Source organism: Muntiacus reevesi, chromosome 2, assembly GCF_963930625.1.
Source record: "Muntiacus reevesi chromosome 2, mMunRee1.1, whole genome shotgun sequence".
In the NCBI taxonomy this organism is placed as follows: domain Eukaryota; kingdom Metazoa; phylum Chordata; class Mammalia; order Artiodactyla; family Cervidae; genus Muntiacus; species Muntiacus reevesi.
The window spans coordinates 163,553,497-163,615,166 of record NC_089250.1 but is presented as its reverse complement, the minus strand read 5'-3'; the positions used below and the strand labels follow the sequence as shown (position 1 = coordinate 163,615,166).

Here is a 61,670-nt window from a genome sequence, read left to right as displayed (position 1 = left end):
GCCTGGAAAATTCCATGGATGGAGGAGCCTGGCGGGCTGCAGTCCATGGGGCTGCAAGAGTCAGACGCGACTTAGCGACTAAACCATCCCCATAGTAATTTACATCCTAAGACATTTTCTAAAATGTTTCATGTTACCCTCGGAAAGGCAGTGCCGATTGACACTGCCACCAGCCAGCGTCCCTTGGGAATATTTATTTTTAAACAAACTGGGGCAAGCACTTCTGGAAGAATGCACACAGTGTGTGACGGCAGCGGAGGTTTCTGTCTCCCGAGTGGCCACTGGCACACCCTGGGGTGGCCCCGCGGGGGCCTGTCAGCACAGCCAGCATCTGGAAGGGCGGTGAAGGGATGGCCATTCCCTTCAGGCAGAGCTCTGTCCCTCCTCGTCTGTCTGGCGGTCACCCCTGCCCATACCCCTCAGCTCTCCCTAGACCATCACAAAATCCTCTTAAGTGTTAAGCTTCCTTACTGCTCTGCGCCACCCGGGTCTCCACCTCTGTGCCATATATCATTCAGAATGATCTTTCGAGGCACACATTCTGTTTGCAAATCCCTCTGATGTCCAGCCCATCATAGCTCCAGCCACATCTGCCTGCTGCCCTGGCTCTGGTCACGTGGCCTTCTGCCTGGTCCTCTAATGGAGCTGGCTCCTCTGCTCATGTCCCTGTCTGGACTGAATTTCCTGAGCCCCCAACTTTTCCTTTTTTAAAAAAAAAAACAAAAAAAAACAGCTTCAGTGAGATGTAATTCATGTATCACACAATTCACCCCCTGAAATGTCCAGCAGTGGTTTTTAGTATATTTACAGTTTTGCAGTCATCACTATCAATTTTAGAACATTTTCATCATCTCAAACAGAAACCCTGTACCCCTTAGCTGTCACCCCTCTTCTCTCTCCAGCCTTGTCCTCCCTCCAGTTCTAAGCAACCACTAAACTACTCTGTGTCTATTTTCCTGTTCTGGAATTTCATATGAGAGAAATCACATAAGGCTTTTTTTGTGTGTGGACTTGGCTTCTTTCACTTAGCATCATGTTTTCAAGGTCCATTCACCTTATAGCATGTATTAGTAGGTACTTCATTCCTATCCACAGCTGAATAATATTCCATCGTAGGCATCACCGATTCAGCAAACGTGAATTTGAGCAAATTTGGGAGGTAATGGAGGACGGAGGAACCTGGCTAGATGCAACCCATGGGGTCGTAAATAATCAAACACAACAATTGAACAACAACAATGGGTCTACTACATTTATTTATCCATTCATCAACGGATAGACATTTGAGTTCTTTTCACCTTTTGGCTACTATGAATAATGAATATTTTTTAAAGGTAGGAATATGGATGGTTTTTTAAAATTTTTAAATATTTTCCTGTGTTTTCCACAAAGAAAATACATTTATAAAAGAGGAAATATGATTGAACAGCAGGGATAAAGGAAATGAAATGAATAACGAACACTTGTGCACAAGTTTCTGTGTGGACATATGTTTTCGTGTCTTTTGGGTATATACTTGGTGGAATTGCTGGATCATATGGCAACTCTATGTTTAATCATTTGAGGGACTGCCAGATTGTTTCCCAAAGTGGCTGCACCATTTCACATTCATTTTCTTCATCATCATTTCACCACCAGCAGAAGCATATGAGGGTTCCAATTTTTCCACCCAAACCCATTTTAATTCCACTCCTACTCAAGTCTCAGCCCAGGTGTTACTTCTGCGTGGCGGGCTCTCACTGGGCCGTGCACACCCTCCTGGGACCGAGGTCAGCTTCTTTGCTTTAAGCTTTCAAAGAAGTGGCTTCCTCTCTCCATGGCACTCAGGCATCAGTTATTGCAAGGATTCCATCAACACCCATCTCTCCCCACACTGTGGGCTCATGAGGGTAGAAACTGTGTTGTTGCCTTTTGAAGCCCTGACCCATGCCTGGTCCACAGTGGCCCGCCCACGGGAGCTCTGGCACGAACGAATGAGTCAGGGTTGAAAGTACAAAAGGTACGTGACTCATTTAGAGTCACCAAGGAGAGCCCTGGGAGCCTTTCATCCTCTTCCACCCTGTTCAGCATGGTCAAGTGTTAGTCGCTCAGTCGTGTTTGATTCTTTGCAACCCCATGGACTGTAGCCCCCCAGGCTCCTCTGTCCATGGGATTCTCCAAACAAGAATACTGGAGTGGATAGCCATTCCCTTCTCCAGGGGATCTTCCCCATCCAGGGACTGAACCCGGGTCTCTGGCATTACAGGCAGATTCTCTACTGTCTGAGCCAGCAGGGAAGTCCAATATGGTAACCACTGGCCAAATATGGCCACTGAGCACTTGAAATGTGGCCAGTGCCACTGAGAAATTAAGTTGTTGGTTTTATTTCACTTTGAATGAAATTTAAATAATTGTCAGTGCAGGTAAAACTGGGGTATCACTGGAACCTTCGACACAAGAGTTGAGTCCTGCTTCCTGGACATCAGAACCCTCCTCTCCCCCAACATGCTTCTCCCTGCCCCTGAGGAGGCGGCCCAGCAGACCAGGCAAATGTATGGATTGGCCGAAGGGTGAGCCTAGGCATGGCTGGCCACTGCTGCTTCCTCCTTCAGGGCCTGGGGAGAGACCAAATGCTCAGTACTCTGGGAGGAGGGGGATCTCGAGAAACTGGAAGGACCCGATCCTGTTCCTTCTACTTGCACTTATGGCTATTTAAATTTAACTACATTAAGATTTAAAGTTAACTACATTAACTTTTCGGTCACACTAGCCACATTTCAGTGCAGTGGCTACACGAGGCTAGTGGCTACCATATAGGCCAGGGTGGATATAGGGCCTGTCCATCACTGCAGAAGGTCTTGTTGGACAGCCCTGCCCCAGAGGTTTCCCTGCAGAGGATTTTCTCCTGTCTCTGAGTCCGTCCTCCCTGCCTCCCAGATGTCAAGACCTCAGAGCCTGAGGGCCAGACTCCCACACATCCCAGGCCATCCCCCTGTGTGCAAATGGGGCTGGGACTTCTCCCAGCCCCCAGTTCCTGGAGAGCCCAGCCTCCCCCACCAGCAGCTCTGCAGGCCCCAGCATGCCCCCTTCTCATTCCAGGCGTACGAGCAAAATTTTCCTCTCTCATCTGATACACTCATCTCCAGGATAAAAAAAACTCTGAAAAGAAGAAAGAGATAAAAAAGCACCTCTGCTCTAATTCACTCTCATCCTGATGAGTTCATGGGAAAAGACAGTTCATTTCTTCTCCAGGTCCTCTTTTTCCTGGTCATAGGCACAGCCATTCACTTCCATTCTTCTCTCATGGAATCAGAGGACTCAGCAAATGATTGTAACTGGGAAGGTCTACCAAGAGTGCCTGGCTTGACTTTTTCAATTTGCATAATGGGAAGCACGCCCAGAGGAGGAAAGTTATTTGACCAATATCATGGAGCATCCATCTTGACCTAATAAATACTGCGCTGTGCTTAGTTGCTCTGCCGTGTCTGACTCTTTGCAACCCCATGGACTGCAGCCCACCAGACTCCTCTGTCCATGGGGATTCTCCAGGCAAGAATACTGGAGTGGGTTGCAATAAATACTGAATGACTCCAAACAATAAAGAAGAACAGATAAATGTATCAAGGTCCTTCTATGTGTTGGGTGCTTTACCAATCACATCAACTTATTTAATACCACAGGTCTTATGGCCCACTTCAGATTAGACTCTGAGGTTCAAGAAGTTAGGTGACTTATCTAAAGCAACACAGCTAGAAAAGGGGCAGAGCTAGGACTCAAATCCTTGTCTTGCTACTTCAGGACCCAAAGGAGTTGCTATGCAGAGAGGGAATCCTAGGCTAGCTCTGTTGGAGGGGAAGGTCTGGGGAGGTGAGCCAGATGGGGGGTGATGGGAGGACACATAGAGAAGGTCATGGATGTGGCATTTAACGTGTTATGTTGACCAACACTCACGGTCACTGCTTTTGGCATTGTGACTGTGGGTTTCTTAAATCCCAGTCTAAGAAGTTCTCATGTGTAAGATAATCTTAAGAATTTTTTGTCTCGATTGCTACTTCCCAGGTCCAGAGATTCTGTGATGTGAACACTGCTGATGTTTGCATGACCAGAGCCTCACTTGGGATGTAAAAAAGTTCACTTTGAACCACTTAAGCAAGGAGGACCTGCAAGATGGGTTTTTAGGTTGCAAATTTCTGCCACTGAAATTCCGGTTCCCACTTTTGAGGCAGACCTCGCCCCCTAGTGGAAAGGGGTGGACTCTGCATCACAATATATAGTCCACCCATAGAAGCGGAAATGAAAGTCGCTCAGCCCTGTCTTGACTCTTTGCAACCCCATGGACTATACAACCCATGGAATTCTCCAGGCCAGAATACTGAAGAGTCCCTTCTCCAGGGGATCTTCCCAAAGCCAGGGATCAAACCCAAGTCTCCTGCCCTGCAGACAGATTCTTTACCAGCTGAGCCACAAGGGAAGCCCAAGAAAACTGGAGGGGGTAGCCTATTCCTTCTCCAGCGGATCTTCCTGACCCAGGAACCGAACCAGGGTCTCCTGCATTGCAGGTGGATTCTGTCCCAGCTGAGCTACCATGCTCAACCCACAGGGGAGTGCCTCATTAATGCTATTTCATATTACAGGAAGTTTAGTTTTGAAAATAAAATTGGCCAGTGTGGTGAAACAGATTCACAGGTTTGTTGCTGTTGCTGAATTTTTTCACTGGTGGAGGAAGACAGTTGGGTATATGGGGTTCGGTGGGGAACCCTGCTGGGGAATGACATGTTCAGATCAGAGTTGTTTCTGGGTGTGACCCCAGACCTCCTGCATCAAGACCTCCCGGGAGCCCGGGAGTTAAAGTGCAGGTTCTTCCCAATGAATAGCCCTGTCGGGGCGAGTAGCAAGTGTTTAAGAAATACCTGAATGAAGCACCTTAAAACTTTTTGGGCTTCCCAGGTGCTGCTAATGGTAAAGAACCTGCCTGCCAGTGCAGGAGACATGAGACAAGGATTCATCCTTGGGCTGGGAAGATCCCCTGGAGAAGGGCATGGTAACCCACTCCAGTATTCTTGCCTATAGGATATCCGTAGGAAAATCCTATGGACAGAGGAGCCTGGTGGGTTATGGTCCACAGGGCCGCAAAGAGTCGGACACGACTGAAGCGACTTAGCACGCAGCACAAAACTTTCCGCTTTTTCTCACTGGGCTGTGGAGGGAAGTGGAAACAGGTGGGCTCTCTGGCCAGACCTGAGGGGAGCCGCCTCCCCCAGCTCTGCCACTCCGAGGAAACTGGGATGCACAAATTTCGAACTCGCTGAGGCTCAGCTGTCACTCTCCCCAAGGTGGAAAATATGCCTACCTTACGGGGAGTTGGGAGGATTCAGGGTGGGCATCAAGTGTAGTATCTTTGGAATTTTATTTATTTATTGGCTGTTCTGGGTCTTTGTTGCTGCGTGGGCTTTTCTCTAGTGGTGATGTATGAGCTTCCTATTGTGGAAGCTTCTCTTACTGTGGAGCATGGGCTCTAGGGCCTGAGGGCTCAGTAGCTGTGGTTCCCGGGCTCTAGATTACAGGCTCAGTAGTTCTGGCTCAAGCGCTTAGCTGTTCCGCAGCATCTTCCCAGACCAAGGGACAAACCCACGTCTCTGCTCTGCCAGGCAGATTATTTACCACTGAGCCACCGGGGAAGCCCAAGTGTAGCTTCTTTGAACCAGAACTGTCACCCTGGGCCTGGGCCCTCCCCACCCCATATGGAAATGACGTCATCCCCTGTTCCTGACACCCCAGGTCCGGGTGTCTCCAACTGCTGGCCCTGGAGGCAAGGGATAAAGCCCCAGCCCTTTAGGCCCTTCCCCATCCTTTCCCGGAATACCTTTCTCCTACATCCCTGGCTGTTGGGCTCTCACGGTTCAACTGGTCACCCTAGGGAGGCCTTTTTTGGAATTGCTGTTCTGCAAGTTACTCCCAGTCCTGCGAACTCCGGGAAAACCGACACTGCGTATCCCAAACAGCTGAGCCAGGACAGGGGTTTCCCTCAGCAAGTGGGCAGTCGTTCATGTCTCAGCAGCACTTCCCCACAGCCTCTTTCCTCTTGGACATCTGCAGACTTGCTTTTCAGAAGCCTTTAGTTCTTATCTTCCCTGTTATCCCCTGGGACCTGGTAAAATGCCAGCAGGCTGCTCTGTCTGCAGAGCCAGTGATGTCGAGCCCCACCCCCACGTCTGCCTGGAGGCTGCTCCGGGGAGCTGTTACACGCAGAAGTGGCTCAGAGCACCTGGGGAGATGGAGACGGAGGCACTGCCTCATTCCCTTTTATAGACAAGGAAGCACCGTTCAGAGACAGGAAGTGATGAGAGACTTTTCTGACTTGGCACAATTATTTTGGAGGCAAGGCAAATTTATCATCGCTTCTTCTCCCAAGGCTGTGCTTCTCTGTTAAAAAAAAACAAAACCCATCCTATTTAAGAACCATCAGGTTCTAAGAAAAAACTCATTGCATAATCCCATTTTGAATGGGAAAAAAACTCTAAGTGCATCTAAAAATAATTCGGGAAGGTCACCTGCCTAATGTCTGAGTGATGGGAGTCCCACTGGATTTTATTCTCTTTGAATTTTCTCATTTTTTCGGACAAGCCTGTATTATTATTATTATATAGAAGTAGCATTTCAGGTAAAAAAGGAAACGATCCTGTTTATTTTAAAATAAACTGCAGCTCCCTGTGAAGACTCGGATGAATCTCTTAAGCATGACATTGAACAAAAGGATGCAGGCATGTAAGAGGGCACACTGCACAATCCTATTCGTTAAATATTCAAACTAAATGGCCAATGTAATGAATGTGAGAGTCTCAGGATGGTGTTTACCTTCGAGGAGCAGCAGTGCCTGAGGAGGGGTTCAAGGTTGGGGGGCACCTGGGGTCCTGATCATGCTCTGGTTTTTGATCAGGTGGCTGGGATGGGGGTGTGTTCACCGGCAGTGATTCATCAACCTACATCATAGATTTTTAGCATTGGTTTTGAGTTTTTATGATAATTCACTAAATTCTTATTTATCTGAATGATGGTGTATTTTGACACAAGGAGACTGCCTCACTTGCCTGGCCTTGTCCCAGCGCTGCAGGGGTGGGAGGAATAATTAAAGTCATGTTTTCCAACAGGCTACCCCACTGGGTCATACCTATTGGTTCATCAAAACACCTCATATCAGGGACAGTCTGGAAAGCATAAAGTATTCCAGGGTTTTCGAACAAAATAAATATAATAGAGAGAACAGATCATACAGATGAAGGAAGAACTGTGAAGGCAAACAGAGTAGAATGAGGCAACCTGGAGACCAGCAGGAAATCTTCACTGCCCTGGGGCTGGAGGGATACACAGGTGGTGTCCCTAGAAGCAGAAGCAAGGCCATCTGATGGGCCTGGAACCACAGCAGGAGGTTGCCAGGTAGGTACTGGGGTGACAGAGTGGAGCTGGAGGATAGAGGAGACACAGCTCCTGCTGGAAAATGCTGTCCACAGCCCAGAAGTTGAGAAATCCCCAGGCTTCTCCCAGTCTCTTATTCTCCAAACTCCTGACACCACTTCCTGTTGGCTGGACCTGGCCAGATGCAAGCTGGGGAACAGGGCTTGCAGGACAGGGATGAGAACAGACCCAACTCCCAGTTCCTTTGTCCAACTCTTCCACTAGGTCCCTTTCTCACATTTCTACCAACCTCTCTCCCTGCCAGGTCACTCTGCACAGGGCATCAGTCCTCTGCTGGGAAGGAGGCTCTTTTAGCCCATCTGCTTCTAAGGTGATCATTAGACTAAATTTACCCACCTTGTTGTCCATACAGCACCAGCAATGCTCCATCACATTCCCAAAGACACCGGATAACACTCTGTGATGGACACACTCTAAAGTGATCCCTTGTATAAGCCTCTCCCCTTGAGTATAGGTACAACATGTGACCCTCTTGTAGCCCAGAGAACACGGTGAAGGTGATGGGTAATCACCAAGGTGACCTTACATTATGCAAGGCTCTGTCTTAGCAGACCACAGTGAGAGAGTCTCCTGCTGGCCTTGAAGGACAAGCAGCCGTGCTCTGAAATGTCTCTAGAGAGCCCCATGTGGCAGGGAAGTGCAGGGGGATGCTAGGACCTAGGTGGCTTCTTCCCAATAACCAGTAGTCAGGCCCTCAGTCATATGGCTGCCAGGAAATGAATCTGCCAGCAACTTCACGAGCGTGCATATGGATTCTCCCCACTCATCTCTTCAGATGAGAACACAGCCCAGCTGCCACTGGATTGTAGACCTGACCCTGAGCAGGTGATGCAGCAAAGCCACCTGGACCCTTGAGCCACCACAAGTGCATAATAATAAATACATGTTGTTTTAAGCCAGGAAACTTGTGGTGCTTGACTACACTGAGATAGAAAACTAATCCACAGAGTGGGAAGAGAAAGTCTCTTCCTTTGCTTTCTCCAAACCACAGAGTTTCATTTTAAAAGTTGGGACAGTCAGTAAGTCACTCCATACCTTATAATTACTGGCTTCCCTTCCTACCTCTTCTCCTGCCAGGGTCAGTGGTCAGGTACGTTGTTCTGTGTAGCAGGCAGAGAATGCCTCATGAAAGGGGGAGCCCTGCAGCTCCCCGCTGGACTATGTTGTTACTGCTGGTGCTCCCATCAGAGTGCTCCCGAATGTAATCAAGTCAGGGCTGGACTCAGGGAGTTTTGGGGTCAATGACGGCAACAGACTCATGGCTCTGGTACTTTCCATCCTCAAACAACACAAATGGGAGTGCTATAGTTTGAATGTGTCTCCCCAGAATTCATGTGTTGAATTCTAACCTCCCAAGGTAATCTCATTAGGAAGTGGGGCCTCTGGGAGGTGAATAGGTCATGGGGGCAAGGCCCTCTCTGTGGGATCAGTGCCCTCATTAAAAGAGGCCCCAGAGATCTCCCTACCCCCTCCACCACGTGAGGACATGGGGAGAAGACAGCCGTCTATGAACCAGAAAGCAAGTTCTCACCAGACAGCATGTAGAGTCTGCAGGCCTCTTGATCTTGGACTTCCAGCCTCCAGACTGTGAGTAATCAAGTTCTGTTGTTTATAAGCCCCCCCGCCCTCACAGCCTGCGGTGGTTTGTTATAGCAGCCCAACAGACCAGGACAGAGAACAAAAGTGCTAACGCAATCATTGCTAACTAGGAGAGTCAGCTGAATATTTGAGCAGTACCTTTAATGTTATTTTATTTCTTCTTATGTGGACCAGTGGAAGAAATTCTTCTGAAAACTGTTAAGATAATGAGAAGACGAATGAAAAACTTGCATAGATAGGGATGCCCACAGTCTGGATTTTCAAGGCCTAAAAGATGAAACAAAACAAAGCAAATGAAACTTTTAGGACAAATGCAATCACCCTCTAGAAGGGTTGAAAAGAGGAAGGCCTAGCAACTGTGTAAGGTGCTTGCTTCTCAACTCCGGCTGCATACCAAGAATCACGTAGGGAAAGATTTTAAAACAAACCTGAAAAAATTAAGTCTTGCTTGAATACAAAAGAGTACACCAAACTTAAGGATACATCTTGATGGATTTTCCCAGGTGAGCACTCCTGTGTGGTCACCATCCTGATCATAATAAAGAACATTTCAGCTACTTCTGAAATCTCTCTCATAGTCCCTCCTGGTCAACATTCCAGCTTCCCCTGCTCCTGCCTCCACAGTTCAGTTCAGTCGCTCAGTCGTGTCTGACTCTTTGTGACCCCATGGATAGCAGCACGCCAGGCCTCCCTGTCCATCACCAACTCCCGGAGTTTACTCAAACTCATGCCCATCGAGTCGGTTGATGCCACCCAACCGTCTCATCCTCTGTCATCCCCTTCTCTTCCTGCCTTCCGCCTGCACAAGGAAATTGCTATTCTGATTTCTAACATCATAGAGAATAACTTGAGAAGCTTTGAAAAATACTAATATCTGGGTCCCTCCTCCCACACAGGATAAGTGGTCAAGTCTGGGAGGCACTCAGACCTGGGGACTTTGCAAAGGACCAGGTGATTCTGACTGCAGCCAGGACTGGTGTGCACGTACACCCATTCTCTGCACGGCAGTGAGGGCTTGGATTCACAGCCTCCCAGCACTGCAGACAGGCTCTCCGGCAGTTTCTGGATTGCAGTCGTCAGGAGTAAAGCCAGGTACTGAATCAACCTGGATGCTGGGGCAGCCCATTGAGGCAGATGACCTCAGTTCTCCTCGGATGAGCAATGGGCAGGTGGACTGGGCCGTGGATTTCGGTGGAAGTGACAGGTGAAGTTCAGGCAAGAGTGGAGGTGCTGGCAGCAAATACCCTCCACCAAACATCCCTCCTCCCCCTAAAAGTATCCTTCCATATTTATAAAAAGGACCTGCATGCATGTATGCTCAGCCGCTTCAGTTGTGTCTGACTCTTTTCGACCCTGTGGACTGTAGCCCACCAGGCTCCTCTGTCCATGGGGTTCTCCAGGCAAAAATACTGGAGTTGATTGCTATGCCCACCTCCAGGAGATCTTCCTGACCCAGGGATCGAACACATGCCTCCTGCATCTTCTGCACTGCAGGCAGATTCTTTACTGCTGAGCCACTGGGGAAGCTGGAGAAAGGACCTGGCGTGACCCAAATCAAGCAGTCTGGTTTGACTTATAAAGTTTTCAGTATGCCCAGATTACATTCTAGGAGGTTTCTCTTTAGCGTTATTTGGAGCTGTGATGATCCTTTAAAAACCTAAGAAACTTCACCTGTAGATCACTGGAGATGTAAAGTCAGTGATCCCAAAAAAGGTGCGGAGGAGAGAAAGAGCAAAAAGAGAAACCAGAGAGAAAAGACAAGCACTCACGTGGCTTCTGCAGGATGGCTTGACCAACCCGAACTTCTGCGTGATCTGGTTCGTCCTGAACTCCTGCCACTTGCCATCCACCAGGGTCTGGGCTCTGATCTCATACGTCACCAGGCGTTCTGCTCTCAGGCTGATGGGAATGTTCTCATAGACCGCACATTCCAAGTCAGTGTGTCTTATTCTCTGCAAGAAGGGGGACCCGCCTTAGGTGGGACTGAAACCGGTGACCCAGAGTCAGCGAAACCTGGTTCCTGGCACCTCAGCCCTCCCGTCTGATGTGTGCAGGGAGCAAGCACTTCCCCATGGCCCCATTTCCTGAGCACACTTGCTGCTGAGTCAGTCGGCATTTGAACCCTCACCATGAGTAATGGCCGATGGACTGGGATTTGGACAACTCAGAAAAATGCCAGGAAGTCAATCCGTATTGAATTGGAAGGTCTTCACATGGCTTTGCCAGAATTTAAAAACCGACATAGTATTCATATGAGCACTTCAGCTACTGTTAAATAATTCATCTCTTCCATCCAGTAAAATCCATTATGGACGGAAATGCCTGAGTCACTGAAGACCAAGGACTGGCCCAAGGAAGAGATGTGACCCGCTCAAGGAAACATAAAGAGGTGTGGCTAAGCTGGAAGCAAACCCAGGATTCTCATTCATGTATCCATTCATGATCCAAATGTACCACCCCTACCTTCTTGATACTGTGATTGGCAGTGGTAATAGATATGGTAGAGCTTCTCTGGTGGGCCACTGGTTAAGAATCTGCCTGCCAATGAAGGGGACAAGGGTTTGATTCCTGGTCTGGGATGATCCCTCATGCCACGGGGCAACTAAGCTACTACTAAAAGCCACTACTGAAGCCTGAACACCCTAGAACCCGCGCTCCTCAACCAAAGAAGCCACTCACTGAGAAACCCGCACGCTGCAACCAGAGAAGCCTCTCTCACAGCAATGAAGACCCAATGCAGCTGAGAATAAATACACTTTAAAGAGGTATGGTAAAATTAAAGATATGGTTTCTCAAGGAGCTTAAAGTTTACGAGACTTCTAATCAAATCCTAAGTGGAGCATAAGGGTCCGCCATCAGAGTTGTCACCATCATCATCGGGGCCCTGTTCCAAGTTGTTTGCACAATTTAACACATTTAATACTCACAACAACCTAGGGAGGTAGGTCATATTACCTTCTCTGTCTTAAAGTTCGGGGGAGTGGAACTTAGGAGTTTCCTGGGCTCACCAGGATCATACAGCTCACCAGGCAGTTTGAATTCAGTCTCTACTCTGAAAGCCAGCTCACCTGCCTCTCCTCAAAGTCCAGCAGGAGCTTGGAAGCGAAGGCCTTCACCCTCCTGACTCCTCCAGGGTCCTGCCCACAGCTCTGCTTTGCCACCCTAAATAAGACCATTCCCTCTGTCTTTACAGGCACTACGTGCTACCTCCACGAAAGAAGGGCCACCTGTAAAACATCACCCAGCATGTACAAATTGAAAGCAAGTTGAAAGATTTTCCTGGCAGTCCAGTGGTTAAGACTTCGCCTTCCAATGCAGGGGATATGGGTTCGATCCCTGGTTGGGAAGCTAAGATCCTGCATGCCTCATGGCCAAAAAACCAAAACAGAAACAGAAACAATACTGTAACAAATTAATAAAGAATTTTAAAATGGACCATATAAAAAAATCCTTAAAAAAAGAAAGAAAATGAACTGAGCTCCAGATGTGGTTTCAGAGGACTAGCACTTAACGCTGGCCTTAGCAGTGGAAGTCATACAAACATGAAGACATTCAGTTTTGAGATCCTCATCCGTTAAATGGGCTAATAACTGCAACCTCACAACGTTGTTGAAAAAATCAAATGACATCACACCTATCAGCCTGATTAACACCAGGCCTACAACACATTCCAAATGGATTAGCAATTAATGTTTAATCAATTATTATTAATTCAATATGAATCGACTGAATCTCAAAGGCTGCTTCAGAGACATACCTCTCCCATGCTCTGTCCTCCTTACCTGCATATGAAAACTATAGGAAGTACTGTCATGCTTGACTCCTTTTATCTCAAAGAAGAATCCATATATGGTAATCACTTTTGAATGTGTCGTATACTCCTAAATGAGGAAAGGTAAGCAACAAAGTGACAGGGAGAAAAATCTTCAGTATTCAAAGGGAAGAGGACATAGCAAAACCAATTCTAGATACAAAGACTAAAGGGACTAATTTGTGATTTAAAACATGACAACAATTGTAGCCTAGGAAGGAGAAGACAAACTGTAGTGACTTCACAAATCTTTGCAGGTTGGCACTCAGGGGCTATACTTTTTGCTCTGCATGCCCCTTAGTGGGGAGAAGAATGAGTTAAGCATGTTCTTGGATGACCCTCGGTCTGCAGACCTTTAAAACAGAATGTTCTGCTACAATTCAGTGGCCCTAAGAGACCCTCCATGCCCACATGCATTGCAGGGTGTCCTGGACACTGCTGTCTGCAGTCTGTCCACCTGGACAGCTCTCTGCAAGCAAGCGGCTGGACCCAGCCCATCCAGGCTTGACCCAGGGGGCAGTATCTGAAGATAGATTCAGGGCCCCAACCCCCTAAAATATGAACCCTTTTGGGAGCACTTCTTGGGTGGCTTTAGTGAAGATGGAGTGTTGCAGCCAGTTCTTGGAGAATCATGCCTGTCAAGGGAGCCCAAGGCAGTGCAGCTCCCAGCCCCTCGGACTCCTCTGGTGGCTGAGTCCCCAGGTGCTCTGCACCCGAGCTCCCAACTCACAGCTGGTTTGAGTCTGGGCTCCATCAAAATAGCTGCCCAGAATAGCCACCCTGGCAACCTTAAGCATGGGCTCAGAGTGGAATCTCTTCTTGAGCGGTTGGCAGCTCACCATATTTGTGGGGAAGAGGATGACCAACTCATCCCAGGTTGCCCAGGTCTTTCCTGGCTTTAGAACAGAAAGTTCTATATCCCCAGGGAAATACCTCCAACCCTGAAAACTGAGACAGCTGGTCAACCTCATGGGGCAACGTAGCTGTGTATATCAAGTTACTGAATGCCCTATGCCAGGGCCTCGTTTTGTGAATTTTACCCCTGAGGGGGTGGCGAGTGTTTAAGAGTGACACCTACAATTTCCTTTTCTGCCTTGGCCATCTTGCCACAGGTAAGACTTGACCACGGCCATTGTACAAAGGTCTCTGACCAAGCACGAGGTGGGATGGTCCTTCCCCTTGCTCAGCCCGGTGGTCAGTACCTGGTTAAAAAGCAGCCCGAATCTCACCGCCTGGGTGCTTAGGTCTTTCACGTGGGCCATGTCGCCCCCATTCTCCAGCTGAAAGGAAAACACATACCACTTACCAGCAACCTGATTCCCCAACATCTTCACTGCATTGATCCCAACATCCCTCACTGTGTTCAAAAGAGTTCTGTCTCTGGAGCATATATTCACCCATGAATCCAGTCCACAGAACTTACTGAAAACCTGCTAGCCAGGTACCACGCTGAAGGAGTTCACAGGATGCAAAGATGAAGACGCAAAAGATGCCCCAGCATTTTTTTTTTCCTTAGCTGAGAAATAAAATGTGTTCATTGGGAGGCCAATCACAAGGCAGAGAATATTCTTGGCTATAAAGTCAAGAGCAGGTATGGCCCCATATGGCAGGCTCCACATGAGAGCTGGGGTCAGGAGGGAGCAAATTTCAGGAGAATGACATTGATGGTGGACGGCAAAAGGGAGGAGGTGTGTGGGCCAGAGGGATATAAAGAGGGAGGTGGGGACTCCCTGAGGAGTCCAGCCCCAGCCCCGAGACTCTCCCCTCTTTCTCTGTCACCCCTCTCCTTCTCTGCTCCATCAGAGCACAGTTCTGAGCTACATCCCAAAAAAGCACAGTTCCATGGAGGCCTTATCTACTGTGCAGGGGCCACTGAGCCCTGTGGTTTGCACATTACAATAGGTATTTGTTGAGCTGAATTGAATTTTAACTAGTGACTCATAAACCTTCAGAACTCAAACACTGCCCCATTTCATCTCTGAAAACGCACTATTGGAAGCACATAAGAAGCACAATAGTTTGCATGGACAATTCACAAAGAGGGAAACACCACATGGAAAAATACTCACATTTACTAGGAATAAAGGGGATGTATATTAAAAAATGAAATGCCACTGTTCACTTCACAATTGACACAAGTGATGGAAAAGGAAAATGTTGCTGAGCTCAAAGGAAGGCACCTCATTTATCACTGGGTAAGGAGTCATTTGGTCCCAAGTTTGCTAACATATATCAAGAACAAAAGTGCACGTTCCTTTTGGGGCCAGTATTTTTTACTCTTCAAATTATCCTATAAGAAAATAATTCTTAGTCAAAATAAACCATCATGTGCAAATGCATTCACCATACAGTCTATTTATAATAGTTAACAATCAGAAACACCATGACTTTTCTGCAACAAAGCAGAGGCCAAGAAGCACTGGCCAGTCACCAAGTGGTAGGGTTAGGGTTAGGTGTTGTAGCACATCCTTTTGGTGAAAGTGGTGATAAAAGAACATTTCATTAAAAGATAAAAGAACAGTGCTTTTTTTTTTTTTTTTTTTTAAGACTGGAAGGTCATGTGCAATGAGACGTTAGTAGTAGTTGTTTTGGGTGATGGGTCTGATGGTATGCATTTGCTTTCTTTCAATTTCTCTGCATTTTGAAAATGTCCAATAACAAGTACATGACATTTGCATCTGTGAGGGGACTCAGTGTGGTGTGCCATGTGGCCAAAGGCCCCTGACTCTTCAGGTCAACAGGGCTGATGCTCTAAACACCTGGGCTCCAAGGCAGGGCCACCTCCCTCCTCCCCTCCAGGCTTGGCTCTGTCCACTTCCCCTGGGGAAGGATCCAGATACTTCCCGACCTCAGAAGCCCAGAGGTTTCAAATGCAAAACACATCCCCAGAAAAAGCAAAGGCAATAAATTTCGATAACTGTTTCCTTGCTGAGTTGGCGACTCACCGCATGGTAGTGGTTGGAGGTAACCCGGACCAGCCAGGATTCAGGGAAGAAGTTTATGTGCCTAAGTTCTTCCAGATCCTTGCCTGGGAAGAAGCACAAAGGGAACATTCTTATGGATTTATTCCTAACAGAACCGCAGAAGTCTTGTTTACGGAGGGAAAGAGGAGGAAATTGGGATGCTGAGGATGGGAGAGCATTCCTATCCCATCCTTAGACATACGGGACCCAAGTGAGACATTTCAAGACACTTTCTCCCAAAGTGTTCACAGCCAGCCTCCCCCACCCCCTGTCCACAATCCTGCCCAGGAGGGAGGATTGAGATCTGATAAACAAGTGTGTTTGGAATATCTAGAAGCCATTTGGACAAATCTATCTGGGCTCCATCAACCATTTGTTGGGTTTAGAGCGACTCATTCAATCTGGATGACTAGAAATGACTTTGAAAAAGTTCTCCAATGTCCTTTCAGATGCAAAAACCTCACCGAGTGGCCACCTGGGCTGCCCCAAACACACTCCCCAAGAGTGCCCACGTTTTCCAAGTCACAGCTGCCTTGCCTTGGGCCCAGAGCATAAGGATGAGGAAACTCTAGCCTGGAGCACAGACCCACAGTTTTCTGCCAACCCACTGAGCAAGGGAATGACCCAGAGGGGCTGCCGCACTAAGAGGCCAGGCCCTTGGTTAGTTGGCAACAACCCAGGCCTGGGTGCTGAGTGCACTTTCACAACCACTGAGGCCCTTCCATCCATCATCATGTTTCACAGAATCTTTTATTATCCCCATTTTACAGACAAGGAAACTGAGACCAGGCAGCTAAGTGACTTTCCCCAAATCAGACACCTTGGAAGTGATAGAGCCAGATCTCGACCTCAGCTGATTCTTTTGGAAATGGCTGGTGGGCTTCTCTGGGAGTGCTGAGGGGCAGGGCAGCCAATGGCCTCCCCTGGATGCCCTCCCACGGGCAGGGCTTACCTTTGGTGATGCTGTGCAGACGCAGGCAAAGGAAGAGAGGGATGAAGTTCTGTCCCACGTCCCGGTCCAGAAAGGAACAGTTCCTGGGGAAGCTTAGCAGAGGGGCAAAAAGGATAAAAGGCTTTCAGAACCCTCCTTTCTGGAATAGGCAGGGGCTCGTGAAAGTCACATCAGAGGCCAGTGATTCCACCCACCAGAGGTAGATGGTGCCTGGTTCTCTCTGGGGTGGATGTGGAGTGCAGAAGCGGAGGGCGGCTGCCACTGAGGTTGTAACGAGACAAAAGGCTACACATCCCTCTGGTACCACATGGTGGGTGCCTGACAAATACTTATTAAATGATGATGGAACACATGGGGCTGTACAGAGGGTTTCAAGATACATTTTCTCACTTGAGTCTCACAAGCTTCTCAAGGGGGCAGACAGGACTAAAACCATCGGCTCCATTTTAGAGAGTTAAAAACAATGACTCAGCCAGGACTTGAACCCACAGCTGCTGATTCTTCCTGTACCTTGAGTAACTGACCAACGGGCGGTTGAGGCATTTCAGGAGCATTTTCTGGGACTTCCCTGGTGGTTCGGTGGTAAAGAATCCGCCTGTCAATGTGGGAGACACCAGAGACACGGGTTCTGTTCCTGATTCTGGAGGATCTCACGAGCCACGGAGCAACTAAGCCCATGTGCCATGAAGGCTGAGCTGCTCTAGAGTCACAACTACTGAAGTGTGTAGGCCCCAGAGCCCGAGCTCTGCAACAAGAGAAACCACTGCAGTGAGAAGCCCCCAAGTGAAAAGCCCATGCAGCAACGAAGACCCAGCACAGTCAAAACTAAATAAAATTTTTTTTAAGAAGCACTTTCTGGTAGAATTAAAAGGCAAGGTCAGATGAGTGGGTAACTCATTTTAGCAGCTGGTTCCGGGATCAGCTCTCTGCGACACTGTTAATACTAAACTCGGTTAATTTCCACACGTGGCTGACGTCAGGGCCGGGCTGAGATCACACTCACCTTGAGAAGACACGTACACACATCCACTCCTGTTTTGAAACAACTTGCTTTGTAAAATAGTCACTTTTGACCAATGGGGACAACAAGGGATAATTTTCCAAGTCCCTTTGGAAACGTAGCCGTTCCCTCAAGTCAGTTCCTGTATGAGACCAGCCAAGGGCACTTTTAGGATATTTTTCCATGAATCAGGAGTGGTGTCCAAATCACACCCTGTCCCAGCCAGACTGAACGCTTCATTGGCTCCATGTCCCGCCTCTGCTGGGGGTGCGCACCACCCTGCCTGGGGACCATGTGTTTTCACAAGATCTGGGAATTCCTGGGGCTCTCCAACTCCTCTTCAGGCAGTGGTCACAGGAGAGAAGATCAGGGATGCTGAGGCATTGGGAAAGGGGCTGGAGCACGAAGACGAATGAGTGAATGCAAATTCAATGATTATTTATTAGAATCCACTGGGGACCTGGGCTTACCAGGTGGTGATAGTGGTAAAAAACCTGCCTGCCAATGCAGGGGATATAAGGGACATAGGGTTCGATCCCTGGGTTGGGAAGATCTCCTGCAGGAGGGCATAGCAACCCACTTCATGGTATTCTTGCCTGGAGAAACCCATGGACAGAGGAACCTGGCAGGCTACAGTCCATAGGGTCACACAGAGCCAGACACAACTGAAGCAACTTAGCATGCAATCACTGGGGACCTATCTCTGGGGTGGATGGACCAGGCATAAATAAAGGAAGGCTGATGCTTCCAGGAGTGAAGGGCTATTGATCCTGAAACAAGCCCTCCATTACCCAGGGCAGTAAGAGCTGGGCTAGTGGGGCCATACCAGTACTCCGAGAAACACGGACTTCTTAGCTGGACAAAAACTCTTGCTTGCCTCCTTTTTCTGACTTAAATGCCACTTCCTTCTCTGCCTCTCTCTTACCATTTAAAGGAAGAAGAAGCTGGGCGGCATCATGATTGGTGCAAACGTCAAGAAGGGAAGAAGGGGCTGATGGCACAACCCCCCAGTCCAGCTTCGTGCTCTGAGGAATAAACCTGTACTCTCGGCAAGGGCTCCCACAGCCCAGAGCAGCCCCAGAGGAGACTGAACTTGCTGGAGCTGCAGGTTAATGTGGTCTCAGCCCAACTGGGAAAGGACTACCTAGAAGACAGATGTCCCCTCCAGCTCAGAAGCCCCCAGGCGCCAACTCCACAGCTTGTGGGAAGGATTCTGGGAGGGTAAGGAGGGACCCGAGCCTCCCTGTGAGAGGCACTCAGACCTAACAACCATCAGCCAGGACCTCTATGGGCAGACCTCCTCCCAGAGAGGATTCTGGAAGGGTTTTGTTGAGACAGGCCCCTTTGGGTCACAGGAAGTGGTACTGACGGGGGCTGACTTGGCCAGGTCACGAGTCAGCTCATCCACTGCCCAGCCATGCTTGGGGTCCCTGAGCCAGACAGACCAGGTTCCAGTCCTGGGGCAGCCGGCGGTCAGCCATGGGACCTCGCCTGCCCAGGCTTCCATCTCCTTCTCATCGGGGGGCAATTGCCACATGTACTTTCCCTGGGAGAAGTAGAGGTGACAGTTCTTGTGAAGCGCTGGGCACAGCTGCTGGTTCCACCAGAGTACTCTGGTCCTCACCATTACCACCATCGTCTCCTCCCCCAGGGAAAGAGACCTGGACTGGAGCCGGTCAAATGCAGGATCAGGTTCTTGGTGGCATTCATTATCGCTTCTTGTTGTTCAGTCCCTAAGATGTGTCTGACTCTTTGTGACCCCATGAACTGCAGCACGCCAGGCTTCCCTGTCCTTCACTATCTCCCGGAGTTTGCTTAAACTCATATCCATTGAGTCAGTGATGCCATCCAACCATCTTGTCTTCTGATGTTCCCTTCTCTTCCTGCTTTCAATCTTTCCCAGCATCAGGGTCTTTTCCAATGAATCAGCTGTTCGAATCAGGTGGCCAAAGTATTGGAGCTTCAGCTTCAGCATCATCCTTCCAATGAACATTCAGGGTTGATATCTTTTAAGACTGACTGGTTTGATCTCCTTGCTGTCCAAGGCTGCCACCCTCTAACTCGACGGAGCTCCAGGCCACCTCAAAGGAAGTAAACAGTGGCCTCCGCCAGTGGCCCCCGCTGCTGATTCTCTAAATTCCCCAAACATCTGAGTGGTGTGGTGCAACCCCTTCGAATCAATGGGTGTAATCTTGCCCCTAGAGCTGAGGGGGTGGACCACGGCAGAGCCAGGACTCTGTCGAGACTTCTGGAGACAGCCCGAGCATATCAATCTAATTCGGTTTCGCTGGTCAAGGTTGGGGGGCGGGGATTGGTGGCACCTGGATTTTCTGGGCCAAGGATGAACACACTCATCAGTCTCTTTATGTCACATAAAGTGGGGAAGCTGGCTGTGCAGTCGGAGCCCCTTCACAGGCTGTTTGGTGGAATCAAAGGCTGGCCTGGCTCCCCCGGTGCTGAGCTCTGTCTGTACAGGCACTTTGGGGTTAGCAAGGGCATGGCAGCCCCTCCAGTGTTCTTGCCTGGAGAATCCCATGCACAGAGGAGCCCGGTGGGCTACAGTCCATGGGGTAGCAAAGAGTCAGATACGACTGAGCGACTGAGCACACACTAACGTTTCTGAGAAAAGCTTCAGGCTATGGTGTCTGGCTCTTAAAGGTCGTTGGAAACCCTTGGAGCATGAGCCCATTAGGGAGGATGATTCATAGATCCTTGATACTGAAAGATACACTCAGGTCAGCTCTGGGATCTGCTCACAAGGCACTGGGGACAAATCCCTCCTTCTGACCTCCTGAAAGACAGCACCGGGGACAAGTCTCCATCAGACCAGCGCAGGTTGTCACTTTAGAGCTGTGGTCAGCCACGACCTTCTCACTTCCTCCCTCCTGTCATCAGTTAGAATCATTTACCCTTCAGACTCAGAGCCCCATTAGCCCAGCACTTCAAATTTTAGCCTTTTAAATGCACACTGTAAAATTCTGACTCATGCTACAGCACAGATGAAACTTGAAGACATTATGCTAAGTGAAATAAGTCAGACACAAAAGAGCAAAAGTACTGTATGACTCCACTTCTATGAGGTTCCTGCTGCTGTTTAAAAGCTAAGTTGTGTCAGACTCTTTGAGACCCCATGGACTGTAGCCCGCCAGGCTCCTCTGTCCGTAGGATTCTCCAGGCAAGAATACTGGAGTGGGTTGCCATTTCCTTCTCCAGGGGATCTTCTTGGCACAGGGTTCAAACCCGTGTCTCCTGCTTGGCAGGCGGATTCTTTACCGCTAAGTCAACCTGGGAAGCAGATGAGCTTCCTAAACAGTAAAATTCACAAAGACAGAGGTAGAATGCTGGTTGCCAGGGGTGGAGGGAGAGAGGAATGGGGATTTATTGCTTTATGTGTATGGAGTTTCAGTTTAGGCAGAACAAATTCAGGAGAAGGATGATGGGAACCCTTGAACGACAGTGTGAATGTACGTAATGCCCCTGAGATGTACACATAAAAATGGGTAAAATGGTCATTTTTACATTGTTATGTACTTTTTACCTCAGTAAAAAACTGGTGTTAAAAATTACTTTGTCTCTATGAGAAATGTTTGAATATTTCATATTTTAAAGTGAAGTTTGAAACACATGACCGACTTGGGGGCGATAATACAAGATGAGAAGGGGAAAGGGCTTTTTTCCAAAAGATAACCCGGTGCAGAAGACCCGGATGCCTTCTGAAACCCAAGAAGCAGGAAATGGTCCCCTCAGCTCCCGACACCAAAGTGTGGTAAAGAAACAACAGTTCTGAATGTCGCCAGCACCACCATCACCCACCAAATGTCACTACGATTCAGGGCGTCCTGCCAAGCGCCGTGCTGGGCCTCTGCTTTGAGTCAGAAAGAACCTGCGTCAGACTGAGGAGAGAGTATTGTTAACCTGCAGTCCGCAAACAGCAGTGGTGGGGCTCAGACTCACGGCCGACACCTTTCAACACACACCTTACTTATGGCATACGTTTGGCTCTGCTGCCTGGATTGTCAACTCTGTGAAGATGGGGGTTTTCATCAGTTCTGTTTACTCATATTCACGGTACCCTTTGCAGTGTCTGGCTGTCTGCCAGCTTGCAATAATGTTAAGTGAATTAACTGGATGAATGAACTGGTCCTTGCCGACCCACCAGCCTCAGTCCTACTATCCTACCCCTCCACTTACTTCTAGGAATGCAGTTCCAGCCCAGTGCATGTGTGCGCGCGCGCGCACACACACACACACACACGCACGCACAGACCAAGCTAGTCTATGCCAATTTTCCTAAATGCTCATGGGGTTCTGTCTGCTTATTTGTCAGGCCAAGTCCTATTGGTCATATATCGAGACCAGTCAATGTCATCTTGACTAGGAAGATGAAGATGGTCCTGACCTTTGCCCAAAGGCAAAACCGAGACTAGAAATGTTATCTAATAATGACTCTAACTGCCTTCTGCAAGGGCCTCCTGCGTTCAGACACGTATTCCTTGTGTTCTCCAAAGTCTCCACTCTTATGGTTGAAGAGGACGTTTGGGGTTCACCCAGTTTGGGTGGAAGGGCTTCCCAGGTAGCTTCCCTTCCCACTTCCCAGGCGGAGTGGTGAAGAATCTTCCTGGTAATGCAAGAGACGCAGGTTTGATCCCTGGGCTGGGAAGATCCCTTGCAGTACAAAATAGCAACCCACTCCAGCATTCTTCCTTGCCTGAGAAATCCCATGGACAGAGAAGCCTGTGGGCTATAGTCCATTGGGTTGCAAAGAGTCGGACACGACTGAGTGACTGAGCAGGCACGCATAGTTTGGGTGGAAAGCCAAGAAGCCAGGTGAAGGAAGTGCAAAGGCAGTAGGGAATAGGAATCGATGATATGTAGGCACCTTGAAAAGAAGCGAGATTCAGTTTCCTGAAAGCCAAGCTAAGGGGGACGGGAGCCATGTGATCAGAGCCAGAGAAGAAATCAAACAGGTAAGAAATGCAAAAGTCAGGACATGAGAAACCCTGACTTGAAATATATGAACCTCCCTGCATAGCACTTAATGGAGAGACTCTGAGAGAGAACAACTTAACCACCTTCATGTCCATGACTCATGGAATACTTCCAAACGAATGTTCCAGTATAGAGATCTGAGTTTCACACCAGGGTTGCCCAGCTTTATGAACACTGCATGGTTACATGTGCAAACACCATCCATTAATCACAGGAGATGCATGGCTTCTGCCTGACCTGGCACCCAGCATTATGGTGTATTTCATTCCAGATGCCTGAGGGCTGGGCCACTAGGGATACAGGGCATGGCTGGGTGGCTCTCCTTGGAGGCTCCTCTCGAGAGGTATATGTGTGAAGGTGGTGCTGGGTTTGTCAGACCAGGGTGCACACACTCAGCCAGCTCATGCTCTTGTTCTCTCTGCAAGAAACTGAGAGAAGGAATCTGCCCAGTGTGCAGGTGAGATCCAGGAAGACTTCCAGGAGGAGTCCTTAAGCTCTGTAAAAACTGGGTCAGATTTGGACAGGACATGGGAAGGAGGAGGAGCTTCCCTGGTGGCTCAGATGGTAAAGAATCTGCCTGCAACGCAGGAGACCTGGGTTGGGAAGATCCCCTGGAGAAATCTATGGACACAGGCTACAGTCCATGGGGTCACAAAGAGTTGGACATGACTGAGCGACTTGCACTTTTACTTTCACTAGGAAGGAGAAGACTTAACTGCAGAGGTCAGGGAAATCTAATATTTGGGGCTGGGTGGAAACTGACTTCACTGACTGTTTTCAATGACCTCCTTCTGGTGAGGTTGCTGGAATCCACCCTTGCAGTGTCTGCGAGGGACCCATTTAGGGATTAATAAAGCAGCTAAAGACAAGAATAACAGGTCTGTTCATGACTTGCCCTTAACTCTAAGATCTCAAAGTCAAAGGATGTATCTGAAGAACTAGGCGCCCCAGGTCCACCCAGCTCCACCACCAATTTGCAAATGTAAGCCCCTACCCTCCCTGGCCATTCATCCCTGAATAAATTTTACAGACATACTGTTGAGTAAAAGAAGCCAGACAAGAAAAGTCTATGCTCTAAGATTCTATTTATATAAAATTCAAAAGCAGCCAAGACAACCTCCTAGTCAAAGAAAGCAGGATATTGTTTACCTTGGTGTGAGAGAGGTGGTGACTGAGATAAGACGCATTAGGGGGCTGGTCAAGTTCTGCTTCTTGGTCTGGGTACTGGTTATGGGCTTCCTCGGTGGCTTAGACAGTAAAGAATCGCCTGCAATGTAGGAGACATGGGTTCAATCCCTGGGTTGGGAAGATTCCATGGAGGAGGGCATAGCAACCCATTCCAGTATCCGTGCTTGGAGAATCCCATGGACAGATGAGCATGGTGGGCTACAGTTCGTGGGGTTGCAAAAGTGGGAATGAGTGAGTAACTAATCAGGTGTGTGCACTTTGCAGAAATTAATTGAGTTATTCACTCAAGGTCTGTGAACTTCACTGTATGTTTTCTATTTTGATGAAAAATGTATTTTAAAAAAAGTGGAAAATTTGCCTCTGGCCCTTTTCCCATGGATGAGTCTTTACAGCTCCCCTGGACTTCTCAGATTGCTGAGTGGAATGAAATGATGACTTTTCCTCCATGAACCAATGAAGGCAATGGTTTTGATTACACTTTTTGTTTTTCTTACAAGGAAATGTTAAATTTAATTCTGGACAGTCTATTTGTTTTTCTAAATTAACTACTGCCAGGAAAACAGGCTGTGGGTGCTGAGCATGTGTGTGTATGTGTGTGTGTGTGCATATAAGTGTACACACGCATATGTTCCCTTTCTATATTGATGTATATAGACAAAAATGAAAATAAGCTTGAAGATGTTCTTAAACATGGTGATGGGCAAATAAATTGCCCCTTTAACTTTCCACTGGTGTCCCCATTAGTGTTAGTCGCTCAGTCATGTCCAACTCTGTGACCACATGGACTGTAGCCTGCCAGGCTCCTCTGTCCATGGAATTCTCCAGGCAAGAATACTGGAGCGGGTAGCCATTCCCTTTTCCAGGGGATCTTACGGATCCAGAAATCGAACCCGGGTCTCCTGCACTGCAGGCAGATTCTTTACCCTCTGAGCCGCCAGGTGCCCCTGGCATAGAGAAAATGTCCAGTAATTATGTTGAATGAATGAAAAAGAATAGATGAATAAAACAACACAAGTGAGTGAAAAAGACTTGGACACACGTCTTTATTTGCAGGTACAGTGGTGCCGAAGGAGTTAGCTACTCAAATACCTTCCCTCCTAGCTCAAGACTTTGCTAAGACAGATGAGCAAGACACGGCGTGTCTGGTCCGTTGGCTCAGGTGCCGCTCCAAACCCTCCTTTCTGGACGCTGGGCCACCGCTGGCCCGGCTGGAACCCGGAGGTGCAGCTCAGCCTCACTCTTGGCTGGTCAGACATTCAGGCAGCTAGTCCTGCCGCTGTCACGTTACGAAAGTCCCGTTGAGGAGGTCCCCATACTGCGACGGTCCACTCTGACCGCTCTTTTAAACCACTCTGTCATGTAAATACTTTCAACAACAGATGCAACTTTAAAAATGGGGCCAAACAGCCAGCTTCCTTGGTTCTCATTCCCAGACCTGTGTACTGTCTCCCGAGGTCTGGTCCTCTGCCCCACCTTTCAACGCTCCTGGCGTGTCCCCATCTGGGGCCGTGGAAACTTCCCGGCCTCGCTGCTCCCTCTGTCTTCACTGGGCTGTGGAGCTCAGCTCTCCTGGTGACTCAATTCTGGCCCCGGGTGACCATGGCTTCCACCCTGGGAGCAGAGGTGCCTTCTGACAGCCCGAACCCTCAGGCCAGCTGCTCCGAGGCTCAGCCCTGAAGATCTTCAGGCCAACACAGAGCCTGGGCACCACCAGTGCCTGCTCATGTCCTGCTTTGGCATCACCAGCCTGGTGAGACACTACTTCTCACTGAGCCTCATGAAAACCTTAGAACTCATCCTAGTCTAGTCCACCAAACAGGCCCTACTTGTCAATAAAGATGGAGGGTCTTCCCTAGCGTTCCGGCGTTAAGACTCTGCTCTTATCCACTGCAAGGGGCGCGGGCTCCATCCCTGGTCGGGGAACTAAGTTCCCACATGCCGCAGGGTGTGGCCTAAATACATAAATAAGGAGATTTATCAGCCACCCCTCCGATTTTGAGTTGTAGCAGACATGATGTTTTCTGAGACTGGCATCGGCATAGAAAGACCCACTTCTCTGATGCATGTTTGATGGAATCTCATCATTCCCTAAGCTGTTATATGCTCAGCGTGGTGCCCCGTAAACTGGGGTCACAATAAAGGATTACAAAGCCTCCCTTTCAAGCTGCTGATGACGTGATCGGAGAGGCAGAATGCATGTGCCCACCAAGCTGTTCAGAAGGAACCAGTGGGTGAAGCTCCCACGGGGTCCCCTCCATGGATGGACAGAGAAAAGGAGGCACAGCTGGCTGGAGTCAGGGTGCTGGGGAGGGCGACTGCTGATCCCTTGGCTAAGGAGTCTGGGGACTCAGTTCAGTTTAGTTCAGTCGCTCAGTCGTGTCCAACTCTTTGCGACCCCAGGGACTGCAGCATGCCAGGCCTCCCTGTCCATCAGCAACTCCCAGAGTTTACTCAAACTCATGTCCATCGAGTCGGTGATGCCATCCAACCATCTCATCCTCTGTCATCCGCTTCTCCTGCCCTCAATCTTTCCCATCATCAGGGTCTTTTCAAATGAGTCAGTTCTTCGCACCAGTTGGCCAAAGTATTGGAGTTTCAGCTTCAGGATCAGTCCTCCCAATGAACACCCAGGACACGAATTTGGGAGGTGACACCACCACCTATAGGTGCTCCACCCATAGGTGGGGAGTGAGCTGGGATGGGAGGTGAGCCACCAATAGTCCTAAAAATGGGCCACAGGCCTCCAAGGTGGGGGTGAGCCTGGGTGACCAGCAGGGGGAAGAGCATCTGAGGTCCAGACTGTCTCGTCTTTTCTCCCAAGGGGACACCAAGCTTGCCGGAGGGAAGGGGAGGGACTGAGGGTAGAAGGGATGCAGGGCAGGTGGGCAGGCTGGCAGGACTCTCCCACCCTGCAGTCAGAGAATACAGCGCCAGGTAGAGGATACCGTCCTGACTGCTCAGGTTGGGTAGGGAGGCCACTTGGAAACACGTGAACGGTTTCCAACAAGGAATCCCTGCAGGCTCAGGGGCCTCGGAGAAATGCACATGGAGGGCTGAGGTCTGGGATCAAAATGGAATCACTGTGGATTCTGGAGGAATGGAGAAGCTATGACGGTGAGACCCACCTCCAGGCAGGAGGAAGCTTCGAGACCCCAGCTCCGGCGGGGCCAGGAATCCTCAGCTCCTTTACTTCCACTTGTTCCTCTCCCAGTAAAAAACAGTTGAAATGAATCACCCACATTCTAGCTCATTTCCTATCTCCCGGTTCTAGACGTTTCCAGTAGGAGAGCTAACCTGGTGCCAAGTAGTGACTTTTCCTGGTGTGCATGACTCACTGGAAAAAGTGCCTCTTGGGCTATTAAAAGAGTTGGGGGGGTGTGGATTTAAGACATTCGAGTTCAAAGCAAATTATATAGAAGCTAAGCAACGACATATCATTCTGGCAATGAATACTGCTTTCCCCCAATAACGAGACAGGAAAAAATGGGCTCTTTAGTTGACGTGGTGCACTGATGTTCTAGGAAAAGATTAACTACTTCGGAACAAGGCCAACGAAACTTGGCTTAAGCAGGTCAACGTGTTGATGAATATGTGGAAGGTGTGTTTGTCTGTACACTCGTGCAAAAGGAAAGGAATCTCCTGACTTCCTTGAACACACCTTGGAAGCCCCCATCCCTGCTGATGTGGGGAACAGAGGTAAGCCTGCCCATGAAGGTAAGACAGTCCATCTAGGGTAGATCCTCCCGGTGCTCTCTTTGCCCATAGGACCACCACACTCAGCAACCAGCCTGGACGATATGAGAGTATTTACAAGGTTTTAATAGAGGCTAAAAAGACACAATGGGGTTCCCAGGTGGCTCAGCAGTAAAGGATCTGCCTGCCAAGGCAGGAGACAGGGGTTTGATCCCTGATCCAGGAAGATCCCCTGGAGAAGGAAATGGAAGCCCACTCCAGTATTCTTGCCTGGGAAATCCCATGGACAGAGCAGCCTGGTGGGCTACAGTCCACAGGGCACAAAGGCTTGGACATGCCTGAGGGACTAAACAACAACAAAGAGATGCAATATAGGTTACTGTTTTCACCTTCACCCCCAGCCCGTTTCTGGGCCCCATACTACCCAAGCTGACATTGCTAATGGGCTGAACAGATAGAAAACACAGGCAGAGGAGGACACAGCAGGGGAAGAAGATGCACTGCAAGGCAGTTTTTGAAGTAACTGGCTAATAGCAACATTGAACCTAGCGGCAGCCTCAGGATTGTTCTAAACACCAAACCCAGGGATTCACTACTGAACCAATTGCAGCATGCACAAGAGAGGAACCCTCTCATTCCAGGAATGAGAAGGGAAGCTTCTTGGTATTTGGCAAGTCTGGGTTCAAGTCAGGCTCTATCCATTATCACGTGTATGATCTCTGCCAAGATAGTCATCTCCACCTCAGTTTCCTCATCTGTAAAATGGGAATAATAAAACCAGCTCCAAGTACTATGTAGATTAAATGAGATTACCAATAGAAAGTACTGATCAGAATTGTTGCATTTAGTAAGCATAATTAAATGGTGCCCATCCTAATCTGTAATATTTATTTTTAAAGTTAATTGGGGTATAGTAAAATTATCAGAGTATAGTAAAATTATCAGAGTATAGTAAAATTCTTAGCGTATAGTTGTTTATAATGTTATGTTAGTTTCTGCAGTATAGCAAAGAGAATCATTTATATGTATACCTATATCTCCTCTTTCTGTAATTGTCATTTTTCACTGAAATGTTGAGATTTAGAATTTATAAGCTTAGAGAGTCTAAGAGACTAGATGAATGCCATGAAGTCTTTTTAAGTTCAAATGCTTTTTCATCTGCCCAGAATATTCGGAATGTTACTACCTAGTGAAACACAAGCCAGAATGCTCTGGTCTGATTTAGGTACATTTTAAGTATGAAAAACTCAAGACCAATATAGAATGGTAATTTTCCTAAGGGAAACAAGTACCTTTTGTATCACATCTTTTACTGGACACAGAGCATGTGACTGTCACAGTCCTGGCACAGATGCACTTGACTGTCTCATCACCCCTATTATACACTTTTTAAAGTTACCTTGTGGTGCAGAGTTATCCCATGATCTTAGATCCCATAAGAAAACTGCATTGTAAGCCCTCTGAACGATACTATGAAAAACAGTATCACTAATGCTTCCTCCATGGTATTCCAAGCAAAGAAACGGTGTATGTACAATCTGTCAATCAACACTAAGGTACATTACCTGCTGAAAAACATCAACACGGTTTCGTACATCGGAAGCATCTCAGTCTTGCTGTTGAGCTGCAGGTAGACCCACAAAAGGAGTGTTTTCAGAAGGTGAAACTCACTGAAAGTGAACAACCTGGCCAAAACAAAAGATTGAGAAGTCCACTGAGTCGCAAAAACCATGCTGTGCATGTAAAAGTGAAAAGTTGAAAGTGAGTTCAGGAAGCAGGCGATGCCACCCTGAGTCTGTAGGTGGACTCACAGAGAGGAACCAAGTCTCCGGTCACTCAGCTGGCATGACTGGGACTTGATCTTCAGCCAACCTGAGCCTTCACCCACCTGCTGTACGCTGTAAAATCATGACCATCATTGAATGAGCTCCTACTAGGAGACGGGGTTCTCAAGGTGGTTCCATAAGTCCTTTTATTAAATTCCACCCAGTAGCCCTGCAAAGTTGGGATATGTTCCTTATTTTTAGAGATATGGCTTCCCTACTGGCTCCGACAGTGAAGAATATGCCTGCAATGCAGGAGACCCAGGTTCAATCTCTGGGTCAGGAAGATCCCCTGGAGAAGGGCATGACAACCCACTCCAGTATTCCTGCCTGGAGAATTCCATGGACAGAGGAGTCTGGTGGGCTACAGTCCATGGGGTTGCAAAGGGTTGGACATGACTTAGTGACTAACACTTTCACTTTCACACTTTAGAGATGTGGATATTATTGAGACTGACCCTGTTTATTTAAAAATTTAACGTTTTGTTCATCATGTTAATATTCACCGTAAAATATTGCACTAAGATATACTTTATCTCAATGGCTGAGGTTTTTGGTGTCCCTTAAACTTTGCACCCAAGGTGAATGCCTCACTGGTCATATTCCAATCCCAGGCCCAACTGAGGAATAACTTGTCCAGAGTCACACAGTTCTGAGGTCAGACCTGGGCAGGGGTCAGTTCTGCCCCAAGCTGGCTGTGGAATCTCTTGCAGGCTGCTTTCCGGCCCTACAGCTGCAACTCGCTCATCTGTAAAGTAGGGATTACAGGCATTGCTAAGAGGATACAGTAAGTCCCCTACATACACAAAGATCTTTCTGAGAGCGAGCTCGGAAGTCCACTTTGCTCCTAAGTCCAACAAACTTTCGATCCCTGGGTCGGGAAGACCCTCTGGAGAAGGGAATGGCAACCCACTCCAGTATTCTTACCAAGAAAACTCCATAGGCCGAGGAGCCTGGCAGGTGGGCTACAGTCTGTGGGGTCGGAAAGAGTCGGACACGACTGAGCGACTTTCACACTTTCCTACAAACTTAGCCTAGGTACCCAACGAACACAGTTAGCTATTTACCACTGCTTTTATGCTTGTTTCCAGACATCCTAGCCTTGAAGTAAAGAGACTGTACCATACACAGTACTGTACAGGATAGTACACAAAAACACGACTCCTTATGGAGGGTGCACACATGTGACAACGTAGGCAGGCACGGGACCTAACTTATGACTGGACGTGCATGAATGCACATTCACATCTTTGAAAGCTCGAAACCTGAAGTATGTAGGAGGCTGACTGTACTATGCAGGCTGTGTGAGGTGGGTTTGTATGAGTTGTATGAGTTTTCTGTCACCACTGTAGTAAGCTGCCACAAACCAAGTGGCTTAAAACAACACAAATTTGTTGTTGTTCGGTCACTGATTCATTTCTGACTGCGACCTCATGGACTGCAGCATGCCAGCCTCCCCTGTTCTTCAGTATCTCCTGGAGTTTGCTCAAATTCATGTCCACTGAGTCGGTCATGCTATCTAACCACCTCATCCTCTGCTGCCCCCTTCTGCTTTTGCCTTCAGTCTTTCATTCCAGGGTCCCTAAGTACAAAATGAACCTCACTGGGTTTAGATCAGGGTGTGGGCATGGCCATGCTCCTTCCTGAGGTTCTAGGGGATTATCGTTTCTTTGTCTTTTCCAGCTCCTAGAGGCCACCGGCATGCCTTGGCTTGTGGCCCCTTCCTTCATCTTCTAGCCAGCAGCATAGCATCTTCAAAGCTCCCTCTGGTTCTGACTCTTCCTCCTCCCTCGCCCATACTGAAGAGTCTGGTGAGTCCATTAGGGCCACCCGGGAAATCCAGGGTGACCTCTCCATCTCAAGGTCATCCTACTGCCACTTTAGTCTCATCTGCAAACTTTATCCCCCTTTGCCGTGCAACCCAACATTTTCACAGGTTCCAGGGGCTGGGATGTCGACATCTTTGGGGGGCCAATACTGAGCTGACTGGGCTTCCCTGCTGGCTCTGGGCTTCCCTGCTGGTTCAGATGGTAGAGAATTTGCCTGCAAGGCAAAAGACTAGGGTTTGATCCCTGGGTCAGGAAGATCGTCTGTAGAAGGGAATGGCAACCCACTCCAGTATCCTTGCCTGGAAAATCCCATGGACAGAGGAGCCTGGCGGGCTACAGTCCACGGGGCTGCAAAGAATCAGACACGACTGAGCAACTAACACATACACACAGACATACTGAGCTGACCACACATACAGGTTGCCTAGCACAGGGCCTGGACACAGTAATGGGCTCAGAGGACAGCAGCTCCAACTCCTAGGTGGTGGGGCTGGATCCTGGCTCCAGAGCCCACACTGTGCCTGCAGCACAGCATCTCAACAAGAAACAAGGGAGATTCTCCTGGTGGTCCAGTGGTTAAGACTCTGCGCTTCCAATGCAGGGGGTGTGGGTTTGATCCCTGGTTGGGGAACTAAGATCCCACATATCGTGCACCGCAAAAAAAAAAAAAAAGAATAAATCATGAAATAACGGATGAGGAGAGGATGCTGCTGCCCATGAAGTCAGCTCTGCAAAGGATGCTTCCCAAACAGCTCCTCTCACAGCCTCTGACGACTTAGTTCTCCAAGGAGTCACTGCAACGTTTCTTAAACCCTTTCATGTTTTCTGTCTCTGACCATGGAGATGTACCCTGGCTTCAAAATGTATCACAGCCTCTTCACCCACCACTTCAGCGGTCATGGTGGGTGGAAGCCAAGCTCAATCGTGACTCCAAGGGCAGCAGGAATGTCACCTTCCCACCTCTCCCACTATTTCTGGATGCAGTAGGACGGTCTCTTTCCTATTCTTTATTTTTAGGCACCTACAGACACATGGGCTTTGACGATGGCCAGACAGGACCGAATCTGTCACTGTCTGGGCAATAATGGTGAGGCAGGAGTGGAGAGCTCACAGAACCTCCTGGAACGAGCTTCCCAAAAAGAACTCTGCCAGGACTCCAACCACTGCTGGGCTGGGGAGCTCATCTTCTATTGCAGAACCCATGCTTGAGGTCCCCATTAAAGTTACTTGAGATCTTACTAAAGAGGGGTTTACCAACACAAGGGGAGTAATCAAGAACTCCACAGATAAGTACCCTGGTTACACTTTATGATGATGGATAATTGTTGAAATAAACTCGGTTTTTAGGTCAAGTATCAGTTGCTGTTTAGTCACCGAGTTGTACCCAACTCTTTAGCGACCCTATGGACTGTAGCCGACCAGGTTCCTCTGTTCACGGGATTTCCCAGGCAAGAATACCAAAGTGGGTTGCCATTTCCTCCTCCAGGGGGTCTTCCTGACCCAAGGATCAGACCTGTGTCTCCTGCACTGGCAAGCAGATTCTTTACCGCTGAACCACCTGGGAAATCCAAGTATCAGTTGGGTTTACACTAGGATGAAATCCAAGCATCACCCTAAAATATTAGTTCCTACAGGAAATAATCAACCGAGGACATTCAAACATTTTCATTTACCTAAGAGTTCTGACGATCTGAATCAAGATAGAACTCACAGAGATCCTAAACTTCCCTCCAATATAGGTGAACATCTGAGTTGCTCTATATGTGTTTACGGGGGCTCACAAGTGGCCACTGGGATGTAAGGGTGTAAAAGTGCCTTTAACAAGACATTGTCCTCTATTTTTTGTATGTGAGAAAACTATACATAAACAATAAATGTCTCCTTCCAAATATAGGCCACAAGCAAAGCCGTGCCCAAGTGAACAAGAAGATATGAACAAGGCTACCCACTGCAGCACTGACTGTCCTAGCAAAAAAGGAAGCCAAACCAAACAAAAAGACATTAGGAAGGGAATTACTGGAGCCTCATGCAACTAAAACTAAAAACACTGGTTAAGTACCTACATATCAACATGGAAACAGATCGCCAGTCCAGGTTGGATGCATGAGACAAGTGCTCGGGGCTGGTGCACTGGGACGACCCAGTGGGATGGGATGGGGAGGGAGGTGGGAGGGGGGGTTCAGGATGGGGAACACATGTAAATCCATGGCTGATTCATGTCAATGTATGGCAAAAACCACTACAATATTGTAAAGTAATTAGCCTCCAGCTAATAAAAATAAATGGAAAAAAAATCAACATGGAGAGAATAAGTCACATGATGTTTGTGAATAGTAGAATGTCACAATCACTATGAGAAATTTAAACCTTTGCAAAACCGTATTGTGCATAATTTCTGCATGTACATATATGTAGCAAGCATGTAATCTCATGGGTTGGATGCACACAAATCCACAACAGTGGCTTGGTTGACTTTAGGGAAGGGAGGAAGACAAGAGGAAAGATGAAAAATAGGGCTGTGAGGTGGGGGGAGGGCTGGGGAAGGTGACTACTGCTTTGTTGGTTGTTTTATTTCTTAATTTATGACAAAATTTTACCATGTGTTCATTTGAGGAGATGGGCCCAATTGTATTCTGTATTATTCTCCTACCTTTGTAACTTTTTTTTATAACAAAAAATATGACCATCCATGTGCCTGACCATCAATAAGGAATAAGAAGGTTTGGAGCAGAGCACATCAGTGGACTGATAATAACCATGGGTGTTGAGGCCACTCAGACATGGGTTCAAATTTCAACTCTCTTTTTGCATGGGGGGAGCAATCCTTTCCTGTGATCTCCATTCTGCAGGGGAAAACCACAAGGAACACCCCCTAAAGGGGTTGCTGTAGGAATGAGACCTGATTGCCCACTCAGAGCATCCCATACACCCCAGTGCTTCATAACCGGTAGGTGGTGGTATTATTAGCCAGAGAAGCATTGCTGTTCAGTCGCTCAGTTGTGTCCAACTTCTTGCGACCTCGTGAACTGTAGCACGCCAGGCTTCCCTGTGCTTCACCATCTCCCAGAGTTTGCTCAAACTCATGTCCATTGAGTCGGTGATGCCATCCAGCCATCTCACCCTCTGTCCTCCCCTTCTCCTCCTGCCCTCAGTCTTTCCCAGCATCAGGGTCTTTTCTAATGAGTCGGGTTTTCACATCAGATGCTGAGCTTCAGCTTCAGCATCAGTCCTTCCAATGAATAGCTTTGTGAAATACTACATTTGAGAGGGAAGCCCATCGGTGCTGCAGATGCCGTAGAGGATGCGGTGGCTGTTCTCAGGGATTCCTGAGCCCTCGAGACTCCTTGTATCACAGACACGAAGTCAGGGAGGGAGGCATGTTCCCCTGGTTGCAGGGCAGCCTTTCGTGCAGCTAGAACTAGAGAGATAATCCTCTGAATTCTCCACCCTTCTAAGTCAACATGGAGGTTGGCTTCCAGAAAAACAGAATTTGGAATGAAGCTTCCATAATATTAGAGTGAGTGAAACAGGGTCACTGAGTGATGACCTCTAAAGAGGAAATTAACTGAAAACCAGAGGCCCAGGAGGTCAGGAAAACCATGTGTGTTTTACTGAAGGCCATTTACAAGATGGAAAGAAAACCCAAAGGAAGATGAAGTCAAAGGGACTTTGGGGAAGGTGAATAGCCTCGAAATTGAAACATCTGCTGAGATGGACGTTGTTTCCAACCCAAACACCACGACCACAAGCCTGGGATGGGCCACAGTCTAAGCTAAGTGGGGCCAAGAGACTCTCCACCCCTGACCCCGGGCTGACCTTTCCACAGCTGCTGTGGGGCCATGTGACTTCCCAGGACAGTGCAGATCTTGCTGAGCTCCGGCTGTTGGGAAACCTGGCTTCTGCTACACACGAGGAGGCAGTGCAGTCACGAAGCTGGGAGCCTGGACCTTGGAGCCTGGAGCCCCAAGCTCCAGCCCTGTCTTTTATTATCCCTCCTATCTTAGCGACAATAATTGGATCTACTGCATAGGGTTGTGGGGATTAAAAGGGCCACCGCACACAGCACAGCACACACCCAGAAGCACTCAGTGAAAGTTAACTCGCCCAAATGTCTCTTCTTAACCAGGTGTGGTGTCAAGCCCACCAGACACTCAGATGAGAAACCCGAGCCTGGTAAATTTCTAACCATGTCCCCAGGCGCTGGGTGTGGCCCGGGTCCCTCTTTCTGGCCCTCTGTTCCCCACCTCCCTCCTCTAGCTTTAAGGCAGGACATCAGCTTTAAGGATGCCCAGCTTTAAGGACAGGAACCAGGCGGGGAGAGTTCACCTAGGAAGATAAGATGTGAGCATGAGGCCTGGGAGCTGAGAGTGTGGGCCTTCCAGGGCACACGAGCTGATGACATGCCCGAGGTCATGCAGGCTGCCCCCCACCCCGCCTCTGCCCGGAGAGCCTGGCACCGTCGGTGCTGACAGCCACCTCCTGGGGAGGGGCCAGAGGAGCAGGACCCAGTTTCCACATCAGTCATGTCTCCCCAAGCCTGTGAGTCTAGACGCTCGACACGTAATGTTCTTGACCTCTTTTCCTGCCCAGCCAGCGTTTTCTAGGGCCTATGCCATCGCTACCATGCTGGCTGTGGTCAGACATTTTTTTCCCCTTTCTTGGTTAAATGCTACCAGTGGGGGAGGGACAGCTCAGACTTTCCAAGGGACAGACAGTGTTACGAAAAGTCTGAGGGCTGCCCTGTTTATCTTTTCTTCAAGGGTTGCACAACCTTTGCTCCATGGAGGGTGGGGTGCACACGCTTCTGGACAGGCCATGGACAGCCAGGGAAAAATGATCATGGGAACCCACCCAGGGCCTGGGGATGCCATTAGGACCCAAGTTCCCGAGGTAATGTTATTTAACATGTGGTCCTAATCAGATCCTGCACTGGAGGAAAAAGGATGCTATGAAGGTTAGTGTTGAGTAAAAGATCTTAAGGTATTACATCAGTGTCAAATTTCCTCAAGTTGTTAACTGCCTCGTGATTATATTAGAAAAATTCTCTTTATTGTGAAACATTGACGTATTCAGGGACTAGGGAACATGATGTTTGTAACTTGTCCTCCAAGGATTAAAAAATGCATGCTAATAAACACACAGAGATGCAAATGATAAAGCAAACAGGGCAGAGACTGGATCAAACAGGGTAAAAGGTGCTGAGATAGCCTTTGCACTATTCTTGTTATCTAATTTGCTTGAAACTATTTTCAAGTAAAATATATTTTTAAACACTAATAAAAACTAAAGCGCCTTTGGCTTAGGAACTTCACTTCTAGGAATTCAATGTGGGAAAATAATCTGAGATGAAAATAAATATATATCAAAGAATGTCACCAAAGTGCTATTTATATCAGCGAAACATTGGAAATAACCTAAAAGGCCAAGCATTGGCTGGAGTCTAAGGAAAGCCTTGTGGTGGTCACGTGGATAAGACAGAAGCCGAACTGGCAGAGCTAAAGACCTTTGGGTTAGAGATTCGATTGGAAGAGGGTTAAGAGCAGGCACGAGCCTGGGTTAGCGGGCCCTGCGCTGATTGGGGTGGGAGGTGTGGAGCTTTGCCTCTGGCTGGTGCCCACACAGAAGCCCACAGAGGTGTGTTGCTCTTGGGGGGAGGATGAAGTGGTGACCAGAAGGATTCCCAAGGGCATGACAGCTGGCCGAGGAACACCAGGTAAGGGTGCAATAAAGGACAAGGGCACCAAACATTAGGTCTTAGCCTTAACTGTCAGAGAGGTCATACAGGCAGTGGAACGCCTGGGTCTAGAGCTGTTAATGCTTCCCTTGTGGCTCAGCTGGTAAAGAATCCACCTGCAATGTGGGAGACCTGGGTTCGATCCCTGGGTTGGGAAGATCCTTGGAGAAGGGAAAGGCTACCCACTCCAGTATTCTGGCTGGGAAATTCCATGGACTGTGACTTTCACTCACTCACTCAGAGCTGTTAAGGGGAGGGGCCAGGGCAGGAGACAGAAACTGATTTAGGGTTGAGAGCTTTTTTTCTTTTCCCCTTTTCCCTAGTTTCCGAATTTTCCATGATGCATGTGTCCTAATATCGACAGAATTTTAAAAATTATTTACGCAATCGCTTAATTCATTACCAGGTGGGTGAGACAGACAGAATCTGCCTGCAATGCAGGAGACCCAGGTTCCATCCCTGGGTCGGGAAGATCCCCTGCAGGAGGGAATGGCTACCCACTCCAGTATTCATGTTTGGAAAATCCCATGGACAGAGGAGCCTGGCAGGCTGTGGTCCATGGGGTTGCAAAGAGTTGGACACGACTGAGTGACTAACACTTTCACTTTCACAGTGAAACAGCGGGCACCCCAAGGATTCCTACTCTACCCTTCCCCGTTTTGGCCCCTCCAGAGGCCGGGCTGTCCAGGAGGCTGGCACATTTGGGATGGAGGGGGCGCTGCACACTGGGCATGCCCAGCAGCGGTGTGAGTTCGGCACTCCCCACCTCATCCATCCACCCTACCCATCCCCTCCTCCCATCCCCAGCCCCCATCCCAGAGGCACCTCCCTGAGAGCCCACTCTGACCTGGGGGACTTCAGCACTTTGTGGAGCAGCTCCTTTGGGATTTTCCGGAGGTGGATCTGTGTCCCCACCAGAGGGACCAAGTTCATCTCCATCCATTTCTCACAGGCGGTGGTGAGGGGCTCTTCCTTGTACTGAGAAGACAGGAAAACCGCATTGAGAAAGGAATCTCTGGGACTGACCCTGGTGGTCCAATGGTTGGGAGTCTGCATTTCCACTGCAGAGGGTGTGGGTTCGATCCCTGGTCGGGGAACTAAGATTCCACCGGCCCTAGTAAGGGTGCAGGCAAAAAAAAAAAAAATTTTAAGGTAGAAAGGAGTCACTGGTGTCTCAGCGCCCTCTGCTGGAACGTGACGGTGCAACAAGCATGCTCTTAGAAGGGCCGTGCTGCAGCCCTGCTCAAACCTCTTCAAAACACTGATAACATTTTCTGAGTGTTTGCGATGCTCAAGGGGCTGCACTAGCTTGAGTCAAATCCACCCTGCTACCCTATGAGGTTGGTTCATCATTATTCCTATTTCGCCAATGGAAAATCTGAGGCTCCAACATCCCTGCTCTTGCCTGAGGTCATACAACTAGTTAAGTGGTCTGACCTACTTAAGTGGGCTTGCATGCTGAAATGCAACTAGTTACATGGTTATATGGGCTTGTGTGCCAAAATCTCTGGACTGAGGCCTGTGACTGATCACAGAAGCTCCACCGGCCTTGGGTCTCACTTTTCTCCTCTGATAATGAGTTAGAATACATCATTCCTTGCCAACCCTGACATACAGCCTGGGCCCAGAGGGGATGCATTTCCCTCAGTTCCACCAAGAATGTCCTGGAACGTTGTCTGCTGTTTTGGTGAGAAAGGCTGTCCTTTTTCCCACCCTCTTCCCCAATTAAAGCTTTTCTATTTGGGGGGATGTTAAAATATTCTTTTAAAGATAAAATGGTTTGTTTAAATTGTTCACTTGGCAAAATAAAAGGTGGGCACTGTTAGGTTGGTACCATCGGACAGATTTCTTGGAGCTGAAATCCCAGAGTCCGGGTACTCTTAAGGGTCCCCAAGATGCTGTGTGCCCGCCCAGGCTGTTCTCACCTTGCAGCCGGCCAGGTAGAAGTTTTTGATGGTGCTTGGTGTGAGTCCGCTCATCATGAGGGTCACACACCTGCAGAGAGAGAACACTGTTCCTGGAGGCCCCAGGCTGCTTTCAGGAAAGTGAGCAGCCCTAGAGGTTTTACTCAACTCCCATGCCGGCGGCTGAGTCCTTTCATGGAAGGGAAGGGAAGGAGACTTATTTTAAGGTTGTGAACATAGGGCTGGAGGGCAAGACCAGCAAGGCTTGTTGCAAAGAGCTCTGGGCTGAGGGAGGTGAGCTCTGAGATCAAATCTTTCCAAAGAAAACAGAATAGCTTTGGCTCTAATGAAAAGTATTACTATTTAGAGATTAAGCACCTAAAAGTGCCTTATTGTTGTTGTTTGGTTGCTAAGTCGTGTCCGACTCTTTGCATCCCCATAGACTGGAGCCCACCAGCTCCCCTGTCCATGGGATTTCCCAGGTGGAGTGGGTTGCCATTTACTTCTCCAGGGGATCTTCCCAACCCAGGGATCAAACCCTCGGCTCCTGCATTGACAGAAGAATTTTTTACCGCTGAGCCAAAGGGAAGCTGAAAAGTGCCTTGCTAGGTTTTAATTTTAGCCAGGATGACATTTGGTTGCTTCCTGCTGAAGGCACGTTTTTCCTGTACAGACCATTGCCGAGCTTCTTAGAGGGACCTCCAGTCCTATTTCCTCTCTGTATGAGAGTAGATAGAAAAAGCAACTTTCTGATGAAAATCTCTGTCCTTTTCACACCTAGGCCTCCTTTACTTGCTGTTGTTCAGTCGCTCAGTCAAGTCCGACTCCTTTCAACCCCATGGACTGTAGCATGCCAGGCTTCCCTATCCTTCAGCATCTCCCTGGAGTTTGCTCAAACTCATGTCCCTTGAGTCGACAATGCTATCACAACCATCTTATCCTCTGTGGTCCCCTTCTCCTCCTTCCCTCAATCAATTCCAGCATCAGGGTCTTTTCCAGTCAGTTGACTCTTCGCATCAGGTGGCCAAAGTCTGATTTACTTGGTACATTTATTTATCAAGGATCTGTTTACTGTGTGCCAGGCACCCTTTGAGGCAATTGGGTTACGAACAACAAAGCCAGTGGGCCCAGCACACGTTGAGTAAACATACAGACAGGCGACCACATTATGACAGCTGCATCCCAAAGCCGAGAACAAGCAGAGGCTCTGGCCACTCTCCCCTCCCAAGCCTCAGGCTCTCCTCTGCTGGCAAAACCAGATAGAACCTGCTCCTATGGCCTTCAAGGTCTGTGTGACCTGCAGTCACCCTGACCGCCCCACCCACCTTTCCCATCATCTTTCCACGCCCCTCCCCGACTCCAGCCACATTGATTCTCAGTGACCAAGCAGTTCCAGTTTCTACGCTCTCATTGGCGCAAAGCCCCCTTTTCTCACACCCTTGACAGCTGGACTCCTCCTGGGGTCAGCTCAAGTACCACCTGCTTTTGGAAGTCTCCCTGATTGCTTCTCCCCATGTTCCCTTTGCTCTGATTGCCACGCCCTCGTTCGGCCTGGGGCTTCTGCGTCCTTGAAGCTACAGACTGCCAGGCAGCAGCCCTCCCAGCATACATCCATCCCAAGAGTCTCCTCTGCGGCAGCCTCTGTGGCAGGTTCTGGAAATACCTGTCATGTGCAAGGCTCCTCCCCTCCTGGGGCTCCTGGGCTCGCCGTGAGCTGATCTCACAGATCAGCGAGGGGAAACCAGGTGTGAGAGGGACCCCATCCTTCACCACGCGTGGTGTTCTTCAGGTGCTGGCTTTGCCAGGGGAGAGGCGCAGACAGAATTAGCTGGGTTTGAAGCTGGGATGCAGAAATCAGTGCTTCTCACACCTCCCCCCATGGTCCCCCTCCTCACCATGAGACTCCCTGGCTGGGCGGGCTCGGAATGGTCAGACTTCCCAGATCGGAGGACAGAGCAAGTTCTGGGGTCACGCAGGCCAGCTTCCTCCAGACTCAGAGAGGCTGGGGATTTCCACTTCCGGAAGGTCTAGCGGCACCAGGTAGGTGCTCAAAGATGGGACTTCAGCCTTTCATGGAGGCATGGAAATGTCCTTCCAGCCCTGCGAGCCTGGAGGGACCCAAGTGACCCTTTGGGAGGGTGTGTGTGTGTGTGTGTGTGTGTGTGTGTGTGTGTGTGTGTGTGTGCAGGCAACAACTAGTAACTAGGATCCTAGCTGTCTCAAAGCAGACACTGGTGCACACTTATGTGTGCATCTAAGAAGCAGTGCCCTGTATAATCCACACACGCACACACACACACACTTCATCCCCCGAAGATGGGCAGCCTCGGGTGTGGGTGATTCAGACAGCGGCCATCCAGTGGTTTCGCACTGGCAGGGATCTCAGCCAAGATGACCTCTGAGAGCCCATCCAGTGCACCTGGGGTGGTGATGCTATCAGAGTGACCTGGGGGACTTCTGCTCACCCACACACACACATTCACGTGTGCGTGCACACTGAGGCTTGCACTGCCACATCCCTGCCAGCCGCACCGTCAGCCTCTCGAAGGCAGGCGAGACCCACCCCGGCTGGGAGTCAGGCCCGCCTGGCCCTGAGCTGGGATCCCAGCCCCACCACAGTTATCTGCAGCATCTCGGGGCAGGCCTGTGAGCCCCAGGCGGGCCCAGGTTTGCCTATCAGCGGAATGATAGTCTTGGCTCAGTATCCGGAGCCCTCCCTGCTCAGGCATTCAAGACAAGGCATGTGGAGGAGGAGAGGATGGACCTTTTATTCTTGACTCCGCCCCAGATAAGCCAGTGCCAGGGCTCCAGAAGGACCACAGGCTTTGATTCTGGCTCCTGGTGCGGCAGCCAAGGCTCACAGACAGGAGGTGGCCGGAGGGAAGCTGGCCTTCCAGGTTTGGGGGCAGAGATATCTCCCTGCAGGGCACCAGTCACTCAGGAACGCCTGTGTACAGAAGCTGTGACTTCGTAGTGATCTGATATGTCACAAGGCCATGCGCAGCTGAAATCATGATACACAACGGCAGGGGAGCGGGGATTCTCAGGAAAACCCGGACTTTCCCCCACCACCCGCAGGGTCAAGGTCAGACAGCTTGGTTCTCCTCGAGGCTCTCCACCACCTGTCCCTGCCTATGACGGCTGACCTCCCCTCTCCCAGCCGCCCACCAGTCTGGCCAGGCCGACACGCTGGAGTCCTTTGTCTGCGTGTCCTCGGCGGCCACAACCAGACCCCTGACAGCCTGCATCCCTGGGTTCAGGCGGCACTGCATTGCCAATGAGGCTTCAAGATGCTCTAGACTGAGGATCTGGCCAGTCATTTCAGGAGACCCCAGAAATGAGGCACTGACTCAAAAAAAAAAAAAAAAAAAGGAAAGAAAATCTGTGGGATTGAATCTGGCTAGGTGAATTCTATTAAAAGTGAGTTGATGGTCCTGGGAAGAGACCCTGACCCTGCCTTTTACAGAGCTGCTGATGTCCTCTGTAGGCTAGGATGGGAAGTCCATTCATTCATTCCCTCAGATGAAGAAACGGAAGCTTACGGTGGTGAAACAAGCCAGGCAAAGCACCCCTGCCCTAGATCTCCTGTCTACTGAATTGCATCAGGAAGTAAGAAATCAAAGAGCTATAAGAAACCACCCCTGTGTTCAGGATGTGAGAGTAGTCAGCACACATCCGTGGAAAATCCCCAGAGAAGGGACAGAATAGTCGAGAAAAATTAATCCCATCCATGCCTTTCCATTTGGGTCACTTACCTTTCATAAGCATTGATGGAATGTAGGATTATTAGGCAATACAAAAAAAAAGTGTGAAGAGCCAACTCGTTGGAAAAGACCCTGATGCTAGGAAAGATTGAGGACAAAAGGAGGAAGACGCAGCAGAGGATGAGAAGATGGTTGGATGCCTTCACTGACTCAATGGACATGAGCTTGAGCAAACCCCAGGAGATAGTGAGGGACAGGGAAGCCTGGCGTGCTGCAGCCCATGCGGTTGCAGAGTCTGACACGATTGAGTGATTGAACAACAACAAAAAAAGCGGGGGAGTTCTAAGAAATGCTCCTCCAAACTGCAGGTGCCAATTTCACTTGAAATTAATTTTATATAAACAGAATTTTCCACTTGAGAATCCCCCACCTTTCACACCACCCCACTTCACTCCTTCCCAATGTCTCAGAGACAGCTGGACGGGAGCTTCAGAGGAAGGGACCCTACTCATCTGATACCCACTGCCTCTCTGGTGTCCTGGAGAAGCCCATGAAGTCGTTCTTAAAGGAACACACGCATGAACGAAGGTGTGGTTGAATCAATGGCTGAGCCAAGTCCATCTGGCCCCGGGCCAGAGGCGAGGGGGAGCGGGAAGGGTCGGGGCCACAAATGAGAGAGTGATGTCAACACCTCTTCTGGGCAAACTGGAACAGGAAACGTTAGGGGGGTAGGTTCTGGGTCCCTTCGGGCCCTCAGGGTCCTGGCTGCTCTACCAGGAGTCTGGGTGGCCTTACCTTTGAAACAGGCTGCCGAACTGGAGGATGTGAGCAGCGGCCAGCACGCCCAGCACGTCATCCAGGCACATCTTCACCTCGCGCATGTAGAGGTTCTTCAGGGCTGTGGCAAAGGCTGGGGAGGCAGCGTCCGAGGGCCAGCCGTCAGCCTGGGGGCTCTGCAGCCCCGTGGCCCCCACGTCCAGGTGCCCCCCCCTCCACCCTTCACCACCAGCGTGCTGGAAGAGTGTCCCGAGCTGGGGATGGGCGAGATGCAGCAGGCAAAATGCACCCACGCTGACCTGGGTGCAGACGCTGCCCAGGCTCCCAGCCCCGAAAGCAGCTGAGGATGAAGCTAAAGAAAACAGGGCTCTTATGAAAAATCTTCTGTGAGTCTGGGCCTCGGGGCTTCTGTCCTAACCTGGGGTCCACGGCCTGGGCAGGGAGGTGGTCACCCCCCAACATGTGCACAAGGAGGCTTTGTTTTCTTTGGAGATGACATACTTAACAGCAGGTTGTCCTCAGATTGTCTGACTCTTTGTGACCCCACGGACTGTAGCCAGGCTCCTCCATCCATGGGATGTTCCAGGCAAGAGTACTGGAGTGGGTTGCCATTTCCTTCTCCAGACGATCTTCCTGACCTAGGGATCGAACCCCAGTCTCCCGCATTGCAGTCAGACGCTTTACTGTCTGAGCCACCAGGAAGCCTTCCTCAGTTTGGGGTCTTCAAAAAGGTTAAGGACCCCCGGGGCAGAGCCAGGATAATGTGCTAGTCCCCGGCTAGGGGCAGACGGACCTGGCTTATTCCAACTCCTGCCTGATCCCAAATAGTGCTGGAGTGCGTTCCGGGCACTCCGAAGACAACCAGCCCCATCAAGGCTGGATGATTTCCTGAGGGCACGTGACGGGACTGTTGTATTAACGCCTGTTAATAGGGGTGTTTCTAGATGGCCAGGATGGGAGGGGGAGGGGCTGAGTCCAAGGAAGCCCTCTGGGCTGCTGGCAGGCAGCCAGGAAGGGGCCCTGGGGAGAAGGGGGGCGGGTGGGCGATGCCTAGGGCAAGGGGGGGCGGCTGGGCGATGCCTAGGGCAAGGGTGGGCCTGAGAGCGTTGCCTGGGCGGCTGGGCCCAGAAGGGCAGTGACATCGTCCCTCCCGGGTCCATCTGGGAAGCCTGCTTCCGCCTCTTTACAAGGATAAGCACCTCTCTTTAGCAGAATTCCCCACTTCCTTCATCCCCCCAGGTTGTCACAGCCTCCCTCCCGCCTCCCTGCGCCTCTGAGCTGTGTTTCCTAAGGAAGCACTGTGCACTGTATGTGGCATTTTGTTCGCTTTTCAAATCTGAGAGGGCTGCTTGTTCAACGACCTTCTCAGAACGCGGGGACACGGGCACGTTACCAGCTTTGGTGACCAGAGGGTCATTGATCTTCAAGGAGAGGATCACCTTCTTCACGGGGCGCTGTTCTCGGCTCCTCCCGGGCCGCTGGGCTAGGGAAGGAAATGGGACCAGGGTGCACAGGTGTGCCAGCCGCAGCGCAGGGCACGGCGTGAGGCTGCAGGGCCCTGAGCACGACCTTGACCTTGGCGTGGATCACGGGCTTCGCTTATCTTTGCTTGCTTGTTTGTGTCAGTGCATGCGTGGTCGAAATGACTATTTACTTTGAAATAGTTGAAGACTCGTAAGAAGTTGCAAAAACAGTACCGTTATCATGTCCCCGGGGGCCAACTTTTCCCAATGATGGGACACAGCTACTGTGACTGTCAAGAGTGGGACATTCACGGTCACACTGAGGCCGGCCCTTCCCCTTCCCTCTCTCTTCCTCTCATTAGGCTGTGAGCAGCCTGAGGGCTTCCCAGGTGGCTCAGTGGTAAAGAGTCCCCTTCAATACAGGAGGCGCAGAGACACAGGTTCGATCCCTGGGTCAGGAAGATTCTCTGGAGGAGGAAATGGCAACCCACTCCAGTATTCTTGCCTGGAGAATCCCATGGGCTACAGTCCATAGGGCTGCAAAGAGTCAGACATGACTGAAGCGGCTTAGCATGTATGCACGCACTGAAAATCTTGGAGACGTGAGTCCCAGGGCCTGACGCAACTGGTGGTGCCTGCAGGGGAGGCATTGGGAAGTTGTGACAGTTCGACCCCCGAAGTCTCGTTCCTGCGCCTGCCCTGATGTCCTCCAGTCGGACCCAGCCTCTAGCAGGAGGCTGCAATTAGAACAGCTGTCTTAGGAGGGCCACATCTTTCAAGGGAGCCTATTCTATGTCTTGTGTGTGTGTGTGTTTGGGCCACACCATGTGGCATGTAGGATCCTTAGTTCCCCAACCAGGGATTGAACCTGTGCCCCTGCAATGAAAACTTGGAGTCTTAACCACTGGACTGCCGGGGAAGTCCCAACTGAGACCATTCTAGACTTACTAAAGACATTAAAGATAGCTCTGTTTCTCCCTTCCAAATTCTCTTGATTTTCCAAAACTATAATGAGATATACCTCACACCAGCCAGAATGGCTATAACAAAACAATACATGCTGGAAGGAGTGTGGAGAGAAGTGAACTCTCCTACGCTGTTGGTGGGAATGTAAATTGGTACAACCACTACGGAGAGCACTATGTAGGTTCCTTAAAAAACTAAAAATAGAGTTTTTTATTATTTTTAGGGTTTTTTCAAATACCATATGACCCTACAGTCCCACTGTTGGGCATACAGCTGGAGGAAAACATGAGCTGAAATGATATGTGCAGGCCGATGTTCACTGCAGCACTGTTGACAATAGCTAAGACACTGAAGCAACCTAAATGTCCACCAGCAGAGGAGCGGACAAAGATGTGGTACATGTATACGGTGGAATATTACTCAGCCCTTAAAAAGGATGAAATAACGCCATGTGAAGCACCATGGATGGAGCTAGAGAGTGTCACACTGAGTGAAGTAAGTCAAAGAAGAAGAAATATCTTAAGACATCCCTTATATGTGGAATCTAAAAAGAAATGATACAAATGAATACAAAGCGGAAAGATTCACAGACTTACGGTTGCTGGAGGGAAGGGTAGTTAGGGAGTTTGGGATAGACATGTACACACTGCTATATTCAAAATGGAAAACCAGCAAGGACCTACTGCATAGCAAAGGGAACTCTGCTCAATGTTATGTGGCAGCCTGGATGGGAGGGGAAGTCTGGGGGAGAGTAGGAAAAAAACACACAAATTCTGTTCATTTTCAACGTACCCACTATCTGGACCTCCACGACCTTTCACTGGTTGCCCAGGAAGAGCTGTGACCTGGGCGCAGGGGCCACGGGAGAAAGAGCTCGGCGTCACTTTGAAGCCAGTGGGACAAACGGGCAAGAAGAGCAAAGAAGATCCCGAGGACGTGTGACACTCACTACCGTTCTGCGGGAATGCCGCGGCCTGCTCTGGGCTCCCAGCTCCACCGGGAAGGGCTGACTCAGAGGCTCCGTGGCCGGGAAGATTCCGGCAGGCGGCCAGGTTCCTCCCCCTGGCTCAGGGCAGGGCCGTGACGGGGGCTCCGGCAGCCTGTCTGGCTCTGGAACATCAGCGCTTTACTGCCACGTCCTGGAAATGCGATTCCATCCTGGCTGGCATGCCGGCTGCCCCGGAGGCCTCGAATTTTCCATGGCACCTGCTTATGAGGTGTCTGGAGGAGACGCCAATCTATTATTACCTGAGAAGAAGCTGGCAGGGCTGCAGGAGAAGAACGTGTGGGACAGATAAGGGGCGACTGGGGATTACTAGGATCAAAAATCAATAGAAAAAAGAAAGAAAGAAGTGACCTAAATAGCTTTGGGTATGAGGTGGAATTAAGGAAAGAGAAACTAAAGGAAAAGAACCAAGGAAATTGATGGACACTTGTAAACCTCCAACCAGCATGCTGAGGGCCAAACAAGCCACAGATGTGAAAACCATGCCTTCTTTCTAGAAAACTCATCTGCAGACTCAACACCCACCCATATTCTCAAAGAAGTAGGGACAGCCTCTACTGTAGCTGGTGGAAAAGAATGCGTTCTTGTGAAAATATAACTGATGCTTACTGAGTACTCACTCTGTGCCAGGCACTGTTCTAGAACTTTACACCTGTTCGTCCTCCACAGGGAAACACAACAGAACCATCATCCCATTTTACAGCCAAGGAGACTGAGGTTAAGTCCAGTGATAAGGTCAAACCACGAGCTTTGCTCTTAATTGTCAGGGTGATCATGGTCCCCCAACAGGTATCCAAACACCCAGCTGGGGCCTCTCTAACCAGAGGGTCCTTGGGGGCCTGCTCTGGGTGAGAACCTACCTTGCAGAATCTTCATTGGCTCCTTCTCAGGGTTTGCATTGCCCCGGGCCAGGCCCATCAGGTAGAGCTTGGCCAAGGTCTCAGACTGAAAAAGCTGGGGCTGGTGGAGTTCCCATTTGAAGCCAAGGCATTCAAGAATCACATCTGAGGAGGAGGAAAGAGGCTGAGCCAAAGGTATCGCAACGCCCTGACCTGAACACGCTGTCACTCTTTCTCCCGCGTCCTCTCTGCCCATCCCGTTACTGAGCAGACGAGTGGGCAGGCGGCCTCGCTGGGCCTTTCAGGAACAAAGCTCCAGTCCCATGGAGCTTCCTGACAGCCAGGCGGATCCGATGGGCAGACTCACAGGGTAACTTAGAGAGTGATAAATGTCCACCAGAGCTGCCAACCAAGAGGGGCACATAGGCTGCCCTCCAACTTGGGGACTGGAAATAAAGCTCCATGGGGCAGGGACGCTGGCTGCCACGCCCTTGGAGGGGGGCTCACATTGTCTCCCCCATTATGGTGTTTCTGAGCCTCAGTGCTGTTCACTTCTTTTTTATTTTAAATATTTATTTATTTGGCTGCTCCGGGTCTTAGTTGCGGCATGCGGGATCTTTAGTTGTGGCCTGTTGGGTTCTAGGTTCCCGACCAGGGATCAAACCTGGGCCCCCTGCATTGGAAGTGTGGAGCCTTAGCCACTGAACCACCAGGAAAGTCCCACTATTCACATTTAGAGCTAGATGATTCTCTGTGGGGGCTTCCCTGGTGGCTCAGACGGTAAAGCATCCTCCTGCAATGCAGGAGACCTGGGTTCGATCCCTGCATCGGAAAGATCCCCTGGAGAAGGGAATGGCAATTCACTCCAGTAATCTTGCCTGGAGAATTCCAGGGCCAGAGGAGCCTGGTGGACTACAGTCCACGGGGGTCGCAGAGTCGGACACGACTGAGCGACTAACACTTTCACTTTCACTTCTCTGTGTGGAGGGGATGGGCTGGGGCTGTCCTGAGCACGGGAGGATGTTCAGCAGCACCTCTGGCCTCTACCCACTGGGTGTCAGTGGCCAGTGCCCCACTCCAGAGTTGTGACAACCCCAGACATCTCCAGACATTGCCGAATGTCCTCTGGGGAGCAAAATTGCTACCTGGTCCCCTGTTGAAAAAGTACTGGGCTTTCATTGTTTATTCGCTAAGTCGTGTCTGACTCTTGTGTGACCCCATGGATTGCAGCCCGCCAGGCTCCTCTGTCCAGAGATTCTCCAGGCAAGAATACTGGGGTGGGTTCCCATCTCCTCCTCCAGGGGATCTTCCCAACTCAAGGATCATGCTCTTGGCTTCTGCAATGACAGGCAGATTCTTTACCTCTGAGCCACCAGGGAAGCTGGGCCATTAGTGCCTAATTATTACCCACCAGAAAGGCAGCAGCATCACAGAAAAAAGCCCATATCCCCAGAGAGCAGAGTCCTCATCACCACTGCTTTCCTCAAGGGAATGGAGGTCATCAGAAAGCCCAAGCTTGTAAGCATGGGCTTACAGTGTGAAGAGGGCTCTCTGTGGTGGCATAAATGATAAAAAAAATAAAAAAGAAAGAAAAAAAAGAAGAGATTTGGATGGAAGGCAGATGGAGGATCCAGGGATACCCGGCCAGGTGAGACAAGACAGGCTATGGGTAAAGGGGGTTAGAGGCTGCACTCCTGCATTAGCACAGAGCTGAGAGGAAGGGAGCCACACTCAGGGTGATCCCTCCAAACCCTAAATCCCAGTGCCGGACAGGACCGGGGGTTCACCAGCCCCCACCTCCGTATACTTCTTGGCTTTGTTATTATTTTGACTGTGTGACCTTGGATGCCTGTTTCCTCTTCTGTTACTATTATTGTTATTCACCAGCCTTACGATGTTCTTCATGGCTCAGAGTCAAGGACCTGGGTTTTCATCTCAAATCTTGGGTCACCCTAGGTGACAGTCTGGCTCTGCTGGATTAGAAGGAACTTTCCCCCAAGACAAGATTGCAGAGAAAGGGCAGATAAAGACTGCAGATAAAGCATGTCCCCCACCCCCTACCTCACTTCTGCTTTCAGGCTGGCAACGCAAGGCTGACAACACAACCCATCGGAACTCTTTCTCCCGAGTCTGGAGACAGCCTCACAGCACTTCTCACCCACCTCCCACCCCACCATCAACCAGAACTGAAAGGTAAAAAGAAATCGATGAGACTCCACTGGAGAGGGAGGCTGGCTTTGGCCTCAGAAGGCCATGCCGTGGGGTGGGGTTTATCCATAAAAGCTCCACCAAGGAGTTGACTGTCCAGGCCCCTCATGGAGCTCAGTGGGACTTTCCCGGCTGGACAGACCCAGTCTGACTTCTCATCCTACTGCTGATAAGTCCTCTTGGATGGATGTGGACATCCAAGTCATGACTGCTTAGAGCCCAGAGGGACCCAGAACAGCTGTCCCAGGCTGGACGAGCCTCTGCTTCGTCTTCCAATCCAAAGTCTACTTATTAAACTTGGCAGGTCTATATTCATCACGGCCATTAGCATATGAAAATGTGTTTGCCAAGCTTGATTTCATTCACTGTGCATTTGGGAAATAATTTTTATGGTACCTATTTACATGTTGGGAATTCGCAGGTGAAATACTGAAGTGAAAGTCGCTCAGTCATGTCCAACTCTTTGCTACCGCATGGACTATACAGTCCATGGGATTCTCCAGGCCAGAATACTGGACTGGGTAGCCTTTCCCTTCTCCAAGGGATGGTAGTGGTAAAGAACCCGCCTGCCAATGCAGGAGTCATAAGAGATGTGGGTTCCGTCCTTGGGTCAGGAAGATCCCCTGGAGCAGGAAATGGCAACCCACTCCAGGATTCTGCCTGGAACATCCCACGGACAGAGGAGCCTGGCAGGCTGCAGTCCATGGGGCTGGAAATAATCGGACACAACTGAAGCGACTTAGCACACGTTACACATGGGACACTGTGCAGTCAGCAAGAACAGAAACTTCCAGACAATTGACCTGGCCACTGGTTTTCTTCCGCAGAGACCACAAGATGCCCCTGAGGTTAGCAACATTCTGGGGCATCCAGTGGTGACAGGAACTCACCTGCCTCTCCGCTTTGGATGGTCTTGTTCTTCAAATTCTCGGGGAATATTTTCTGAATTTGTGAAATCCATAACCTCAAGAAAAAAAATACAAACAAACAAACAAAAACCCAGGAGTTAACACTGACATTTTTCTTGATCTGCAACAAGTTATCTTTCCAGTGTAAGCATCCCTAAAGCATTCCTGAACCAAACTTATCACATCTCTCCCATTGGGACAGTTTCCTCAGGTCCCCAGGGGTCTGCCAGTCTGAGAAACTGTAAGCTCTGTCTGATGACCAGCTCAAATCACTCATTCCTGTTATCAGCTTGTGAGCAGCTCTTACCACGGAGGAATGTGAGGTTGCATCTGGCTGCTGAATGACACCTCTTTGGGTGAGTGTCTAAAACAAAGCCTAGCATATAGCAGGTGCTCAATAAATAGCTGCTGGAGAAAGGAAGAAAGGGTTCTGGGAATCCTCACATGTCTGGGAAATTAACTCAGCAATACTTCTGGTTACGGTCATGCATGCCCCAAAGTGTCCACCATCAAACTCAAAATCTACCCAAGGGAGTTCCTCCGGAGCCTAGTGGCTAATATTCTCGGCTTTTGTCATGGAACAGATCCTGTAAGCTAAGCAGCATGGCCAAAAAATAAAGAAGGATCCACTCTGAGCCAAACCCCGATCCTCTGCCAGGACATGGCACCACCAGCCTCCAGTTGCCCAAGTCAGTATCCTGAATGTTGTCTCACCTGATCATCTGCCCAGATCTAAGGGGAAGTCTTTTGAATTCATCCATCTCTCCTTGGATGAATCCTTGCCCTTGTTGCTATGACCTTCATCCAAGTCACCAGTATCTCCCCCTAGTTGCTGCCAGGCGCCAGGCATCCATGTGGTCCCCTCTGATGCACACCCCACACTGCAGCCTGAGAAACCATCTGAAACACCAATCTGATCTTGCCTCTCTCCTGCTGAGAATCCTTTGCTTTCTCTCCCATTGCTCCCAGGGGCAAGCCAGCCTCCTTAGTGTGGCTAACCAACTTCTGCCTGTCTCTGCAGCCTCATTTCCCTGCACTGCCTGCTCCAGCCCTTCTCAAGAGCCAGAACCCACCACCTCTTGCTTCCCATCTTGTGGACGCATAGCCCCCTCACCTTTTCAGTGGATGAATGCCCACTCATCCTCCAGATAAGCTTAGTGGTTGTTTCCTCTGGGGAGGCTGGGTGGGAAGCCCTCCCCACCGCCTGTCCTGGGATTTCCCCCTGTTAAAACTGCTTCTGCAGGGTCTTCTAGTCACCTATTTCCCCATGCGCCCTCTGGGTTAGGCTCTGCAGCCTTTAGAGACAAAGTTGGCGTTTATTTCCTGCTGCAGCCCAGGCACAGCCATCATGGATGTGCTTGATAATGTCAAGGACTGGGTGATGACAAAGATAAGATGCTTTCCCCTCAACACTATATTCGTCCCACTGAGCAAGGAAAGGCAACAAAGCTGGAGTCACACATTCACAGCTTGAAGACAGTCATTCCAAGAAATCCAACCAGCCAAGGGACACTTGACCACAATCCAGCCAGGGTCACCTTTGCCATGCTGTTTTCCAATGATGCCAGAAATCTTTGTGGACAAGGGTGTTTGCAGGAGGGCTTGGGTGGGGGAGCCTGTGTCCAGAATAATATTGACCACATGCTGCCATTTCCAAGCAGAAATGATGATTACAAGTGACTCAGTTTCAGGAAGGCAGTGGGAGATGGAGTTGTTTATCCCACAGGAGCAAGGGGACTGACCCAAGCCAGACTCCAAGCCCCTAGTGGCTAGGGTCACACATCTGGCAATAGCTGGCTAAGGTCAGGAGTTCAGGCTGTGATCTCAAAATGGAGCAACAGATTTTGGAAATGATGGGGCAATGGCCATGGACTCAACTATCCTCAACAAACATCCGAGTCATCGGTTGAGCCAGGAGACGCCAGGGAACAGAGGTAATCCCACTGCCTTTTCCTGGTGTCTTGGCTGCTTGCCAAAATAGATCGTTTATCCCACAGGCTCTGCAGCTCCCAAAGTTGAGGCTCATTTCAGGGTCATTGGAAAAGTTGATGGAACAGATGGCATCTGTGAGTTGTCCTCTTCGCTCTGTGGGACTAAGTGGCCTGGGATGAAGCAGGATGTAAGTCTGGGGCTCACTCCCAAGATGGAGAAACAAGAGAGGAACAGCAGGGGACACATTCGTGGTCCAGCGGTTAAGACTGTGATTTCCAATACCCGGGGTGTGGGTTCGATCCCTGGTCGGGGAGCTGAGATCCTACATGCCTTGGGGCCAAAAAGCCAAAACATAAAACAGAAGCAATATTGTAACATTCAATGAAGTGAAGTGAAAGTCACTAAGTTGTGTCCAACTCTTTTGCTACCCCATGGACTGTAGCCTGCCAGGCTCCTCTGTCCACGGGGATTCTCCAGGTAAGGATATTGGAGTGGGTTACTATGCCCTCTTCCAGGGGATCTTCCCAATCCAGGGATCAAACCCAGGTCTCCTGCATTGCAGGTAGATTCTTTACCAACTTTACCAGGGAAGCCCAAGAATATAGGAGTGGGTAGCCTACCCTTTCTCCAGGGGATCTTCCCGACCCAGGAATCAAACCAGGGTCTTCTGTATTGCAGGCAGATTCTTTACCAACTGAGCTACCAGGGAAGCTCTAACAAATTCAATAAAAGACTAAGAAGAGAGAGAGAAGAAAAGAGGAAAGTCTATTAAGTTTCTCCAGGACAAAAAGACTTCCTGCAGCAGACCACCCAAAGGGCTATTGACCTGATACCTTCAAAATGCAAAAATGAAAGGGAGTGAATGTTAGTCGCCCAGTCATGTTCAACTCTCTGCAACCCCATGGACTGTGGCCCGCCAGGCTCCTCTGTCCTTGGAATTCTCCAGGCACGAATACTGGAGTGGGTTGCCATTTCCTTCTCCAGGGGATCATCAACATGCGAAACTCCAACTTAATTTACCGGGAAGAGTCATGCAGACCTTGGACCCGCCTCCGGGTCTCAGTGCTTTCCTTCCTAAGAGGGAAATGAGGACCATGCGGTGGTCGCTAGGGGCATAAAGAGGCTGATTCTTGGTACATCTGGTGCTGAGCAGACACTCAGCTCTCCGATCAGCGTTACCCCATGGATCATGGTCTCTGGTCCACCTCTCCCAGAACTGCTCTCTGATAAAAACCAACGGGTCCCTTTATATTCTTGGCGCTTAGTGACCTCTTCCCATTGTCAGAGTGGACTTGGCACTGAACGGGAGGAAACATGAGGCAAGATCACCTTTTCCTAGTGTCCAAGCTCTCAGCCTCCGAGGAGAGGTCCTTCCTCAGCCGTACTTCTTCATCCTGGCTCTCTGGGTTCAGATGTTAGTTGTGTCCATAAATACCAAAGAACCCCAGGGACACTGCATGACACGTGTTAATTGGGTGTTTATCCCCTAGACTCCATTCTAAGCTCTCAGTGAATTATGTCACATAAATTCCCACGGCAACTCTGTAAGAGAGCATCCCCAACTTGCAGATAAAGAAACAAAGGCACAAAGAGGTTAGGTTGTTGGCAAGGAGGCGAGCATTTCCTCATCTCTCAGCCTCCTTCTCCCTACAGTCCACACCCCAGTCCCAGTGGAAGGAAGCATGACGAAGACCCAGAAGAGTCAGAGAGACGGAGTCGTTGGCATCTCTGAGTGATGGAGCCAAAGGCTCACTGCGTCACAGAAACCCACAGACACGACCACAAGTACTGGCCAGCTGGGCAGAACCCAGGGCATTGACCTATGGGAGGCACAATTACATATCTAAAATAAATGTGAAGCTGGCAGCTAGTTAACTCAGCTTTCCACTGCCAGTGGCCCACTTCACAGAACTAGTGAAATATGGATTGGTCCAGCGCCTGTCAAAGTCAACAGCGCCCCCAAGAGGGAGAAGCAACAATAACAGCATCGGCACCGAGAACAGGCTTGTTGGTGGGGGTGGCCCGAGGGTTTGGGGGCAAGCGCCCAAGTATGTTTTTGTCCTGAGTACAGTTCAGGACTCCACCCTCCCCGTATCGATCTTATTAGCTGACAAGTCTGAACGTGCAGAAGGGTTACCAGAATAAGTCCTTTATTTTATTACCGAAATTAAACAAAATCTTTGTTAGGCTCTCCAAGTTTATGTTTCCCATGACCACATGGAATAAATCCCCAGTGCGAAAATAAAGAAGATGAAATTTTGTGTTTGTTAAAGAAAAGCAGTTCCTCCCACACTGTAGTGGACTGCACCCATGGCCCCAATTACACAGCCTTTTCCTGCAGGACTCCAAAGTGTCTTTCCTGCCCCTTGACTTTGATTTTTGATCGTGTGACTTGCTTTGGTTGGTGGGATGTTAGCAGACATGAGGTGGCTGAAGGTTTGAACAGCACAGGTGCCACTGGACTTGCCCTCTTACCCTCTGCTGTCACCATGATAAGGACATTTCCAGGCTAGCCCACTGTCTCGGGAGGACAACCCGGGGCTAATGGAGCAGATGAAATTCACAACTGAGCTGAGCCTACTTGGACTGACCGCCTGGGTGGTCTGGGCCTAGGTGATCACCTAGGTGGGACGCCAGTCATTGGCTAGGGCTGACATTCCCCCAAATGGAACGGCCAGGATTAGTACGTAAAACTGCTGCTCAGGCTATAAAGATACATCTCTGTTCATTTGCCAGGAACAACACTGATCCCTGATTTAATCCTCCAGGTTGCTCTTCAAGTGTGTGTGTGTGCTGGTCATTCAGCTGTGTCTGACTCTTTGCAACCCCATGGACTGTAGCCCTCCAGGCTCCTCTGTCCATGGAATTCTCCAGGCAAGAATACTGGAGTGGGTTGCCATTCCCTTCTCCAGGGGATCTTCCCAACCCAGGGATCGAACTCACATCTCCTGCTGCAGGTGGATTCTTTACCATCTGAGCCACCAGGGAAGCCTTAAATCTACAACTCTTCAAGGGAGATGAAATTATCACCATTTCACAGATGAGGAAACTGAAGCTCAGGGAGGTTAAGCCACTGGCTGAAGGTCACAGAAACAGTGAATGGAGGAGAAGTAATTTCAACCCTGTTAAATAAGACTACTTTGGTGATGCTAGTGATAAAGAACCTGCCTGTCAATGCAGACGACATAAGAGATGTGGGTTCGATCCCTTGGGTTGGGAGCATCCCCTGGAGGAGGGCATGGCAATCCACTCCAGTATTCTTGTCCTGGAGAATCCGATAGACAGGGGAGCCTGGTGGGCTGCAGTCCATAGGGCTGCAGAGTTGGACACGACTGAAGCATCTTAGCCTAGCACAACAGTCCTAAATCCCGGCACCGACGGCCATCGCCCCCCAGGCCACCACTCCCAGCTTAGCTTAGCAATTTCGCAAACCGAGTCCTAAAGACCTCTGCCACTGTGGCCCAAACACCTCCTCGGGTTTCTGGATCCGTTTGCCTATATTCCCAGGCCCAGCTCCAGCTCCTGGCCCTGGCGCTAAGGAACACAATGGACTTTGGCAAAAAACCCTAAGATTTCTTCAGGGCTCTAACCAAATAAAATATAAAATAAATTCAAAATTTTTTAAGGCCATGAGTAGCCAGTGCCAAAAATAGCAACTCATAGCACTCAACTTTTTTTTTTTCTTTTAAAGCTGGGATTATCCGAGAATTTGGAGACCAAAGCCAGATGGGTTTCGGTTTATTCACATGTGCAGCACCATCGTCTGTGGGGCAACAGAGACAGGCTGGCTGGCGGGTCTAGAAAGGGAAGACGTGGCTGCTCGCTCAGCGCGGAACCAGGAGCTCTTCTGGGCCAGACACAGCCCACGCTCAGGTAGATCAGACAGCGCTCACAAGGCAGATGCCGCCGGTCCAAGGAGGCAGAGGCAGCCAGGCAGGTCCAAAGGGCCAAGGAAATGAAGTGTTCCTTCGGCAAAGGGGTCCAGCTCTGCTTCCCCAGGAGAGGCAGCAAAGAACTTGTAACCTGGAGAAGTGATGCTCCCAGCCATCTGCTTAGAACACTCTGGGAGGGACCAGGGAGCCTGCTTCTCCCCCTGCTCCCCATGCATGTTCCTGGGGGTGGGGGCGGGGGGTTCAGACTCTGAGCTGGGCCATCTCACTGTGTGTGTCAACAAACCAATTGATAAACTGAGAATCCTCTTAGGGTCCCAAGTTCCCAGTACAAAGGAAAATCTAGGGAAAAAAAATTCTCCGTCTCTCTGGACTTGTTATCACCACCCACAGACGTTGTCAGAGGAAGTTGTCACCCTGACCCTGTCCATCCTTAAGGGATGCTCCCAAAGGCAGCCTTTTTGCAAATACCCAGGACAGCCTACCTGCCCAACCAGTGGGACCCAAGTGCTGTGCCCTTCCCAGAAGGGCAGTTCACCCTGCCGTGGGCCTTTGAGCTCCCTACCTGTCTGGGTTCTTCAGAACTTCATCAAAGTCTATGTTGGCAGCCTTGCACATCTGGGAGAGCCCCAGCAAGTCCCCCGAGAAAGGCTGTCTGGGGTAACGCCACCGGTTGGTTGAGCCAACGATTCGGCGTTCCAGCCGGGGTTTCTGCTGCTGGGGAAGCAAAGAGAGAGAGAACGTCTTTTTTTTTAAGCCTCTCATAAATACCAGATTTTCCAAACTGCACAGCAGAAAGGAAATTTAAGACAAATTTTAATTTAATTTTCAAAGTTAATTTTCAAAGCTGGCCAATATTTCTCCAGAGTCACTTTCTCAAGGCAAATCTATTGCGTTGAGGAAACAGAGACTTTAAGTCACAAAGTTATCTGGAATTTAGCATCTGGAAATGAGGTGCCAGGGAGAAAGGTACCAAATTTAGGAGACCTGGGGCAGGGATTATTACTATTTTTTTAATCGCACTAAAATACACAAAATGTGTACTTCTTTTTTTTTAATGCTGAAGCTGAAGCTGAAGCTCCAATACTTTGGCCACCTGATGCAAAGAACTGACTCACTGGAAAAGACCCTCATGTTGGGAAAGATTGAAGGCAGAAGGAGAAGGGAATGACAGAGGATGAGATGCTTGGATGGGATCACTGACTCAATGGTTATGAGTTTGAGCTAACTCCGGGAGTTGGTGATGGATAGGGAAGCCTGGTGTGCGGCAGCCCATAGCGTCGCAGAGTTAGACATGACTGAGCAACTGAACTGAACTGAATGAACTGTGGCTCACGTCGTAAACAATCTGCCTGCAATGCGGGAGACCTGGGTTCGATCCCTGGGTTGGGAAGATCCCCTGGAGAGGGGAAAGGCTACCCACTCCTGTATTCTGGCCTGGAGGATTCTATGAATGTCCATGGGTTCGCAAAGAGTCGGACACGACTGAGTGACTTTCACTCACGATGGCTATCTAGTTCAGAACATGTCATTACTCCAAAAGGAGGCTTTCTACTTATCAAGCCATCACTCCTACTCCCCCTCCCCACCCAATCCCTGGAAACCTCTCATCTGCGTTCTGTCTCTATGGATTTCTTGACATTTTATATAAATGGAATCCTATAATAGTGGCCTTTTATGTCTGGCTTCTTTGCCTCTGCATATTTCAAGGTTCATCCATGTGCCAGAATTTCACTCCTTTTGATGGCTGAATGACATTCCATCGTGTGGACAGACCACAGTTGGTTTATCCGTTCATCAGCTGATAGAATGATACTTGGACTGTTACAACCTTCTGGCTACTGGCAAGAGACAACCTTCTGGCTACTGGCAAGAGTGCTCTGAACATTCATGTATGCATTTCTGTTTGAACACCTGTTTTCAGTTCTTTGGGTATCAACCCAGGATTGGAACAGCTGTGTCACTGGGCAGCGACTTTTCCTTAGACGACATCTTGAGGTCCTAGGATTCAGCAGTTTCCTTAAGAAAGCAGTCCAATACTGCATGGATGTGAAACCTCAGATGTGGTGGCTCAAGGAAACTTACCCAGGACAAGTGCACCATAAAAGACCCATAGGAATGGGTGAAATTGATTCTAAGCCACCCCAGGGACCAGCAAGGTGGTGGGGAGGCAATGGACCACAGAATGGAGGATCTAAGTTCAAGTCTTGTTTTTGCCATGGACTAGTTGTGTGACCTTGGGCAAAGTATTTACTCTTTTCAGCCTCTTGGGTCTCATAGGTTAAATGGGAATAAGGCCAATGATAATGAGGGTGAAGGTGATGATGAACCATGAGGATGAAGACACTGTTGAAATGATAAAAGTTTGGGAACTCTGCTTTAGTATAGTGCTGGAAATATGGTGGGTGATTGTGGACTCTGAATCTAGATACAGCCCTGCTGAAGTGTGAACAGTGGTCTCTGACAGTGGGGCTTCAAACACACGCCCCCCACCCCCCGCCACCAGCAGTCAGCCAATAAAGCCTGAGGTCCCTGGGGGTGTGGGACCCCCCTGGGGGAACCCGGCGGTACGCCTGTCACCAGGTGCTTCTGTTCCTCACCGTTGCCTGCCCTCCCGTGAAACTGAGCTGCTTACCGGATTCAGCATTTTCATGAAGGATCCTGGAGACTGCACAAAAGAGAAGCACCTGGAAAGTGAAAGAGGTGAATTTTAAATTTTCCAAAAACTTCCAAAGGGTCTCTTCAAAACATTATGGAGGAGATTGGCCCAAAGAATCTTTATTTTGACACAAAAGGAGTGAGCAAGCCTCAAATGTGGGTGAGTGATCAAATCAAGTGAAAATCTGATTTTTGAAGGCACATTAGTAGAAAGATGATTCTCTGCTATTATGCTGGGAAAGTGACTCAGAGAAAGCAAAACAGGAGCTAATCCATGGTTTTCCACTCTTTACCCAGGTGATGGGAACCAGTGGAGGCCTATATGTGGACTGATCATGTAATTTGTCATTCAGATCAGGGCACTAAAAGTGGTGATATTAACAGTTACATCTGGACAGTGTATGTTGACCAGCACTGTCCTGGAGCATTAGATTGGAAATAAAGTGCAGATCGGGGGGAAGGATAGCAGGGAAGAGATGGGGAGTTTGGGAAGGTCACATACACACTGCTGTATTTAAAATGGATAACCAACAAGGCCCTACTGTTTAACCCAGGGAACTCTATTCAATGTTATTTGGCAGCCTGGATGGGGAGTAGAGTTGGGAAAGAATGGATACATGTATCTGTATGGCTGAGTGCCTTCCCTGTTTATCTGAAACTATCACAACACTGTCTGTTAATCAGCAATACAAAATAAAACATCTTTTTAAAAAAGAAATTAAGTGCACAGTGAGTGGAATGTGCTTGAATCATCCCCAAACCACCGCCCCCTCCACCCCAGTCCATGGAAAAACTGTCTTCCACGAAACTGGTCCTTAATGCCAAAGAGGCTGGGACCACCGCCTTAAAGGGTTTTGAGGGTCAGTTCCTGGGTCACTCTAATCGGCAGGAGCTACCTGCAAGGGCGCCTCAGCTCTCAGACCCCTCCTGCCTCCCAGCCCAGACCCCCCGAAGCCCTCCTCCGCCAGCTGGCCACATGGAACCGCGTCCAAGTAGTGCGCGCCACTCGGGACGTCCTGTGTCTCCAACACGGATGGAAGTGTCAGCGGTACCTGCCGTCCTGAGGCTCCTTGTCTGCCGCGGGTGTGCTGACGGGGGAGCTAGCGGAGCGGAGGCACTCTTGTTACGTCGGTCTCTGAGCGACAGGACAGCTGATGGCCCTTCACCTTCTGGGGCTGAATGCTCGCAGTGCTCATGACACTCGGGGCTCACTGTTTTCTTCCTGAGGGCAAGGAGTTTTGGCAGGGGAGCCAGCCTTTGGTTTCCTCGGGTCTTTGTGGGCACCATGGCAACCTCAAAGAAGGTTCTGAGCACTTCCTGTTCTAGGCTCAGTCCCCTTGCAGGCTGGGGGCTGTGGGAGGGATGAATGGGGTCTTACAGAGACCAACTGGGGTGCCACCGACCTCCACCTCAATCGCCCTCCTTAGGTATGCAGTGTCGTTACTGTTTCTATGTGGTGCCAGGCTTCTTACAGCGCCTGGGGGAATGCAATACTTTCAAAGGGGCCACAGTGAGAACCAACCCCCACATCCTCAGGCCTCATCAGTAACATAAGATTAGACTAGATGGTAACAATGACCCTGTAAGTGAGACAGCAAAAGAGACACAGATGTAAAGAACAGACTTTTGGACTCTGTGGGAGAAGGCAAGGGTGGGATGATTTGAAAGAATAGCATTGAAACATGTATATTATCATATGTGAAACAGATAGCCAATCCGCATTCGATGCATGAGACAGGGTGCTTAGGACTGGTGCACTGGGATGACCCTGAGGGATGGGATGGGGAGGAAGGTGGGAGGGGGGTTCAGGATGGGGAACACATGTACACCCATGGCTGATTCATGTCAATGTTTAGAAAAACCACTACAATATTGCAAAGTAATTAGCCTCCAATTAAAATAAATTAATGCAAAAAAAAAAAAGATTAGACTAGAAGGTTCTCATATCACTCCCAGCCTTGACACTCTGGGGAACTCCTTTCCTAGCTCTAGTATCTAGAAATCCTAGACAGAAATATTTAAATAAAAATATTTAAACAAAACTTGGAGCATTTTATATTATTCAAAGCTATGCCTATGACTTACTTTGTTGGTAGATGATGTTTAACCTGCTCTCTCTAGAACTGTCTAAAAGTCGGGGACAAGGCTGAGACCCTTCATCCCGGGGGTCAAGGTGGAATCTCACAGTGTTCTCAGTACCTTGGTCTGTGAAGTCTGTGAGGCAGGGAGGTGGGACCCTGCCCTACCACACCCATTGAAGTCCTGGACCTCCACCCCAGGGCTCATGGAAACGCCAACAGTAAAAGGGACCTGGAGTCAGGGCAGCTCGTTAAGGCCTGCGGGTCTTCAAGTACAGCCTCTTCTAAGTCACATAAGTTATAA

The 61,670-nt window shown here is 49.5% G+C and overlaps 1 protein-coding gene across 1 annotated transcript; it reads right to left on the bottom strand.

Moving 5' to 3' along the window:
- Nucleotides 1-9,188: 9,188 nt before the first annotated feature.
- On the bottom strand, nt 9,189-59,283 carry BTBD16 (BTB domain containing 16). Its single transcript, XM_065920143.1, has 15 exons — nt 59,266-59,283; nt 57,196-57,344; nt 50,791-50,864; nt 47,714-47,857; nt 44,812-44,901; nt 43,437-43,551; nt 38,959-39,028; nt 37,881-38,011; nt 29,213-29,332; nt 16,778-16,869; nt 15,808-15,890; nt 14,065-14,142; nt 12,834-12,932; nt 10,821-11,003; nt 9,189-9,318 (listed from the first exon to the last, which is right to left on the bottom strand). The coding sequence occupies exons 1-15, from the start codon at nt 59,281-59,283 to the stop codon at nt 9,250-9,252; spliced, it is 1,515 nt and encodes a 504-aa protein (XP_065776215.1). The 3' UTR covers nt 9,189-9,249.
- Between the last annotated feature and the right edge of the window lie 2,387 nt (nt 59,284-61,670).

What these genes read in the sequence shown, in the direction of transcription:
- BTBD16 (XM_065920143.1), bottom strand. An exon ending in TCTACCTGGCCGGCTGCAAG is followed by an intron (nt 38,012 to 38,958) that starts GTGAGAACAGCC and finishes CTGTCTTCTCAG; the next exon opens with TACAAGGAAGAGCCCCTCAC. An exon ending in CCTATAGTTTTCATATGCAG is followed by an intron (nt 11,004 to 12,833) that starts GTAAGGAGGACA and finishes CCCTTCTTGCAG; the next exon opens with AGAATAAGACACACTGACTT.